Source organism: Peromyscus californicus, unplaced genomic scaffold (genome assembly GCF_007827085.1).
Source record: "Peromyscus californicus insignis strain IS unplaced genomic scaffold, ASM782708v3 Scaffold_24__1_contigs__length_46423439, whole genome shotgun sequence".
Classification (NCBI taxonomy): Eukaryota; Metazoa; Chordata; class Mammalia; order Rodentia; family Cricetidae; genus Peromyscus; species Peromyscus californicus.
Genome location: NW_026294535.1, coordinates 43,031,847 through 43,103,935, shown reverse-complemented (window position 1 = coordinate 43,103,935; position 72,089 = coordinate 43,031,847).

Sequence of the window (72,089 nt, the reverse complement as noted above, 5' to 3'; positions counted from 1 at the left end):
ATCTCATCCCTTTTCAGTTTCCAGAGGTGTCTTTTAATGTGCTGAGCATTGGCCTAAAGTGCTTTTTTAAAAAAAAGTGAAATGTATATACCCGAGCTACTTTTTTCCCCTTGGGTTAGACACATGAGTATTGTTCCAGAATGTTCCTCACCAGGAAACTGAAAAGGCACATTTAAAAAACGGGGAGGAGGAGCAGGAGGAGGAGACACTGACTCTGAAATCCTGCCTAATTTGAACTGTGCTTGTAAAAGTCTGCCAAGTGGGTCTTTAAAAAGAACAAATGCGGGATGGAGAGATGGCTCAGGGGTTAAGAGCACTGGCTGTTCTTCCAGAGGTCCTGAGTTCAATTCCCAGCAACCACATGGTGGATCACAACCATCTGTAATGAGATCTGGTGCCCTCTTCTGGCCTGCAGGCATACATGCAGACAGAGACCTGTATACATGAATAAATAAAATCTTAAAAAAAAAAAAGAACAAACGCAGGCTAGAGATCTGGTGCAGATGCATCTGAGCTCTCAGTTCCCGACTCTGGGGGCTCAAAACTGCCTCTAACTCGAGTGTCAGGGTAGCCTGTTACTTCTCCACAGATGAGGTCAATGATAGAACACTGACCTCTTGTGCATGAGGCCCTGGGTTTGATAGAAAGGGCCACAAACAAACCAAACTGAAACTAAACAATTTCCACAAATGTCATCTGGAGTTTGAGTCACAGGATTCCAACCAGTGCCTAATGGGCTCTCCACTTTTTTAAAAAAGTCTTTTTAGTCTCTGAGAACTTCATAGAGAATACTTTTATCATATTTTTTCCTATCTGCCAACTCCTCTCAGATATTCCTTTCAACTCAGCCAACTTCATATTCTGTCTCTCTCTTTAAAAACAAAACAGAACATTCAAAGCCTAGAACAAAAACAAGAAAAAAAAAAAGCTACCCCAAACCATGGAGTCTGATTTGTGTCAGTCATCCACTCCTGAGCTTGGGGCCTGCCCTGAAGTGTGGTTGATACACCCAGTGTTGCTCTGTTGGAGAAAATCGACTTGTCCTTCCCAGCAAGTATCAATTGCACATAGCTTCCAGGTTAGGGGTGTTCTATAACTGTGAAGAGACACCATGATCACAGCAACTCTTTTTTATTTTTGAGACAGAGTTTCTCTGGGTAGCCTCAGCTGTTCTGGAACTCAGTCTGTAGACCAGGCTGGCCTTGAACTCATAGATCCAACTTCCTCTGCCTCCTCTGGGATTAAAGGCGTGCACCACCGCCACCCAGCTGACTGTGGCAACTCTTATTAAGGAAAGTATTTAATTGGGGCTTGCTTACAGGTTCAGAGGTTTAGTCCATTCTAAGCATAGTGGGGAAGCATGGCAGTGTGCAGGCAATCATGGTGCTGGAGAGGTAGCTGGGAGTTCTGTATCCAGATCATCGGGCAGCAGGAAGAGTGAGACACTGGACCTGGCATGAGCATTTGAAACCTCAAAGCCCGCCCCCAGTGACACACTTCCTCCAGCAAGGCCACACCTACCAACCCCTGTCAAATAGCGCCACTGCCACCCCTTAATGACCAAGTATTCAAATCTAGAAGCCTATGGGGCCATTTTTATTCAAACCACGGCAAGGTGGGACTTCGTATCTGTTCCTTCTCCTTCGTGCGCAGATTTTTGTTTGTCTTGAGCTTACGTTGGTCTTGTGCATGCTGTTACAGTCTCTTCGTGTTCATGTATATATATACCAGCCCTGTTGTGTTTGAAAAACGTCCTTTCCTCAAAATCGTGCGCCACCCCTGGCTCTTACAATCTTTCTGCCTTCTCTTACTTGAACCTTGAGATGAAGGGTGTGATAAAGATATCCCACTCATGTTGAACATTCCCAGATTTCTCCCTCTCTGCCTGTTATCCCGTTGTGGGTCTCTGTGTTAACTGCCATCTACAGTAAGATGTCTCTTTGCTGAAGGCTGAGTAAGGCACTGGTTGATGAGTACAGCAACATGTTATTTGTAGTCATTTTATTGCTATGTTCATGTAGCAGAATAATAGTAGTAGGTTTTCTTTTGAAAAGCCATATGGAAACCTACAAATATAGAAGCTTCATAAATATACATATATACATACATAAAATATATATGCATATAAATATATATCATAAATAAATATATAATATATACACATATAAATATATATATGAATAAAGATATATTACACACACATACACACACACACACACACACACACATATATATATATATATATATATATATATATATATTATATATATAAGGAATTTAAATCAAGTCACTATGTAACCAGGGAGAAAGAAGCCTTAACTAGATATCATATTCTATCAAATAAAACCCCCAGTACCAGGAATGGGTTACATCTTTTTGAATTGTTGACCAACACTACAGGCTACTGCCCACGCTATTAGTTATTCTCTATAACCTGATGGGACAAAGGACTGCTCCAGATGGAGAGGACACAGACATGGCCCATAGGGAAATGGTGGATTATAAAGGTTAACCCTGTGTTAGGATGAGGTGCTTAATTTTAACTGGGCATGTTAATTAGGTGAGCCAAAGGGGACTTTGGTAGTCAGCCTCAGGAGGAGGAAGTGACCATATAAGGGGCTAGACCAAATAAGGGCTAGCTTCAGGAATGTAATCGAAGGGTTTTTTAGCAGGGCAGAGGGAATGGGGGAGAAGGGCAGGGCCTGCCGGAGCCACATGAGCGGGTGGGCTCATGTCCCTTCAACAGTCGTCTTGGGGTACTTTGTAAGACCTGTTTCATTTCAATTTGTTGTTTTGATGCCGTGTAGAAAGAGCACAATTGGCAAAAATCCTTTAGTCATAGGGAGAAGACATTTAAGATATAATTTAATAAAGTTCAAGTTAATTCTAAGGATAAGGAAGATTAAAAAGTTGAATATGTTAATTTTAAATAAAAGCACACCAGATATAGTAAAATGAACCTCTACGCACAGATCACCCAGATTTAATAAATATACAGATTTGGCTAGTTTTTTCTCTTTCCTTTATTGCACTTTTTTTTTTTTTGGTCAAAATATTTTAAAGTAAATTCCTGAAATCAGGCCATTTCCCTGTAAGCACCCCCTTTCACATCTCTCACAAGTTGTCTTTTTTTTTTTTCCTAAATGTAACCATCAAACCATCATCATGCTGCACAAAATGAATCACTAAGTACCCTCCAATAACCAGCCTGCATTCAAACTGTCCCAACACCTTTTTATAGTCAATTCATTCGAAACGGCATACAAACAAACATTGTGTTTGGTGGCCTACCTGTTAAATTTCTTTTAATCAGCAGCGGTTTCTCCTGGGAAGCGTTGTTTGGTATTTGATGCTCTGTCCCGTGGATGTATCTCGGCTGCTCTTTGGTTTCCTTTGGCCGGTTGGAGCCTCTATGACGTGACTCCTGTTTTCCTCTGGCATGAGCTTTTGAAAATCGTCTTTCAAAAAAGAAATCCCAGACTCATCTTGACGTATTTTCTGACCCTGATTGGACCCATTTATTCAAGGAACTCTTTCTTTTTTAGTGGGAAACAGTGTGAGACACACAATTGGTACGTGTGGTGTCTGGGGAGGTGGTGTGTGGTGTCCAGGGGGAGGTGGTGTGTGGTGTCCAGGGGGAGGTGGTGTGTGGTGTCCAGGGGGAGGTGGTGTGTGGTGTCCAGGAGGAGGTGGTGTGTGGTGTCCAGGGGGAGGTGGTGTGTGGTGTCCAGGGAGAAGTGGTGTGTGGTGTCCGGGAGGGTGGGGGGGGTGGGGCGGGGTGGGGTGGGGAGGGAGGTAGTGTGTGGTGTCCAGGAGATAGTGTGTGGTATCCAGGGGGAGGTAGTGTGTGGTGTCCAGGGGGAGGTGGTGTGTGGTGTCCAGGGGGAGGTGGTGTGTGGTGTCCAGGGGGAGGTGGTGTGTGGTGTCTGGGAGGTAGTGTGTGGTGTCCAGAGGAGGTTGTGTGTGGTGAGAAAAAAGAGCAGGGACTTGTGAGCAACAGAAGCCATGTTTCAATCCTCACGCTGCTTATAGTGTTTTATAGAATGGATGTTTGGACACAGGTGCTGAACGCTAATGCCCATTCATGGGGAGAATATTCGAGTATTCAGAGTGGACATTCCTGAGTAAGGATGGCTTCCACTCTTCTCTCATTTAATTCTGTGTTTGGTAAGGAGTTTTGGGAAACTCTTATCCCATAAAAGGAACCACTGTCTCAACACTAGGTGTAAAGAACAGAGTAAAACTTTCTGCATTACCTTCTGAAGCAGAAGGGCAGGCCATATCTTTCTGCAGAAAGACTTTCAGAAGGTGGAAGACCACACATCCAGGGTTTAAAGCAGAAAGGACATTTTTTTTTTAATTTAATGACAGAGTAAATATGTCAAGCAAGGTGATATTTGCATATGTTGTATTGTAAAATCGTGTTTAAAGCTGCCTCGTATATTCTGAATCTGGGAAGTGGAAGGCAAGGAGGTCATCAGTACAGCTGGTGTAGACAGCGGAATTCCCATCAGGCACATTTTGAAATTCCAAAGTAATGTGACAAATGCAGCCCTCCATCTGTCGGGAGCCCATTGAGATGAGCACCCGCTCCACAGACACTTTACTATGGACAGTGTATCTTGAGGGCAGCCATTTATATTAAGTATCTTTAATTTCATTTACTTTCCATGTAATTATTTTAGAAAGTCACAGCTATGAACCATATGGGATTATGTGTGCTGGCAAGCGTGTATAACAGTATGGCGTTAATGACGCTACATGGAGGAAGATGGGAACATGTTTTAGCAGACACGTTATAAATCACACATGATTAAAAGCCATTTAATAATGGCTTGGTGGTGGTAGTTAATCTGTGATGCCTGAAGTGGTTGTGAGCAGTACAGGAAGAGCATTTAGGATAAGAAAATGTAATGAACTGCTTTGAAAACACGCTGTTGTTTTAAACAGAGGTCATTGAAGAAAGAAGACACAGTTAATTAGAAAGTGCCTTTCCAGTGAGTTCTAGAATGTTGACACATAACTGCACCCCAATGATGGGAGAGTCAGTCATTACAGCCAACCTTCAGCATCAGTATTTGCACAGGTATTCTGGAGGTCCTCACCTGGACAACTGTTCTTTGCCATGATGTCGTTGGTTGGTGAGGTGTGCCACGGTTATTATAATATTTACTGAAGTTGTAAAATGAATTTGTCTTCTTCCTCTTTTTCATCATTATTGTCTCCTCGTCACCCTCCTCGTCATCATCATCATCTTCTTTTTCAGATGGGTCTGGCTGACCGGGAACTCGCTCTATAGACTAGACTGGTCTCGAACTCACAGATATCCTCCAGCTTCTGCCTCCCAAGTGCTGGGATTGAAGACATGCGCTGTCTTGCTGGCATGTAAGATGGATTTCTTGTGAGACACTAGAGCAGATGCAAAGTGATCTGACCAGGTCACTGAGGGCGTGGGTCTCACTGTTAGTCTACAAAGACAAGAGTGGGCTGGGTGGGGAGCCTGTGGCCACAGCAGGTGCTCACCTGGGCCTCTTTTTTTTTGGTTTTTCGAGACAGGGTTTCTCTGTGTAGCTTTGCGCCTTTCCTGGAACTCATTTGGTAGTCCAGGCTGGCCTCGAACTCACAGAGATCTGCCTGCCTCTGCCTCCCGAGTGCTGGGATTAAAGGCGTGCACCACCACCGCCCGGCTACACCTGGGCCTCTTAGCATTGGGTGTGAAGCGTGTTCATCCTGGATGGTACAGGAGGCCTAATGAGATGGTAACTGCCAAGAGTTTGGTTAGCAGCGGTGTGCTGGGGTGCCAGGCAGCTGGGGAGCTGGGTGAGTAAAACCCTCCCCCGCCTTTTGCTTTGTCCTCCACAATAGAGGGTGATGCTTCATGTTTCCAGAGGACTGTCTTTGTAACTGCTAATAAAACATCCTTCTAGGCTCACGTGAAGCACGGTCCCTAAGGAAGGGCCTGCGTGCTGCCTGGGAATGTATATTGTCCTGGATTATAGGGAAAGCATCTCAGAGAAATAGGGTATGACGTCACTCAACAAAATTAAAAGCAGCAAAGCAGTATGGGGCTCTCCACTGGGAACAATCTTACATATTTATAAGTGTTGTAAAGTACATTAATCATTACAACACCCCTCCAAAGCAAGTGTCGTTATCTTGAGTATTTAGGGTGCTGGCTAGTGGAACCAGGCTCAGATCGCTCGTCTGTTTATACAGGCGTGGACTTAAATGTTAACAGTCTGGTGTGGATCACAGATCAGAACTTGTCTTAGGTGGCGTCTCACAGACTGTCAAAACATAGGAGAACGTATCCTTTTGTGGACAAGACCCGTGTGCATGTGTGTGTGTCTGTGTGTGCTTGTATGTGGGAGGCCAGCTCCCACCTGCCACGCCCACGACGGTGTCGCCCGCTTGACAAATGCCTTGGATGAGGTGGTTACGTGGGAAAGGGGGGCTCGCGGCCCTCGGGTCTATGCCCCCGGCGACCCCTTATCAATCTGCCCGAATCATGGTGCCAGGCTACACGGAACCACACAAAATCTGCTTACAGAAGCTGGCTGGCATTCTGCCTTTTTTCTCTTTGCAGCTGTGACTATTGCTGTTTCCTTGTGTATTGATTTCAGGGAGTTAACTCTCAATGTTTCTGATGTGCCCCATAAAGAGAATAATGATTCCTCAAAAGTGGCCTCAATACCCCCACCTATAATTCAAGCTTTTAGGCAAACAGTTAAAGAGGGTCCTAGAAGTTTGGGGGAATTTATGAATGACTTAGAACAAAAAGAACTTATGACTCAGAGGGACAAAGAGTCTAGCGAGGAGAGATGAAAGTAAAAGTCCAGGAACTCATAAGCAATCCACATGCGCAGCCAACAGCAGCTGCAAGGAAGCAGTTACAGGAACTAGCCAGTCCTACAAGAATTATCAAGGGACAAATAGAGTTTCTCATCAAGGGTCGGTGGTGGCAACCCCCTAACTTTGATCCTAGATATAATAATTATTTGGAGCCATTGCCCTTTACGGGAGCTTATGATAAACATGGGAACCAATGGGTGAATCATAATAGTATGAAAACAGAATGGCATAAGTTACAGTTCATGGAAAGAATAGCTAGGTCCCACCCCCCTGGTGCCTTCTCACCTGCAAGCAAAGGTTAAATATTTTCACACAAATGAAACCATGGTTAGAACGATGGTGGAAAGGGTTTAATTGTGATACAAAACAAAGGTCTAATAATTACGTAGAAGGAAAAACTTCAGCTAGGGCCGTAATGTTCTCTGTCTGGATGAGGGACCACAAAAGAGGAAATAACACCTGTACTCATGAGATCTATTAATCATTCTGAGAAAATTGTGAGACCACATTGTTAATTCTATGTCTATCGCCCCACTGGCCGATTGCCATGTTTCCTCAAATGAATGTATAAAAAACACTGCTTGATCTGAGTAAAATTGCAGCAGTTCACAGCATACTCTGGTGTCTGTGTCTGTCTGTCATTCGCCGAATCCCACTTATCCTGAGTACCTTCAACCCGTTCTCCCTCGGTCTGGTGTTCCTACTGAGACGCGGCACCCACCTTTTAAAGGGTTCCTATGAGGAGGAGAGAGGAATAAGAATAGCTTCTGGAGGACCTGGGTCAATACCCAATGGCCCAGAACTTTATTCAAAAAGGCTTTTTATAACAACACCAAGGGGTGAGGCAAAAGACCTCCCTCTGCTAGATACAGTCAAGTATAGACCCTCCCCAATACCTGGTACCTAGGCCTGTGGTCCAGTCATCCTCTTATGTAGCCCTGCTGGTAAAGCAAGCTTGGATCTCACTAGGAAACCTCTGTGGGCTCCCACACTTGTGAGCCACCATGTGGTTGCTGGGAATTGAACTCAGGACCTCTGGAAAAGCAGCCAGTGCTCTTAATCGCTGAGCCATCTCTCCAGCCCAGGCTCCCACTCTTGTATGTGGGGTGTGTGTGTGTGTGTGTGTGTGCATGTGTGTATGTGTGTGCATTTGTGCATCTGTGTGTGTGAGGTATGTGTGGTGTGTGCTGTGTGTGTGTGTCTGTGTGAATGTGTATGTGTGTGTGATGTGTGCATGTATGTAAAGTGTGTGTGTGATGTGTATATGTGCATGTGTGTGAGGTGTGTGTGTGTGTGTGTGTGTGTGTGTGTGTGTGTGTGGTGGTGTCTGTGATGTGTGTGTGGTATATGTGTGTATATGAGACAGAGAAAGAATTTCTATTTACTCAACATGAAAAGAAATGTAAAAGTTAAAAAGCCCCTATTCCAGATTGATCTAAAGATAGCTCATGTTTCCCAATAAAGTAGGAGAGCCCAACCCTGACTTAGCCACGGCCCGGTTGGTTCTTGGCTTCTCTCCAGCTCCTGACTGGCTGGGTGTTTGGCTAGTGACTGAGGCCTGTCTGAAGACATGGGCTTGTGTTCTGGTTGGTCTGAATCCAGCGCCTGTGAGCCTAGACTCATATAATGTTACTCTTACCCTCCCGGGAAAAGGCATCTGTGGGCTGTGCTGTGAGACTGTGTGAGCCCACCACAAAGGAACAGAAGGCAAATAAACTCTGACCCTTAACCTGCTGTCCATTAAAAGTGTGGCACGTGTTTTTTCTGCCCCCATCCTTACATTCTTCCAACCGCTTTGTCGTAAAGCACCAGATGAGGCCATGGGGCCAAACGCTTACAGGGGGAGAGCCCTCAGTGGGTAGAAACCTCACCCCATAAACTGCCTTGTAACTCTCCAGAATCGACTGGGATGCCAGACAACCTACCACAGCCGGATCCCAGCACTTGCTCGGTGCTGATTTAAAAGTCATTTTGGTCACCAAGTGGGCAGGACACTGGTTGGTTCCCGCCGGCTTTGCTGTAGGTAATACCTCTGACCTGTGGGTCATCATAACGATTGCATAGATTATTTCCCAGAAATTCAAAGGTGGCTTTTGTGGAAAACACTGACTCTTCAGTGGGGCCTGCAGATGTCTGATGGGTGACTGACAGGGGATAAAAGGCTTGGCACCTCCGTCCTCACATTGTGTCTGTCTCATTTTACTTAGCTCTTCCAGGGGATGTGTTGACCATTTCAAAATGTTCCGGTGAACACGGTCAACTGCCCGATGGAGCTGGTAAATGTTCCCTCTGTTCTGCCCTGCGCTTCTCACTAGCAAAGGTCCCGCAGCCTTGTCGGGAGGCCCGGAAACTGATGTGAGATGATGATGTGGACAAGAGGAAGGATGCGGCAGTTCTTGGGCAAAGCCGACCTACAAACTCTGCAGACGCTGAGGTCAGTGTGTCTGTGCGCAGGAACGGGCGTTTTCGAAGCTGTGCCCGTAGACAATGAAAGATGAGCGAACTCCAGCTCAGCCTAGAACTGTCCGTAAAGGCTCCGCCCTCTGTCCAGTGAGCAGCTGGTGACTTCCTTGGACAGTGCCCGGTCCTTTGCTGTGAGTGAGTTGGGCCTTGCTCATCTTGTTCGTGACACCTGGCCTGGTTTCTTTCTGTCTTTCCTTACCGTAAGATCCCATCTGGTGCTGTAAGGACCTGGGCTGTAGAGTTGGCAAGAAGGAGGAAGAGGAAGCTGGGATGAGTCTGATGGAAAGGATGAAAACCAAACCAAACCACCACCATCATCGGGTATATGTGTGGTCATGTCTGTGGAGGTCAGAAGACAACGCCCAGTCAGTTCTTTCCTTCCACCTTCATGCAAGCTCCAGGGATTGAACTCAGGGCTCCAGGCTTGTGTAGTAAGTACCATTTCCCCGCTGAGCCATCTCACCTACCCTGAAATAGAAGTTTCTCTCCTTCCTTCCTTCCTTCCTTCCTTCCTTCCTTCCTTCCTTCCTTCCTTCCTCCCTTCCTCCCTTCCTCCCTTCCTCCCTTCCTCCCTCCCTCCCTCCCTTCCTTTTTTTCTACGATTAAAAAAAATTTTATTAAGAAATTTTATTATTCATTTTACATACCAACCACAGATCCCCCTCTTCCCTCCTCCTGCCCCTCTAGCCTCCTACCCCATCCCACCCTCCATTCCCTCCTACAAGAAGGTAAGACCTCTCATGGGGAGTCAGCAGAGCCTGGTACATTCAGTCGAGGCAGGTCCAAGGCCCTCCCCCTGCCTCAAGGCTGTGCGAAGTGTCCCACCATAGGTAGTCGGCTCCAAAAAGCCCGCTCATGCACCAGGGATGGATCCTGATCCTACTGACAGGGGGCCCCTTAAGCAGATCAAGCTACACAACTGTCTCTCTTATGCAGAGGGCCTAGTCCAGTCCCGTGGAGGCTCTACAAGAGATACCATGATAGAGTGAGACAGAATGGGGAAAGGGAGAAACTGGGTGCTAGGGAAGTTCCCAGGAATCCACAAGGATGACCCCAGCTTAGACTACTAGCGTAGTAGAAAGGGTGCCTGAACTGGCTTATCCCAGTAATCAGATCAGTGAATACCCTAACTGTCATCATAAACCTTCATCCAGTAACTGATGGAAGCAGATACAGAGATCCACAGCCGAACACCAGACCGAGCTCCAGGAGTCCAGTCGAAGAGAGAGAAGAGGGATTCTATGAGCAAGTGCATCAAGATCATGATGGGGAAACCTACAGGGACAACCAAACCAAACTAGTGGGAACTCATGAAATTTTTATAATTTTTTTGAGACGAGATTTCTCCATGTATCCCTGACTGTCCTAGAACTTGCTCTGTAGACCAGGCTGGCCTTGAACTCACAGAGATCTGCCTGCCTCTGCCTCCTGAGTGCTGAGATTAAAGGTGTGTACCACCAAAAGCCCGCTGGACTGGGTCAAGTTTGGAACCTTGGTCCAGACTTCATTCTCCGGCTGCTGAGTGGGAATGGAAGCTTGTCAAAGGGAAGAGCTCTCCGTTACCAAACACAAGGGGCTTGTCTCACTCACAACCTTTACACTAGATCTGTTAAATCGACAGTGAAGAAGTTATGGAGTGCTGGTCTTTGTTGAAAAGGAGATGCTGTCCGAACCCCCAAAGCTTCCTTTTAAACCATGAGAAGCTGGTTCATGCGGTTCATGAGGGCTGACAGTGTGCTGGTGTGAAGCAGGGTCGTCTCTGCTAGCAAGAAGGCAGGAGAGGAGGAGAAGGCAAAACCCCCGGATCCCCAAATCCTTGGGCTGCTGAGAGACCATGGTGGTTGAGTCCCCAGGAGAACTGGAGAGTGGAGGTAATCACAGGCCTCTGGGGAAACCTGAGCATGGATTTTCAGTTTTTACTATTATTGGGAATTGGGCTCCAGGGGGAGATAAAATCAGTTCAGAAAAGCAAGGAAGCTGTCTCCATGCCCCCCCCCCACCCACTTTAGACATCTGAGGCATGGTATAGAAGATGTGTACTGCCCACCAGTATTTGGTGACGTTCCAGGAGGAGACTTGGGTGGCCTTGTCCTGCTGAACTCAGTCGTGGCGGTCTGTCAGTGTTCTGTCACTTTTGTGGTTCACAGAGGCGTAGGGATAGGAGTAGAGAGCAAAACGTTTCCAGGCAGGAACATCCAGAAATGTAGCTGGTCATATCCTGTTAAAGCCCACTAGATTTCCTCGTGGCTATACCCAGCAGGACTGCATGGGAGGTTGATTGGACCACGGGCCTGGGTATCAGGTGTTTGTAAGGCTCTAACTAGCAAGGGGGAGGTCTTTTGCTTCACCCCTTGGCATTGTTATAAATAGACCTTTGGAATAACGTTCTGGGCTGGTGGATAAGGATCCAGGCCCTCCCGAGTCTATCCTGGGTTTTTCTCTCTGCTTCTTAACTCTCTAAGTCTCTTATCCCTCATTCCTCAAGAGTTCCTGGGGTGAATAAATGTGGGGGCTGGTCCCCCACAATATCCTCTATTTTTATTTTATTTTCATTTTTACCTCTTGTAACCATCAACACATATTGAATCAGGGTGTGGCAACCTGGGCTCTCGAGGGACTGGGACAGACAGGCACTCCTTGTCAGTTTCTGATGTGGAAAAAGGAAATTTTTATCTTAAAAGTCACTATAACTTTGCTCAAAAAAATTTTTTTTTTGGGGGGGTAGGGTTTCTCTGAGTAGCTCTGGCTGCCCTGGAACTCACTTTGTAGGCCAGGCTGGCCTTGAACTCACAGAGATCTGCCTGCCTCTGTCTCCCGAGTGCTGGAATTAAAGGTGTGCACCACCACTGCCTGGCTGACTTTGCTTAATTGTAACTGCAGTAAAAACTACCTTAAAAATGGTTTATTTATTTTTAAATTTTATTAATGTGGATGTGTGTTGTGTGTGTGTTTGCATGAGTTTATGTGCAGGTGACTTCAGAGACGAGGGCATTGGATGCCCTGGAACTGGGATTTTAGGTAGTTGTAAGCCCCCTAATGTGGGTGCTGGGTCCTTTGTTCAGGTGGCGAGTGCTCTTAACCATTTGAGGCATCTTTCCAGGTCCCCAGACTCTCCTATTTTGAGTAACAAACTGTGTGAAAATTCAATCTCCAATACAACCTATGTGACATTGTTAGCAACAGTGATTCTTAGCTTTCAGAATTAAGTTTCAATCCGAGGAGGAATCGCACTGAGGATATTTGTAACAACTGAGTGATATTTGTATTTAAACTCCCCTATTAGGCCAAAGACCCCTTGAGGACAGGAATAGCTTTGTCTTTTTTTTTCTTCTTTTAAACAAACATTCACTCTTTACAGAGTCCTGCAGGTGTTTGGGAGGAGCCATGGGAAACAGCTTGTTTCACCTAAAACCACGGAAGACAGAAGCGTCATAGATGTTGGGGAAGTCAATTTCTTAAAATTTAGACAGATTCTCCTCTCACTACAGAAGTGTCTACCATGGAGCCAAGAGCCTTCCTGAAAGGATCTGTTGAGTTTGCTGAATTCTTTAGGCAGGAATAGCAGAAAGGAAATAGTAATACTACTATTAGCTGGTTTATTTGATATTTATGGTGAGCCAAACACCACTCTAAGCCTCTTACACCAACATCTTCAGATCAGTCCTACAGTTTGAATATGGCTATATAGAGTATTAATATGACTCATAATTTTCTTTTTTTGACTCATAATTTTCATACAAAGGAAATTAGATACAGAAAAGCTAATTGATTAGCTCAAGATAACAGAAAAGTGGTGGATTCAGGGTTCATACTCAGTCTAGTTCAGCGTCCTTCACTATTGTGTGGAACCACTTAATATATAGAACTGTTTGGGAAGTTTCTCCAGCTCCCAGCGCAGCTCAGGGTCAGGGATTAGGGGCCAGTCCTTTACAGCTTAGTAGGAAGGAGACTCATCAGTCGTGTGTTCAATGGAATATTAGTTTTTTTTTTCTTTCTGTAGAAATTCGAACCAAGAGACACAGAGCTTATAAAGAATGAGTGTGTGTGTGAGGCAAAAATGATGAACTGGAGGTCTTTGAGGTGCACTGGTTTAGTTTGGCATTCAAGGTGTTTGTGAAAAGACTTGAACCAATGGTAGAAACTCAAAAGGAAGCATGGGAAAGGATAGGGAGACATCGTAAAAAGGGCCCATGATTTAAGAAAAAGCAGCACATAGAACATTCTACAAAGGCCTAATTATACAGGTACCCATCTGTATAAGGAGACGCTGTTCGTGGGACAGTCACCAAAATACTAACGGTGAGCAGTGAGGGGCAGGATGGTTTCGGTCGTATATTAATTACTCCTCTGCCTCGTCCAAAGCTTTTCCTGAGTACTTTATAATGAGCACACATAATTAAAAAATGGTCACTTGTTTTTAGACACTTCACTGAGATTTTATACAACTCTGTCTTTCTGGCTGACTGCAGAAGCGTGGGCTCCTCAAGAATGCCATGGCCACATTTTCACAGGGCGTCAGTGGCTAGAACTGAGTTTCGGGGCCCTCCCTTGAACGGGGCAGCTGTGCCCTCCTCAGCTTCACAGCTGCTGTTTTCTCACTTGATATTTAGAGCCTGGACCAGCTGGTGTGTAAAGGACTGCTCTTTAGAGAAAGGTCTTGCAGACCTGGGGTCAGCACGTGTTGAGCCATTTGTGAGCTAAGGGTCTAGATCATGGCCGTGTATCTGATAGAACTCTCTGGGACCCAGGACAGGCACCAAAACTACACAGAGAAACTCTGTCTCGGAAAACAAAAAACCAAACCAAACCAACCAACCAACCAACCAACCAACCAAACAAACAAACAAAAAAGAAAGTAAAAACAGTTAAGAGAATATGGAAAAAAGGGAACATTTGTGCAGTGTTGCTGGGAATGTAAATTAATGCACCATTCTGGAGAGTAGTTAAAGAAGTTCCTTAACAAACTAAAAATAGAACTATCAAATGACCCAGAATTCCGACTTCTGGGCATTTATCCAAAGGATGGATGAAGAGAGACCTGCATTCCTGTGTCTATTGCAGCATTATTTACAGTCACCCTGTGAAATCAAGCTGCGCACCTGTCAATAGACAAGGAGGAAAGGACATGTGGTACTATTCAGTCATAGGCAGGAGTGCCTGTCGTCTACGATAACATAGATGAGCCTCAAGGATGCTGTGTTAACTGAAGTAAGGGGGCCACCGAAGGTCAAATAATTGTATAAACTCTCTTATTTGTGGCATCCCAAAAGAACTCTCAGAAACACAGCGTGGTGGTCCATCATGGAGGATTGGGTGGGGTTTGGTGCAGCAAATCCTGGAAATGTTGGTTAAAAGATACAAAGTTTCAGTTATGATAGGTGATGTAATTTCACAGGCAGGAGGACTTCCAGTCCCAGTCAAGACTACACTCTGAGACCAAATTTCAGAAAAAAAAAGTTTTGGGCAGAAGGATTTTTTTTTTTTTTTTGATTTACTGGGTAACACAGTGTATTGTGTATTTCAGAGTTGCTGGGAGTAAATCTGGGATGTACCACAATAAGGTGATGGAGTGATGTGATACACTGATGAATTTGATTTCATAATTCTTCATTGTATAAACATATCAAAACAGTATATTCTACCCCAGAAACATAAACAATAGTTCATTAAAAGAACAAAAGGTTGTTATTTACCAGTCATCTGAGTTAGAGGTGTTGAGGGGACACTTGAATACCAGTTTGGGGTTCAGGAGCAAGAAACTATAAGAACGTGGGGGTCATCAGCAGAGAGAGGTAACTTAAATCCGCAGGACCAAGCAGATAAGAGTCCAGGGCTGAGTACGAGCTCCAGGGCTGCTCAGTGTCTGTCGTGTGAAGGTTGGTGTCAGGGACCAGTCAGTACTCAACAACTGTTGTTGGCAGCTGGGAAATATGTGATTGGGGGACAGACAGCAGGACAAAGTTTTACAGCAGGACAAAGTCTCATCTCTCTCATGGAGAGCAGAGGCTCAGTTTTGACCTCAATGACTTGTTACCCCCACAAAGAGGACCGATGTTCACAGAAAGAACAAAATGTAAACTTGCTAGCTCGGTTCCTGATGCATCCCTTGTCCCGGGGCTCATTTCCCCGGGGCTGTGCCGTTCAGGACGCGGCGTGAGGGATGGAGGAGCCAAGCAGGACTTTCAGGAATCCAGCTGGTCCCCTGGACCGAACCTGGACTCGCTCTGTTCCGGAATCTGTCTAGTCGCTGCAGCCAGAATTGGGTGTGGGGACCCTGTGGCCCAACTCCGGCGAGACCGACGGGAAACGGAAGTGCCGTTTTAGTCATTTATCTCCGATATCCTCGCTCACGGCATCTTCATCTCCCACCTGGACTTCCGAGGTTGCTCCCAACTGATTTCCCCACTTCCGCCTGGATGGTGGCCCCGTGGTTCCCAAGTCGTCTTTGAACGGCTACTGTCTCACAATAAAGTCCGAGCTTCAAGGGAGTTGGCCCTGCACGGTGGGCTGAGCCCTGCTTCCGTTTCCGCCTTCATTTCATGTACCACTGGCCTCTTCTCATTCCCTCGCCTCCTTTAGGAACGCTGGTCTTCCTTTCTCAGTCGTCCCGGGAGTCTCTGATCTTCAGATCCCTATGCCGAGTGGGACATCCCTTCCCCACCCTGCAACATGCTTCAAATACCAACTTAAACACCCCTTCCACAATCAGGGCCTCTGTGATCTTCCAAGCCAAATCAGGTCCTTCTTCTTATTACGTCTTCTGCTTCCTTCATCGCGTTTAATAAAACTAATTATGCAGTTCTCGTATCTTAATTTGTCTGATGTCTGCTCTGAAACTAGACTTCCCACTCCACAGGGCACAATTCTCTACGACGTTGACTGGTGCTTGGCAGGGTACGAGGTACATGAGTCGCTCAATTAGCGTCTGTCAAGATTATCTCTGTGGCTCAGCAATCACTTCCGATGAAGACTTACCTGAGCAGACAGAGGACACTGCAGGGTGTCACCTGCAGAAAAGCAGAGTGAGGGGCCAGGTGGGTGACTTTAAGTGTCTGTGGTAGAATTATTGATCTTGATGTATCTGTCGCCTCCTTGAAGAGGAGTCTGGTAAAGGGCCTGCACACTAAATCCCTCCATGTATGTATGTATGTATGTATGTATGTATGTATGTATGCATGTATGTATCTATATCTATCTATCCATCCATTTATATCTATCATCTATCTATCTGTCATCTATCATTATCTATCTATCTATCTATCTATCTATCTATCTATCTATCTATCTATCTGTCATCTATCATTATCTATCCATCCATCCATCCATCCATCCATCTATCTATCTATCTATCTATCTATCTATCTATCTATCTATCTATCTATCTAATATCTATCTGTCTGTCTATCATCTATCTATATATAATCTATCATTATCTGTCTCTATCTATCTATCTATCTATCTATCTATCTATCTATCTATCTATCAGTTTTTCAAGACAGGGTTTCTCTGTGTTGCCCTGGCTATCCTGGATCTCTCTCTGTAGCCCAGGCTGGCCTCGAACTCACAGAGATCCGCCTGCCTCTGCCTCCCGAGTGCTGGAATTAAAGGCGTGTGCCACCACCACCCAGCCTAAATCCTTTTTTAAAGATTTATTTTTATTTTAAGTTGTGTGTGCACATGTGAGAGCAGGTGCCTGTGGAGGTCAGAGGAAGGTGTCAGATCCCCTGGAGCCGGAGTTCAAGTGAGCTGCCTGACGTGGGTGCTGGGAATGCTCCCCCGGGATCCTCTGCAAGGGCGGTACGCACTCTTGGTTACTGAGCCAGCTCTCCAGCTGTTTTTGTTTTGTTTGTTTTTGAGACAGGGTCTTGACATGCAGTGCTGGCTAAGCTCACCTGTGTTTCTGGCTTGTTACTGTAATTCCAGTGGTCTGAAACTTCCTCGCTATTTACTTCCAGATCATCACGAATGGTTGTTACCTCTTCTAATAATTTACTTTAGTTATGGATTTGTTTTGGTTGTTCTGCATTTTGACTTATCTTTAAGTTTTGATGTTCATGTTGCATAGCTTAATGACATACTGGTTTAAGACTTGAAAATGCTTGCATGTCCCGGCTCTCTGATGTAAAATTCACACTTTTCTAATTTGTTAATCAGTCAACCTTAATTCACAAAGATGAACCATAACCAACGTTGACTCAAAAGGCTAGGGAAGATGGAGAGGTGGCTCAGCCATTAAGACCACTGGCTGCTCCTCCAGAGGAACCTGCTGGATCTCCAGCACCCACCTCGGCTGACACTCCAGTCCTAGGGGGATCTGCCACCCTCTTCTGGTCTCCGGAGGCACTGCAGGTATGCAGTGCACAGACATACATGCAGGTAAAACACCCACACATAAAATAATAAGATAAAAATACTGAAAAAAAAAAAAAGCTAGGCAGATGTTTAAGTGTTGTGGAATATTATTTTAACTGGGCAAAGATGTGTTACATTTGTTTAGGCTGCAGAATATGACTTTAACTGTGTAAAGGGGTGTTACTTTTGTTTAGGCTGCATTTGTTTAACGATGTAAGGATGTGTGTTTAACTATGTAAGATGTGTGGCATCTGTTTCATCTTGCCTGCCTAAGGCACCTGATGGGTCTCATAAAGAGCTGCTGGGGTGGAGGGCGGGGGGAGGCTGGCAGAGAAGAAGTAGGAGGAGAAGTCTAGAATGAGAGAAGAAAAGAACAAGAGAAGAGAACAGGGAGAAAGAGAGAGACACACTCAAGGCTAGAAAACAGGCAGCCTCCAGCCAGACGTAGAGACAGCAGGAAAGTAAGATATACAGAAATAAAGGTAAAAAGCCCTGAGGCAAAACATAGATAAAGAGATTAAAACAAGAGCTAAGCTAAGGCCGAGCATTCAGAACTAACAATAAGTCTCCGTGTCATGATTTGGGAGCTGGCTGGTGGCCCAAAAGAAAACCTGGTGCACATAGAATGCTTTTCTTTAATTTTTCTGCCTTTTTGTTACTTGCCTTTTGTTACAGAAATGGTCTCCAGTAAAAGAGCTAACTCTAGTGAAAGCAGAAGCTAGCTTTTCATTCCGACATATACTAAAATACAGAACCAACTGTATGTGTTTGCTTCAAGTCAGCTCCCTACAGGAAGTCACTGGGAGACCGTTGTAGGAGGTGGAGGATGCGAAAGAAACCAGGGAGGACACAGACAAGAAAACAACCATGAAGAAAAACCCGAGAACCTTCCTTTTCACAATTTTATAAATCCATACATCTTCGTGAGAGCCGTGCCCATGGTTACTAGTGGACACTGTATGGTTAAATTCAGAACACTGCATTTCTTCTGTGATATAAATTATGGGGTGCAGAGTGACAGAATTTATGCAACCTTGTGAGACATGCCAGAGCAACGTAGCATTTAAGCTAAGATATTTTAATGACCCAATTTGTTCAGACTGCTGGAGGATAAAAAGCGATTTCCTAAGATTTGCTGCTATTAATCGCTGTAGCCCCTAGCGCTTAGAATGTGCCGGGCAGGTGTTTTCAGGATTATACTAATAGCAAAGGAAAACAACAGACGTGTCCTCAATATTCAAATTATAGCTAGAGACAATGGCAACATCTCAAAGCAGAATCAAAAGACACAGTTAACGCATTGTAAAATATTGTAATTAATGTACTAAATGCAGATTCAACAATATCACCACATTTAGCAATTACTTATCTGCTTACAATAAATAATTTGCTAGCAGATCCAGAGTGCTCTTAATTGAGACAAAGGGAAAGGTGCCATTACTTAACTCCTGGTGTCTGGGAAGGAGCAGGAAAGAACCCACATTTTTAAGAGAACTCTGAAGAAAGTTCATCTTGAAAAATGCCAAGATTTGGCTTTATTATCATTCTCCTGGGGCACATGCTTTGAAATGATATTTTCACACAAGGTAGAATCTGAAATTTGAATCCTGTCAGAGGCACAAAATACTGAAAGTCCAGCTCTCACAGGGAATAACATTTAAATATTAAACGTCTGTGTCCAAGGCAGAGACGACAGGAATAAAAATGACCCCATTTCAAGTGACATCTTTGTCCTCTTTGTTTTGTGAACTGGGTTAGATTAGCATTTTTTTTTTTTGGTTCGGCTTGGCCTAAAAGAATACAAAATAAATATGATTTGAAGCCAAGAGTTTGAAGGCCTCGTGTTCACACAGTTAAAACGATTCTCCATTTACCAAAGGCCCTGCTTTGCAAGGAAGCTTATGATTGTTATTTATAGGCTGTGGGACCAGAATGAACTGGGCCATCCATCAAACTGGGCGATTAGTGCAGTGGAGAAAAAGCCCTGAAGAGTTGATTGACTGAATTTTCCATTTTGCAGTAAATTATTTTGGAGTCAGCTTTCTTTGGTCATTGATACTTGTTCTTTCCTTGATCATCAGCTCCGTCTCATCCATGCCAGTCATTGGGTATCACAAAGAGCTCTAGCCTTGGGGGTTATCTGCTCCTCAAGTACTTAAATAAAATAGCCGGAATCCTTGTAACTCATGTGTAAGAGTGTATATATTTCCCCTAGTGTACATCCTAAATTAATACAAAGACATGAACACATAATGGTGTGTCATGATGTGTATATTTGGGTGATTGTAGACAGAGGCCAGCGCATCACTCAGAAGAACGAGAAGAATTTGCAACAGTTCCAGATGCCACCTAAAGTACTTTGCTCTGTGCCCTCACAGATTTGATTGTTCGTGACATGCTGTGCGGATTGGGACACTATTGGAGACTACCCCAGGGGCATTACAGTGCATACTTAGAGATGGAGCAGGACTTCCACCATTATAGATGACTATTCTTTTGAGAAACAGCCTATGGCTTGCTCCTGGGCCTTAGCAGACCATGGGCAGCTGACCATCTAATGAACACAAGGAGCTGACCATAAACATCGTTGTCTTGGCCCACCAAACCATCGACTTGCGAATGGGTGTAGGCTGATCATGCTGTGAGCTCTTGCAGAAGTTTAATGAGCAAGTCTCTTGTATGTTGTTGGTCCTTTTCTTGCTGTCTCGGATCCTCTCTGCCAGTATGTGTGTACAACTTCATGAGAAGACTCTCTACTACTAACATTGATGGTGGAAGACTGTTCAGGCCTGGTCTATAGGCACATGCTCCACTCTGGCTGTTTTGTTCAGCAAAAGGGTGAAGGGAAATCCTGTTGTTGGAAAGGTCTTCAGAAAGTGTGTCTAGTTTTTAGTTTTTCCAGGAAGAAGGATTGGGTGTAGCCTTGTGGTTCAGTGTGTGTAGCATGATAGAAGCCTTGGTTTCATACCTAATACTGCAAAAATAAACACAGTTTATTTTTTTTTTCCTGGAAGAAGAGAGAGCCTCCATCGTGGTTCTGTAATAACCTGTAGACAGTGCCTCAGGATTTGTTTAGATGGTTTTGTGGACTGAATGTGTTGCCTTAAGATGGACCTAGACTGAAAATTGGTGACAAGGATATGTGTGCACAGATCTCTATGGCCTCTAGAGAGTGACCGCATTTGTCTCCTATTGTTCAGGCTTGTTTCCAGGCCACCCCACCCACTCATGCCTGACAGACTTGTAAAGTGGCCGTGATAGCAAGGATGGAGGTCATGGCTGAATTCAGCAGCGTGGACTTCCGTTCGTGAGGGCTGTTCTGTCTGTGGTCACTCTTGAGCGCCCTAGAACAATAGTAAAAATGGCATCAATCCCCAGGAGGTGAGCCAGCCACTTGGTAGCTGCTGACTGCATTAGACCCCATTCATCTTCGAAGAGACAATGCTTCGTTTCTGCTGGAAGAGATACTTGGTTTAGATATGGGTTTGTCTTCCTTGACCTTGGGGCTTTTGCCAAGGCTGCCGTTGGTTGAGCTTATACAAGGTCGTCAGGACAAGGTATTACAAACGGCTTCTGACCAAGGGGCTTGTTCAACAGCAGTTGAAGTGTGAAGGGAACTCACGCTCATGGAATCTACTGACTTAACAATGTTCTCACCACTCTGAAAGGAGATGACCCAATAGAATGACAGCATCGCCTTTCACGGGTTCGATTCCCATGCCCACTGGGTAGCTACACCTTGCATGGTTGAGATAAAGTCTATCAGGATGTGGTGGATGCACGAAATCATTGACTAACATCTGCCAGCGTCTTTCAAACAGGTGGGAGCCCTGGATGCAGGCAAACCATGAGGACTGGGATGGTTCCTTCTATCCTCACCAACAGTGGGCTGGTATGTGTGGAAGTTCAGCGTGAGATGCCAGGTTCTCTCATAGTTCATGCACATTATCTGATGCTCATCTCATTGACGTGAGGCAGCATCCAAACCCACAGCTCCACCAGCTCCTGCTGGCTCTCCTTCCTTAGCTTCTCCAAATCCTAGTTTTGGCTCCATGGTGGACAGGTGAGCTCTCTGTGCGGGCCACCTGTGTTGTCACCGATGGAGGTTGTGAGGGCCTCAGGTGGTCCTCATGAGTTTCACCTTGTCCTTGTTCCTTCTTCTTCATGTCCAGGCCCACAGCTGTCTAGGAGGCTTTGGCCTTCCAGGGAATTTCTCAGCAGTAATCACTTGAAATTCCCACACAGCCAGTGTGCTTTTCTGGAAAAGCCTAAAGGCACAGCATCTTTCTATTCAGGGAAGGACTCTGTCTTCTTAGTCACTTATTGGTCTGATATCCTGCCTTTCAGAACTTTCAAATCCACTGTCATCTTGGCTCCAGGGTCTGTTTCCTTTTTCTAAAATGTCATGAATCGATCAAAATGCAAAGCACCACGCCATCTTAATTTACCTCAGGTCCCTCATGAAACTGGGCTGTTTCATACGGATTCTGTGGTAAAAGCAGGCATCGTATCGAAGCATATACCTACAGCAGATGTCTTACACCCCTGCACTTCTGGCCTCTAATCTATAGACCCTATACTCTCACCTTCCTTACAACACAAAAGTCCTGTCATCAAAAGGCAAGATAGCCGGGCGGTGGTGGCACACGCCTTTAATCCCAGCACTCGGGAGGCAGAGCCAGGTGGATCTCTGTGAGTTCGAGGCCAGCCTGGTCTCCAAAGCGAGTTCCAGGAAAGGCGCAAAGCTACACAGAGAAACCCTGTCTCGAAAAACCAAAAAAAAAAAAAAAAAAAAAAAAAAAAAAAAAAAAGGCAAGTTGACTCGATTCTCTCATTGTCTCGTGTGCTGGATAGTTTTATGTCAATTTGACACAAACTAAGGTCATCTGAGAGGATAGAGCCACCTCCATGAGATCCAGCTGTAAGGCATTTTCTTAATTAGTGACTGATGGGGGAGGGCCCAGCCCATGGTGGGTGGTGCCATCCCTGGGCTCGTGGTTCTGAGTTCTATAATAAAGCAGGCTGAGCAAGCCATGAGGAGCAAGCCAGTAAGAGGCTCTTCTTCATGGTCTCCGTATCAGCTCCTGCCTCCAGGTTCCTGCCCTGCTTGAGTTCCTGTCCTGACTTACTTCAGTGATGAACAGTGATGTGGAAGTGTGAGCCAAATAGACCCTTTCCTTCCCAACTTGCTTTTTGGTCATGGTGTTCCGTCGTAGCAATAGAAACGCCAAGACAAGTTGGTACCAAGGAGCCAAGTGTTGCTGTGACAAACCTGACCATGTTCTTTCTGGGAGGATTGTGAAAGGACTTTGGAACTTTGGGCTAGAAAAGCCATTGAGCATTCAATGCTTGGTGAGCTGTTCTTTGAGGGCTTGGAAGTTGGAAGAATGTGGAGGGCTGTGCTGTAGATGGAGGCCTGGCTTGTGAATTTGTGTGTGTGTGTGGGGAGTTTAAAGACTCCATCAGGGTCATTTGTTATTTTGAATTATGATTCTGCAGTTCTGGTTAGCTGGGCCTGAAAAATCAGCTGTGATTAACAAGATCCCAGAACTACTAAAGGAAACCTTTGATTTTGCTGGGATAACTTGATGCTGGTCAACTGGAGTTAAGAAATTAGTGGTGATTAAGAAGACCCCAGCGTCACTGCGGTGAAATCTTCTGGAAAGTATTTCCTGAGAGCACACAGAAGCTGTGTTTGAGAGACCATCAAGATGGTCCCTCGCCCTGGCAGCTGAACTTGGTAATAGAAGAGTCACCCAGGTGGTACTGGTTTTGAAGGTATGAAGGAGTCATGGAGAGCAGCTGAGGTTGGGGCCAGGGAGGCTAATGGTGAAGGTGCAGCCTTAGTAAGAGTTGAAGACCCAGGACTGAATGGATCAAGTGAGAAGCTGAGGCTTGGCACTTAAAGGAGACCTATGAGAGGCTTCTGGTGGAAGTGCAGCCCAGCTGCAGCAGAAGACCCCAGCGTTTTGGAGATGCCAGTGCCATGGGATGACCACCAAGAACAGCAGCAGTGGAGTGGAGCCTGCCTGACCTTAGAGTCGTGGGTGACAGAGAGCAGAGCTGGAGAAATGACCCAAGCCCTTTGAAGGAGCCCAGAAAATCGTGAGTAAGTCCCAGACTTGGGCAGTTGAGTTACTTAGACTTTCGGAGTTTGGTTTTGCTTTGTTGAGATTGTGACTATTCCCTGGCTCGTCTCTCTTGAAGTAAGAAAATATTTAACTTACTTTTCGTTTTGCATGAGCCCACAGTTGAGAGACTGAGTTTTTAAAGGAGATTTTTAGGTTTTAAAAGAGACTTTGGATTTTTAAAGAGACTGAATTTTAAAGCGATTGAATTTGTAAAGACTGTGGGATTTAAAAGTTTGCGAATTGCTTTAATGTTGTGATGCTGATGTTAATGTGTGATCTTAGGGGTGAACAAGAAAGGAATGATTATGGCCTAACAGTGATATGCTTGTGTGTCAAGTTCACAAGGGGCCAATTGTCCTGGCTAGTTTTATGTCGACTTGACACAAGCTAGAGTCATCTGAAAGGAGGGAACCTCAATTGAGAAGATGCCTCCATAAGATCCAGCTGTATGGCAGTTTCTGAATTAGTGATTGATGGGGGGAGGGCCCAGCCGATTGTGGGTGGTTCTATCCCTGGGCTGGTGGTCCCGGGTTCTATAAGAAGCAGGCTGAGCCGGTTGTGGTGATGCATGCTGGTAGGATTTCCTGAAGGAGGCGGAGGCAGGAGGATCATGAGTTCGAGGCCAGCCTGGGCTACACTTTTTTTTTTTTTTTTTGGGCCGGGCGGTGGTGGCGCACGCCTTTAATCCCAGCACTCAGGAGGCAGAGGCAGGCGGATCTCTGTGTTCGAGGCCAGCCTGGTCTACAGAGTGAGCTCCAGGAAAGGCGCAAAGCTACACAGAGAAACACTGTCTCAATAAAACAATCTCTCCCCCCCAAAAAAGCAGGCTGAGTGTTATGCCCAGATTGTGACCCCAAAGATTCTACCAAAGACCTTAGGTACAGAATGCAATAGCATGGTTTATTTCTGTTTGTTTACAAGCCGTGGGCAGGGAAGCTCGATCCAAAGCACTCACTCGTAGTAACCGTGAGGCCAGGAGGAACTTGCTTTTTCTTTGTGTGGCTAGCTTTTTAAAGGCAAAATCCACAAGCCCTTCAGGAGGTTTGGGGGAGTTTTGCACGGGTGCAACTCGGATTGGTTATTTTTATCTCTGTTCTCTTTTAAATTGGGTGAGGGTATGTAACCTTTGAATTTACTGGTTGGTGGTTACAATTTATTACTTTGGGGGCAGTCCAGCACAAGTCCCAGGCTTTGTCCTTGAGCCACCATGGGGGCTGGCTGGCCAAGCACGTACTGCACATAACTCTAAGTTGGTGAGGGGCCCCAGACAGTAAATATCTGGCTGAACTTTGAGCAGTCAGAGTGCATGCAGAAAGGGAGCTACTGCAAGGACTATGTCTTTTGTTCATGGCCTTCCCAGAGACTGCTTGCTCAAGTCTCAGGAAACTGAAATTGAGGCCTGATCTCTGAGAGAAGATTGAGCAGCCTGTTATGGCATCTGCTTGGTCCTTTCACTGAGCAAGCCATGGGGAGCAAGCCTGTAAGCAGCACCCCTCCATGGCCTCTGCATCAGCTCCTGCCTCCAGGTTCCTGCCCTGTTTGAGTTCCTGTCCTGACTCTCTTCAGTGATGGACTATGGATATGAAAGTGTAAGTCAAATAAACCCTTTCCACCCCAACTTGCTTTTTGGTCATGGTGTTCTGTCACAGTAATAGAAACCCTAAGACTGTGACCAAAAGCAACTTGGGGAGGCAAGGGTCTGTTTTAGTTTACAGATTATAGCCCCGTCACCCAGGCAATCGAGACAAGAACCTGGAGGTCGGAACTGAAGTAGAGGCCACAGAGGAATGCTACTTACTCACTGGCTTGTTCCTCTATGGCTTGCTTTCTTATACATCCCAGGACCACCTTCCCAGGCACTGAACCCTCCACATCAATCATCAGTCAAGAAAATGTGCCACATACTTGCCCACAGGCCAATCTGGCAGGGATATTTTCTCACTTGACATTTTCTCTTCAAAATGACTGTAGCTCACGTCACACTGATATAAAACTAGCTGGCACAGTGTTGTAAAATCTCTGCTTCTCTGGAGTTTTCCTCCTGTCCCAGCCATGACCGTAAGGATTGCTTTCTTCTGGAAACACACTGTTTTTTGAACGCTGTTTTCAGGTGTTTAATGAACAAATGGTGTTGAGAGCAGACTCTTGAGCAGGCAGCTGAGCTTACTCACTACCTAGAGAATTCAGTCCTGTGCACGTCGCTTGTAGGGTGTGGAATTCAAATTTGTGTTCAGTATGATAAACCCTTGCGTGCTGTGGGCCTTTGTGGATGCTGGCAAATAGTTGGAACTGAGAATATTCACCTGGGTTAATTTCTGAGCTCATTGAGAGTCTAAAACTAATTTCTGCCCGTTGGGTAGCCCCAGTTCAAACGTAACATTCCCATAGCACGCTCTAGACCTGGGGCTGTTCCTGGGGGTGCCTACAGGTTGCTGTCCTGTATGTCACCATTCTGAGTAACCTGTTACCTCTTCATCCTTCAGTGACAGCCTCCTGTGGTTTCCCTGTCAAGCAAAGCCTCTTGAAGAAGCTCTCTCCATCCCCGCTGTTCCCTTCTTACCTCCATGGTTCTTGAACCCATTGTGCTTATACACCGAAGCTGTCTTCCTGGCCGCTCTTGGCTTCCCTTCCCTCCCTTGAGACACTGCTCTCTCCTGCCTCCCCGGATGCCGCTTCTCAGGTTCCTTCTCCCGATTTTCCCTTCTGCTGTTCTTAAACCTTTAAAGGTTGGAATTATCAGAACTCGGCTCTTCATTCTTTTCTCTTTTCCGGTGAACGCTGTGTTTGAAGTTTAAATTACAGTGCCTAAGAGATCTATAAAGCAAAACTGCCTCTAACCTCTAAGCCCCATTTGCCCAAGGACAGATAACTTCCTGGAATGCTGAGGGCTGTTGTTCATGTAAGATGAGAAGCCAACAAACTGTGTGTTTTTACTTCTGTAAACAAGCGTGATGGCCTCAATTGCACAGGGTGTGTGCTTGATCCTTATATAACTCGGCCATTTTGGCTACAGCCGTCTCTTGACCCGGGCTCCCCTCTTGGTCTGTGGCTCCTCTCTTGCTCTCCCTCCCCTTCTCTCCTCTCAGGGTCTGGTTTAGTCTTCCTGCCATGTTCAGCCTGGACTCTCCCCTCCGCCTGCTTTTTCCTCATTTGTGTCTATAATAAAAGTCTTCTCCATGTTTTAGGACAAGTCATGTCCTAATCTCCTTTAGTTCATTTTTCCTTCAATTTTTGATTTTTTAAAAAAAGTATTTAATTTTTATGTGGCTGTAGTGTGTGTATGTGTGTGTATGTGTGTGCCCTTAGAGAACAGAAGAGGACATTTAATTCCCTGGAACTGGAGTCACACGAGGTTGTTAGCTACCTGTGTGGATAAGTGCTGGGACCTGAACTTGAATCCTCTGTAAATTCACTGAGCTATCTCTTCAGTCTATCTTTTGTTTAATGTTTACCTCCTCACTACTGAATGTAAGTTTTATAATCCTACCAACTAGGATGGTGCCTGGTGTACAAAAAGTATTTAATATGAAGTGTCTGAGTAAACGAAGGAAGAGAAGAAAGGGTATATAACTCGCAGCATTAACTGTCCTGTGATCAGATGCTCTCCGATAGTTGCATGGTGGGTGGCTGCTCGTTTCTTTCTTGCCTGTCAAAGGGGATTCTGCATGGTTTAGTTTGATTTCCTTTCCTCTAAAGAGGGCCCCTGCCTCCAAGAAGAAATAGGTGAGGCTGTGAGTGGGGGAAGGCTGAAGGTAGAAGTTAGATGAGGGGGAATCCATGGTTGAAAGCTTGCGCGCGCGCGTGTGTGTGTGTGTGTGTGTGTGTGTGTGTGTGTGTGTGTGCGCGTGCGTGCATGCTGGCAAGTGCATGCTGTTGAGCACAGGCTAGCAAATGCAGTCTGGCTCAGGTCCATTTCAGATGTTGTCTGAGGATGGATTTCCCAAAGTGAATCATCTGACCAAATGCTCTAGACATGTTTAAAGCCCCAAGAGCTTTTTTTTTTTTAATTTTTTTTTTACTTATTTATTTATTATGTATAGTGTTCTATTTGCATGTCTGCCTGCAGGCCAGAAGAGGGAGCCAGATCTCATTACAGATGGTTGTGAGCCACCGTATGGGTGCTGGGAATTGAACCCAGGACCTCTGGAAGAACAGCCAGTGTTCTTAACCTCTGAGCCATCTCTCCAGCACCCCCAAGAGCTTTTAAGAGAAGTCACACCATTTAGCCTCCTCTATTTTCAAGTCTAGAAATATAGGAAAGTGCCCATAGGTTGTAAGTGTTCCAGTTTACAGCTGGGAAACAGCATCTCGGAGAATGTAAGAAGTTGCACAGGTTGGAAAACACCCTCTGTCCCACTGAAAGTCACCTTCCTCCCCTTATACAACCTAGCAACTCTACATTGACAGCCCTATAAGATGTGACACTGTGGGTCTTTGTTGCAGGGTAGGAGCCTTGGGAACAAGGACTGAAGCGGTGGTGGACCCACCCTTGTAGGGCGTGGTCAGAACTGTCACAAGGCTCAGGGACACCCAGATACTCCAACCACGAGTCTCCGATGCTTCCATCTGACTTCATGTTCTCCAGGTTAACCTTGTCAGGCTCGGTTGCAGTGGGGCTTTCCTAGAAACGGGTATGGAAGTTAATACCCACATCCACATGAAACAAGGCAGAAATGAAGACAGTGACTGTGACCAATCTTGACAGAAGTTAGCAGACCTCATCAGCGTGGGGCTGCATATAGCCGAGCACAGCTGAATTTTGAACTCCCAGCATCTAAGCATTTATGCAAACAGCAGTGACACCCCGAGTGTGTACTCTTGGGTTGCTGCTTCCAAACACACGCTGCTTTTCAGCATTGTTTGGAAATCCTCAAGACCTTGTGTCAGAAATGTCTCCTCTGGGTTTGAGATTCTGACCTCAAATTCTGCCCATGTCTTCCTAGTTCCTAGTTATTTATGTCCAATTATTCTCATGTAGGAAAATAAAATGAAGTGGGGGAGGGGAGGAAAGACAACTAAGTTCCTGGATTCTAGAAATCCTGTTTACTTTTTCTGTGCTTTTCAGAAAAGCAGTAAGGGACACACTCATGTATCCCAGAGTGACCTTGGTGACAGGTGTAGAGGAGGACAGAAACTCACAACATTCAAAGCGCAAAAACCTTTTATTGACGACTAACCATCTGCCCAGCAGAAAACCCCAGTCTTCTGGTTTTGTGTGGTTCTGGAGGTTTGATGTAGGGGACTAGAATACCCATGGTTTTCTGCTCTGCTCATGGGACACTGCATTGTCAGGGTGTCTTAGGGTTTCTATTGCTGTGACCACAGCAACTCTTATCAAGGGAAACATTTAACTGGGGTGGCTCACTTACAGTTCAGTCCATTGTCATCATGGCAGGGAGCATGGCCGCATGCAGGCAGACATGGTGCTGGAGAAGTAGCTCCGAGTCCTACATCTTGCAGGCAACAGGAAGTTGACTGAGACATTGGGTGGCATCCTGAGCCTAGGACACCTCAAAGCCTGTCCCCACAGCGACGCACTTCTTCCAACGAGGCTGTACCCACTCCAACAAAGCCACACCTCCTAATAGTGCCACTCCCAATGAGACTATGGGGGCCAATTATATTCAAACTACCACACAGGGTATCCACTGAGCTAACCCCAAACCAGAATCTCCTTCTTGGGCCTACTTTCAACTAGAATCAAGTTCCTACATCAATGTCAACTTCTACCTGTTGGTGGATGTTTCCTGTCCCTACCTCATGCTCCCAAATAACCAACAGGGAGAGTTAATATTAATTGTAAATGATCAGCTGATAGCTCAGGCTTATTACTAACTAGCTCTTACAACTTAAATTAACCCACTTCTATCAATCTATGTATTGCCATGTGGCTTGTGGTTTTACCTGTTCTCCAGCATGTCTTGCTCCCTGTCTCTCTTGGCAAGTCCTCTGACCCCACCCTTCTTCCTCCCAGCATTCTGTTTGACTGTCCTGCCTACACGTCCTACCTGGCTACCAGCCAATCAGCTCTTTATTAACAATGGGCGAGTAATACATATTCAGTGTACAGAAGAATTATTCCACAGCATCTACCTTTTTCTTTTGCTTAAAAACAAGATAATATCGAGTTGGAGTTTTGAAAGGTGATTTGCTCATGAGGGTGGGGCCTGTTGTGGGGTATTTGCCAGAGAAGATGCTTGGATATGGGTTTAAGCCAATAGAAGTCTTTATTAGCTAACCAGCAAGTACACTGCATACTCGGGACCCCAGGGTAACCCCACACCTTCCTCAGGGTGAGCTTTTAAGTACACACACACACACACACAAAACATGTCCTGGGCTGACATACTTCAGTTAAGAACTGTTATCCAGAAGTGGAACTACAGAAGCAAGAAGCAAGGTTAGTACGTTTAGAGACTTTCCTTTGTTTTAGTTCTGGCAGGTGGTGCTGTCTATGTGCTGGTTTTACAGCCTGAAGGGCACTTCCGTCATGGAGTCAGTTGTGCTCAGGTCTTGGCCTACTAAGGTCTGGGGCCTTGTTACAGAGCCCTCATGAGTGGTATTAGTACTTTTTAAAAGGGACCTCAGAAAGCTGCATGGTCCCCTCTGTACCTACCATCTAACAAAAGGGAGAAAACAGCCCTCATCAGCCCCTGAATCTGCCTCAGAAACAAACCTGTATTGTTTATAAGCAACTTAGCTTATGATAGTTTGTTATAGCAACCTGAACAGAGGCTATTACCAAAATTATAGGAAACACGTTCAGAGATAATAATAGCCACTGTTGACAGTAATTATTCATATGTACATGTTTTAACTTTATGTTCACTCTCCAAAGCAGAGATTATTCTGTGTACTTTAATTATTTTTTAAGATTTAGCAATTCATTATGTATACAGTGTTCTGCCTACATGCCAAAAAAGGGCATCAGATCGAACCATAGATACTTGTGAGCCACCATGTGGTTGCTGGGAATTGAACTAGGGACCTCTGGAAGAGCAGCCAAGTGCTCCCAACCTCTGAGCCATCTCTCCAGACCCTGTGTAGTTTATAAAGAAACTAAACTTAGATGCTTTGGTCATTTCCTCAAGGACACACAGCTAGGAAGAATGGAGACGGGACACAGCCTTTCCTAAGATGAAATGATTTACGAACCCCTTTGGGCCTCTCTGATTTATGCCAGGATGTTCTTTGAGGCATTTATGCTTAAATATCATTTCCTTTGGTTAACCCCACTGTGTGAGAATAAGACCACTACCACAATTTTAGAGCCAAATTTGAAGCAAGCTTTATTAAATACTGGCCAGGAAGATGGACGCGGGCCAGGTCCATACCTGGGATTCCCAGAGAATGGTGCTGAACTACATTAAACAGGGGCTTATGAAGGCAAAACTCATAAGGCTCCGCAGGTCCCTCGCTTCATCGGGTGGGGGTGGGGTGGGCAAGCATATATCCTGACACACCTCCTGTGTGATCAAACATACCCGGTGTAGTTGGGGCAACTAACCTTGTTTAAAGAAGTGAAAACACATGACTTGTTATCTTATATAAACAGCAGCCCCCAGCATTCCAGCAAGTTAACCTGTCCTTGGGCAAGTGGTGCTTACAGGTCAGAGGCGGTTTTGTTTTATACATCTCTTAAGCACGGCGATTTAAAACATAACTTCAGCTCTCACATTTTATGTATTATGCATTGTCCAAAAGATGAGGGGACTTCAGTCTTGTTGGTCAAATGTTGGGAGGTGTTTCCAGGTAAAAATTAAAAAGCCAAGATATCTGCAGGTAAATCTGTGAGCTTTGACTATCCATTACCACTCTGGTCAACATTTAATGTGAAAAAAATTGAGTTGGTTACAAGTAGTAGAAAATTCTTAATCAAAATATCTTAATGAAAAATAGATGAATCAGTATTTTTTAATAGGAAGTCAAGAGGTAAGAAGTCAGTGGCTGAGAAGTCCTACAATGCACCGCAGGGTCCCCATCCTCTGTCCTTGACATGGGGCTTTCTCTTCAGTGTAGCTATGGTGCTCAGCTTTGAGCAGGAAGACTACAATGATCCAATCCCCCTTCTCTGAGGAAGACATGTTCAGTTCTGCGGTCCATGGGATGCTTATTCTGGGGCTGTTTGTCCAGACACCGACTGTCTTCCCTGGCCTTTTCTCTTTGGCAGAACGCTAGGGCTCAGCCACACTTCTGGCCACTCGCTAGCAGTGTCCTGTGACCACAGAGTTCCGTGGTGATCATCTTCCTTAGCCTCCCACTCCGGCCATCAGTGCTACATTAAGTCCACCGCTGTAGGAGCTACTTGACCCAGAGAAGGGACTGTCTGGGGCTTGTCCTGGGAGGACGCTGTGGGAGGATCAAGCTGCAGAATGGGTTCAAAGGTGATGATTGGCATCACCACACTGTAGGAGCCAGGAAGGAGAACTGAGGCACAGGAGCCAAAGGCAGGGAGAGAGTATCATCAGTTACGCTAATCCAAAAGAATAATCAGAGAAGAGAACCCACTCCATGGAAACCGAAGTCTGAGGAGACCAGAACTGTTTCCTCTTTTTTCTTACTGTCCCTTGGGGAGAACGGAACCAGAGGGGCTGAAGAAAGGGATCCTTTTAGGTGCTAGGAGGCAGTCATTTGGGTAGAGGTCAGTAGTGGACTGAGTGGGAAGGGGCGCTGGGCAAAGGCCACAGGAGAGGTACAGGCAAAGGTCTGTCAGTTCTTGATGCTTATGTCTTACATGTTTGTCTGATGGCCCATGTTGAAAGGAGGTGCCTGTGCATGATCAGCAAATGCCCTGCTTCTGGAATCCCGCTAAAGCCGCCATTCGAAGCTCTGCAGTCACCGGGAAACCGCTTTCCAATCTGCTTGGTGGAAGGTGTGCCGTCCAGTCTCCCTACGCTGCTCCCTCGGGATGTTTAAAATGGAGACATCTCCTAGCTTCTTGCTCCTAGAAACTGTGTTATGCGTCCCAATGAGAAGACGGAGCCCTTGGAATTCCACCGAGGGAAGAGCGATGCAAATTCAGTGTATTGTATTCATGGCGCGTGGTTGAGCTGAGAACTCCAGTTACCACCCAGCCATGCAAAGCAGGAGATTAGACCCGCTCTTCTGTGTACGGGAACTTTCTTTTCTCTAGTGGAAACTATAATGCGGGCTAAGGAGGTAGCCCTGTGGTTAGCGTGCTCACCCAGTCAGTATGTGTGAGGATCCAGATTCAATCCCAGTAACGAATGAAGAAATCAAACAAGCTCCCGCACCCCAAACAAACACTGCCCCCCCCCCCCATCTTAGTCAGGGCTCCTATGGCTGTGGTGAAACACTGTGACCAAAAGCAACTTTGGGAGGAGAGGGTTTATTTCAACCACACTCCCACGGAACAGTTCATCACTGAAAACAGTTAGGGCAGGAACTCAAACAGGGCAGGAGCCTAGATGCAGGAGCTGGTACCGAGGCCATGGAGGGGTCCTGCTTACTGGCTTGCTCCCCATGGCCTGCTCAGCCTGCTTTCTTATAGAACCCAGGACCACCAGCCCAGGGATGGCACCACCCACCATGGGCTGGGCCCGCCCCCCTCAATCACTAATTAAGACAACGCTCTACGGGCTTGCCCACAGCCTGGCTCCTATGGAAGCGATTTTTTTTTCAGTGGCGGTTCCCTCCTCAGATCACTCTAGCTTGTGTCAAGTTGGCATAAAATGAGCCAGCCCTCCTTGACAAAACAAAGCAAAAGCTACAAACCAATGTTGACTAACAGCAATGTGACCCATCTAACAAGCTTGCTCGGAGAAAGATGGCAGTGGAGGTAATCTTGGGCAGTCTCTGAGCTTTCGTGTCCCTCTCCACTACCCTCCCTCCTTTGGTTCAGGCCTTGGGGTTTTGTATCAGGTGAAGCCTGGTCTGGAGGTTCCACGCTTGGCTCCCCAGGGTGCACAGTAAGACTGCCAGCCCCTCCGCCACTGCCGGCCACATGCAGGAAACATTTGATCCGTCTTTACAAGCCCTCCAACCCAGCCAGGATGATATTTTAAAACTCTTGTGTGAGTTAAAGACCGCAGTCATGGCCTTTCAGAGACGGCTCACGCTCCAGATGTCGACTTGGATGTAACCGACATCCTGCAAGCCGATGAGAGCCCACAGCTTTAACCACCAATGCGTTGGATTCGAATTTGGTGCTTGGAAAGGGTTATGGGTCACCGAACGACGTTGTGATCTACGCAGAGCCAGCCTTCCTGCCCCTCTCCAGGCTCACAGTGCACAGGCTGCTCTGTGAACCCATAAGATCCTGCCCAACGTGCACACACATTTATCAGTCAAGAATGTGCTGGAGAAGCGTCTCAAGAGCTTTATGGGAACAGGCTAGAAAACAGCCCGCAGCAAAAATCAGCTGGGCTTGGCTTGGCTTTGATTTGGAAGAGCATGCCCAAGACACATGAGGTTCAGTGTGCAGACCATGTGCCATCCCAGGAGAAGCAGACGCTACACCTTTCTTATTCAGTCTGTCCGGAAGCATGAGGCTGCCGACTGGACCCTCATCCACAGCCTGGAAGAGCGAGCGGTGGGCAAACAGCTGTTTTCTGCTCTGGGAACTCTGCTCTGGGAATGAGCCTGCGGCCGCTTGGGAAGCAGCTCACACACCGGTGGTCCATGCTCCAGCAGACGGGGGACAGCAGCCGGGTGCCCGCCAACATGCCCCAAAGTCCCGCAGGGTTAAGGAATGGCGCTTCTGTAGCCAGGGAAGGAATTGTACCAGATTCAAATTCTTCGTATCAATTGTCAGGTTGCAATAAAAGCACTGAACCATTAAAACAACAAAACGAAACAAAACTTAGTTTCATGTGGCGTCACGTCTGGGAGAAAGGACTCAACTAGGAAAAAGTTCCTTTTATGTTCGGTGCCACGTGTTTTGTGTGTGGACCGAGAGGTAATTGCAGAGCTAGAGCTTTCAATGACCTGACAGTTTGTTTTCAGATCACCACCGCAGTAGAGAAATATTTTCCAGTGACAAGATTGCAAATATGCTACATTTCTGAACCTTTCTGTATCCAGGGTGTGCAGACTATCCTGATTCTTTTTGGTTACTCTTTAATTCTTTATCAGTTGCAGTTTTTTTTTCTTTGCAAGTGCATTGTGGGTAATTTATGTTGTTTTGACAGTTTTGAGTTTCTGCTATAATTTTGAATTCTGCACCCAGAGTTGTACAGACTACTGTTTAGACAAACGACATGGAAATATAGAGGTTATCTATGTAAAATGATTCATATTTCAAAATAAGGTCTCCTGTAAAATGAAAAAAAAAGCCCATCATGTTGCTATTAATCACACTTTTTATATTACTTTTTTCCTTGACTGAGGTTTGTTGAATTTACTATTGTAACATATTTCCAAAACACATTAGTTAAATGGAGCTGAAAATCATGCATGCATATTTTATGGAAAAAAATGTGTAGATATATTTTCAATTTTAAGCTATAAACTCTGGCTTTCCTTGGATGATTAAAATATTCTGGCCCATTTAAAATGAACTACGTAATAAAAGTGATGTGCAATAATAATTTTACAATGCTTAATAATAATAAAGTGCTTTATCTGAAAATGCCCTTTAAAATGCCCTTTCTGTACAGAAAATAAGCGAGTGATGTGCAAGCAAAATCAGAAATGGAAAAGGGACTGATAAAATAATTTAAATAGGCACGGAGATTTCTGCCTTTGTGTTACAGAACTGAGGAGCGGTGACATGTTCAAACGTCTTACGGGGTTGGCAAGGGGCGGCAGGGGAACTCGGGTAGAGTGACACAATAAAAATACATTAGGTCCAAACTTCCTCTAGTACAGGTTTTCCGACTTAAAAAGCGTGGAGTTCAAAGGGCTATTGAAGTCAAAGGGCTATTGAAGTCTGTCGAATGTGCTTCTTATTGTCAATTCACGTCACCGAAGAGTTCACCCTTGCTCACAATAGAAGGGAACCTTCAGATTCACCCAGGTACCTGGCCAGGAGCACCTTAAACATGCAAACTAGCCCAGGGATCCTGGCCTTCTCCACCCCATCAAAGCCGAGGAATCCGAAGGAAGCAAGATGGTGAGCATCCTTCCTATGCTGCCCTCCAGTTACCCTGAAGAGGCAGAAAAGCCAGGTAGAGAATCAGGATGTGTTTATTAATGAGGGCTGAACTATCTATTCTGCGTCTAGAATGATGCAAAAGATCCAGTTAGAAAAGAGACCTGGCAAATCGGGCCCCCAAAGACCTGTCTATTTACAGTGGAAACCATCTGTCTCTCTATCTGAACACATGATGAAATTCTGGTAGATTAAAAAAAATAACCAGCCAGGTGGTGGTGATGCACACCTTTAATCCCGACACTCCGGAGACAGACAGGTGGATCTTTGTGGGTTGAAGGCCTCTTTGGAACATTCTGATGTTCGGAAAAGGGGAACACAGATGTGTCTCTTCTTTGCTCCATGCTCCTCTTAGGACTTGTCTTCTCCTTGACCTTGATGTCTATGTTAAGGAATTTATACCCATGACTTCCTTGGGGGTAATTATGACTTCCTCTATAGCTCTCAATGTATCTACAATATAACTCCTGTGTTTAAGGCTCAGTGAACATTGAAGAAGAGAGAGGGACGGACAGACAGATTGGAAGAGGTAGAGGACCAGGAAGTCTTTGTGAGAGTGTGCTTTTTAGCTATGGCAGGGAAGCCACACCCACGAAATCTCAAAGTACAGTTGTCTAAACAAGACCCAAACAACTCCCATAATAGCTGACATTCCAACATAGATGAAGGGACTCTCACTGGGGCTCACCTTTAGCTGAAAAGACACAAGCGAGTTCCCCAGGGATGAGTCCCTGTTGGCTATCAATACCAAGTAATAGTCCCTAGGAACATAAATTGAGGCAACACTTAATGGGCTCAGCAGCTATAGTTACCTGTTTATTGGTTTATAGGTATATGTAACAATGGTTAAAGAGGAGGCCATAAATTTGGGAGAAGTGGGAAAATGATATTCATAAGACAGGGTCTCACTATGTAGGTCTGTCTGGCCTTGAACTCGGAGATCCCCCTCCCTCTGCCTCTGGAGTACCAGGCCTAACGGCACGTGCTACTATGCCTGTCTGTAATCATAAGTTGTGGTACTTAAAAAGAATTGTTGATTGAGGGCCTGGGGAGGTAGCTTAGTTGGTAAAGTGTTTGTCTTACAAGCACGAGGACCGTGTTGGAACCCTTGAGTCCATGTATGAAAGCCAGACATGCTAATTGCAGGCTTGTGACATCAGTGTGGGGGGGTGGGGGAGCTGGGGAGGAGGGATACCCGTGCATTGCTGGGCCTTGCTAGCCAGCTAGCCTAGTCTAACCAGCAAGCTCCAGGCGAGTGAGAAAACCTGTCTGGAAAGACAAGATGGATGACTTCTGAGGACTGACACCCAAGGTCGGCCTTTGGCCTCCACATTTGTGGGAGCATGTCAGTGTGTACCCAAATCCACATACATTCATCTACATAAACACATGCCTCCTGATAATAAAACATGCTGGTTAACTTAATCCTAGAAAAATTTTAATATAGCTTAAATATATTTTAGCGTGGTGGCTTGACATTAGTCTCTTTTGGTTGAGGGTGGCTTTGTTTCCTTGTGTATGGCACTCTCTTTTGAAGTTATGTTTCTGGATCCTCAGCCAAGTTTGAATCCACTCTGAACAAACAAAAATCACTGAAACTGTGTCCTGGTTTACTTTCCTGTTGCTGAGACAAACACTGGCCAAAAGCAACATGGAGAAGAAAGGGTTGATTTCCCTTTACAGTTGCAGTCCATCATGAAGGAAGTCAGGGCAGGAACTCAAGGCAGGAACTGAAGCGGACACCATGGAGGAATATTGCTTACTGCCTTGCTCTCCATGGCTTGCTCAGCCTGCTTGCTTTTGCAACCCAGGACCATCAGCCCAGGGGTGGCACTGCCCAGGTTGGGCTGGGTCCTCCCCTATCAACCATTAATCAAGAAAATGCCCTACAGACTGGCCTACAGGCCATCTGATTGTGGTTCTTCCCAGATGACTCTAGGTTGTGCCAAGTTGACAAGGTAACTAACCAGGACATATGCTTACCCCCCGCCCCCAATTCATTTATTCTGGTTTTATTTTCCTTTTACCTAGAGCAACTCCCGAGGGAAGAATTTGATGAATAGAAATAAATACTTGTTGGTTGATTACTTATGATTAGTGTGTTCCTAAGTTTGCATTTAAACAAAAGTGATGTCCAGGTCTAAACAGGGTTAGCTGTGTGACAGAGAAAGCACCCGCGGCAGAGGGGAGCGGGTGAGATGTCTGTCTCCAGGGCTTTACTCCACACCTGTGATGCCCAATTTACGGAGATTACTTTGAAATTGGCTGCATAGTGGAATGGTTGATGAAGAGATGAAGGAAATAATAAATGCATATGAGGTGGCATGAAAGATTTGGAGGGATTTGTATCAGTTTTGTAACCAGACGTACACATGGGAAATAAAATTTATTGTTGCTAAACAATGAACATTTCTCCTGAGGACCGAACTAATGAACAGAAGTAAAAATAAATAGCATTGAACTAACTAGAGCAGTAAGACTTCTAAAGGAGCATTCTGCAGGGAGGAAGGAAGAGTTATTCTCTGATGTTGTCTACATAACACAAGGCCACAATTCACCTGCGCAATAGCGTTAGGCTAATTACGCCCAGCTAGCTGGTCAGAATGTTTAGCTCTATCCAATTTATTGACTCTTTTCTCCCAAGTTTCAAAGGAAGCATCAATATTTGTTTACATGTCAAGGTTTTATATCCCTAAGTTGTTAAAAGAGCAAAAAAAATTATAATATAGTTTGGGTTAGAAAATGATTCGAAAGGTTTCAGTTCAGTGTTGTGTGTTGGCTGCGGAATAAACCCTTGAGACCTAGAGATATTGCCTTGGAAGACAAGCATGACAATGAAAAGCATTAGCTTAGAGAGTCTCTCTGCCGAAGGCTTAGAAACTTTCACCTCTGAAGTTGTTCAAAATGGGCATAAAAATGTGCCAAGCAAATTCTCGTCTTTCTGATGTTATTTGTAGTGAAAAAGATGATTTCATCAGTGTGTTTTTCTCTTGTCTTACCATCAACCCCGTTACAAGGCAGCTTTGAATCTCACAGAAGAGGCTGTGTTTTCCAGGGTTACTCCAATAGGTTCAGATTGTCATAGATCCTTAGCACAGTATCAGGGTGGTCACTTACCTGGGGATTATGACTTACTCTGTACCTCTCCTTAGGAATAAGATGAGTGTTCTTTGAATTTCCTACTAAATGCGCTGACTTTTTTATCAGCACATAATCCACACATGGTGCCTCGACATTCTGATGAAACACAGATGCTGGCCAGTTTGATTTATAGATGGACGTGCAAAAGTGTTCTGAGGCTTTTTGCTGGCAGGGCCTGACCAAGGGGGTATGTTGTGGGGGTTCCCCTTGAGCTCTTTGCTTATAAATAAAAGAGACATCTTCTCTGGTTTCAGAATGCTCCCAGAATTTGCTTTCATTGATCTAACCACTAGGCAACACTGGATCCAAGGCAGAAGCTTGTAGAGTCTGTACTATAGAAGATGCTGCTGTCCCTGGAGGGCTTACCCAGAGCAGGAGTTAAATTGTTTTATTTTTAATTTTTTTTTCTCACCAGGCAGTGATGGCGCACATATTTGATTCTAGCACTCTGGAAGGCAGAGGCAGGTGAATCTCTGAGTTAGAGGCTAGTCTGGTCTACAAAGTGAGTTCCAGGACAGCCAAGGATACAGAGAAACCTGATCTAGAAAACCAAACCAAACCAAAACAACATTTCCCCCCCTCTATTTTAGATTGAAAAAAGTTGAAAGGCCAAATGTAGGTACTTCTATAACATTCAAAAATATTGTCATCAACAATGTCAAAACTGTTCTTCAGTGATACTAAACTGGATGCTAAGCTGAATTTGGCTCTGCTGTGGCTGCCTGTCCTGCTCTAGAGGACAATGACAAACACAACCACGCTCCAACATGCAAGCTGTGGTGACAGAAATTGGAGATGAAAGCTATGTGGGAGCTGGAGGCCCACACCTGTAATCTCAGGGCTTGTGAGGCTGAGGCAACTGGTCCTACATATTGAGACCAGGTGGTTTGAATGAGCATGGCCCCCAGAGACTCATGCATTTGAATGCTTGGCCTCTAGGGAGTGGCACTATTAGGAGGCATGGCCTTGTTGGAGTGGGTGTGGCCTGGTTGGAGTGGGTATGGCCTTGTTGGAATAGGTGTGGCCTTTTGGAGTAGGTGTGGCCTTGTTGGAGTAGGTGTGGCCTTGTTGGAGTAGGTGTGGCCTTTTGGAGTAGGTGTAGCCTTTTGGAGTAGGTGTGGCCTTGTTGGAGGAAGTGTGTCACTGTGGGGGCGGGCTTTGAGGTCTCCTATGCTCAAGCCCTGCCCAGTGTGGGACACAGTCTTCTGCTGCTGCCTGAGAATCAAGATGTAGAACTCTCAGCTCCTTCTCCAGCACCATGTCTGCCTGCATGCCACCATGTCCTGCCATGGTGATAATGGACTAAACCTCTGAAACTATAAGCCACCACCCCAGTTAAACGTTTTCCTTTATAAGAGTTGCCGTGGTCCTGGTGTCTCTTCACAGCAATAGAAACCCTAATTAACAGAGGGAGTCATATTCCTCTGTGGTGTAGCCAATAACCCCCCACCCATGCTCGCACAGGCAACACTAATTAATGCAGCGGGACACTGACACACAAAGTCACAGCTCTGTGGGAGGGGGAGGGGCACAAGAGCTGATAACGGGTGGGATATGGTTAAATGTGTGATTCATATTGGATGAAAAAAATCTAAAAAAGGTCACCTAAACTGTTCTCTTCCTTGACCTAACCAGCTGTCTTTGTTGAAGTGGCCGCTCCTGGCTGTATGAGGACATCCTGGCTCCCTTTTCACAGAGCTGTTCACTTTATTTTCCTTTCTCTGTTTTTCTTTACCCCCAACTCACCTGCCATCTCACCTGTCACAACAGCTCTTTTACTGGGGACACGTGGAAGAGCCTGGAGGGAGGGAGGGAAGGAGGGAAGGAAGGAAGGAGATGGCTGGGAGGAGTTTGCATTTCCCAGTAGTCACAGAGCAGAAACAAATCCCTCCAAATCCTCTGTGCTGCGTTACGTGCATTTGTTATCCCCCCATGTTTGCTGTTACCAGGCACCCACTTTACCGGTTCATAGTCAGCTCCAGGGACAGTTGTGTAGAGCAGAAACCACCAACCTGGACTGAAGCCCCGAAGACGTCTCTCTCACCTCTTTCTTGATAGAGGTGAGCTGTAGAAATCACGGTCAGGAACGCAGTCCTTGCCCTGCCTCTTATCAAAGGCTCCTGGACTGCCCTAAGTACGGAATTTGGACAATCAGAAAGCCTCATCTCAGGTTGCTCAGCATCCATCATTTTGGAAATTCGTTGAAATAGGCAAAGTGAGAAATATTGAGTCTAAAAAATTGCATTTAGCTCTGTGGGCATTTTCCCTTTATGATTAACTTAATTTCCCCTGGGGTATGTTTTCCTTTGAAGTTGTGGATGAATTAGACTTTTTCCTCTCGGAATATTAACACATCATTTCTAATGAGAGGTCTGCTTTTTGTGCTTAAATGCCGTTAATATCGAACAGATAGTCTGTTTGTCTTTATTACTGTTACTGTTAATACAGCTTGGGCCCTTACAGTACTTTCTGTCTGGATATAGGTCACTTAGGTCACTTATGGGACAATAATTTTTCTAACAATTCCCACAGTCTTGTATGCGCATCACGTGACATTTGTTGATGAAGTTTGGTCATGTGATTCTGTCAAATGAGCAGTGATGTGATAGGGCAGTAAGTTGTGACTTGAGCCCAAACAAGGATTATTGTGGGATAGGTATGTGCATGTATGTATGGTATGTGTATGTGCATACACGTGTGTATATATGTGTGTGTCTTTGTGTGTAACATGGGTTTTTGTTTTTTTTGTTTTGTTTTTTGAGACAGGGTTTCTCTGTGTAGCTTTGGAGCCTGTCCTGGAACTCACTTTGTAGACCAGGCAGGCCTCGAACTCACAGAGAGCCTCCTGGCTCTGCCTCCCGAGTGCTGGGATTAAAGGTGTGCGCCACCACTGCCTGGCCTGTGTGTAACATGAGTACAGGTGCATTTCACCTTATGCCTCTTGTCTCTGGTAGAAGATGGAAGTCTGTCTTCTCTCTGTGGAAGGTGATGGTGGAATGTGGGTCTGTGGCAGACACAATTAGTTGACCTTCCCTTCAGTAGCCATTCTGTTGCCTTGTGCAGACACATTTACATGCACCCAGTAGACTTATGTTTAACTTTAGAGACTAAAGTCATGATTCAGTCATTAGTCTTTGTCCCATTCTTTTGATATCATCTCCTCCTTCTGGAACTCTCCAGAGCTCGGATGACCTCATGAGCTGGTTCTGCTCAGCACTATGTTTAGAGAAATCTGTGTGAGTGGGCTTCTGGGAAGATGATATTCTGGGAAGATGATATTCAGAGACATTGTGTGACTGATGGTGTGGAGCTACTGCACCACGTTTGGAGCTCTGCACCCCACACTGCTTTTTCTGTGTGAGCATGTGTGAGCACACGTTGGTGCACATACATACGGAAGTCAGAGGTCGACACTAGATGTCTTCCTTCACCTTATTGAGTCAGAGTCTCTCATTGAACCTAGAGCTGTCTGGCCATTGAGCCCCAAGGATCTGACGATCTCCACTTTCCCCACTCTGGGGTTGCAGGCACAGGCTGCCACATCTGGCTTTATGTGTGGGTCCTGGGTATCTGAATTCAGGTCCTCATGCTTTTGTGGCAAGCACGTTATTAGCTGAGCCATCTCCCTAGCACTCGACCCTTGGTAAATTGAGAAAAATGCATGCATTTATTGCCTAAGCCACCATTAAGAGTTTTTTCTTTCATTGATAAAATCAAATGAATGTAACATCAAATGGAGAATGAAATGCTTGTCAACTTCACTACCGACTTGGAGGCATTTAAAGATGAAAATAATTAATTTTTTTATATATACAGTTGTTTTGCCTTTGTGTATTTTTGCACTATGTGTGCACTGCTTGTAGAGGCCAGAAGGGGGCGTTAGATCCCTTGGAACTAGAGTTACAGATGTTTGAAACACCAGTGGGTGGGACTAGAACCCTGGTCCTCTGGAAGGACAACCAGAGCTCTTAACTGCTGACCATCTATCTCTCTAGCTCCATTTTGAGATTTTGAGGGATCCAGTTGAGGCAGCTGTGTTCAGAGGGGTCAGGGAAGGAGCAGTGGAAATTTCCATGAAGGCAGTGGTATCCACATGGCAATTATGCCTGATGATCTCAGTAGAAGCGGCGTAGAGGCCAGTCGAGGGGAAGCCAAGCAGATGGCGAACATTAAGGCACCTCACATTGAAACAGTGGAAAGACACGTAGATGACATGTGACTGACTGGTTAGTTTATATTACTTGGTTATTTATGAGGCGGCCTCTGGAACATTACAGAAGGTAGCCTGTTGCAGCACATCTGTCCCAGATGTTTAATGGCTCAAACATAACAGGAATCTCTTTTTCGTTCACAAGGGGCCAGTGGATGATTCATGCTCTGTGTCATGATTTAGGGGCCCAGGAGACATATTGGGATTCTGCAGTTCCTAGGGACCCAGTTATCATCCGTACCCAGCTGGTGGACAGGGAAGAGGGGAACATGGATGGGGAGAGATTCTGCTTTTGTTCCTCCTCCTCCTCCTCCTCCTCCTCGTCTGCCTTCTTATTTACAATGATGGGGATCAAATCCTGGGCCGTACACACGTTAGGCAAACTTGACTGTTGAGCTACATGCCCAGCCTCATGCCTGTCTCTTAAAAGCCTTGATCCAGACGTGGCTATTCTGTGCCCCACCCATGATGAGGGGTTGCCTTGTCTCTCCCTTGCTTCAGAAGGAGTGGGAAATGGACTTGTCTGGGTGAGCAGCTGGTCTCAGGCCCACCTTTAGATATTGAAGCGGAAGAATGGATTTTGATGGGTAGTTTTGGCCATCTCCACTGTCTCTTGAACTATTTGTTTAGGGTGGAGTTGGGGTGGGGCAGACTCTTTGCAGCCTGTTGGAGTTCTGGATTTCCTGGTGGAGGAAGATGGGGATGAATGACCAGCAAGGCCAATCATTTAGCCAACTGTTTTCTAATCATTGACAAGCAGAGGAGATGAGGTAGAAGTGGCCTTTCTCCATCTTTGAAACTACATGCTCGACTCTATAAAATACTGAGTAACCGAAACCCTCTCTCATTTGATTATTTAGATCTCATACGGCTACCGTGTTGACTTATGGTTGAACACGGACCATACATCAACAGTCTAAATTCTAACAGATGCACCTGCCAAGTCTTCTATTAGCAAGAACCACACATTTAAGGCGCGTGGTCATTTTTCCTTTTAAAGTGTGTTTCTGATGACGGCGCGGCTTACAACCAAGAAGCGGAGTTTCAGCAGGCGCGGCAGACTTATTTTTCAAGTGCCTTGTCATAAATGCGCTGCTACCCGTGTAATAAAGCGGCTTTCCTTGGTGTGACACACAAGGCACTAAAGAAGAATGAGTCTGTTCTGATGAAATGGCTTTTATTAATCTCCTAATGTTTTTATGTTGTTTTAGAATTATGATTAGCTTCAAGAGAGTAGCAAGCCATCCGCCATCACAGCTAAGCATTATTGCTATCCAGATATCGTTGGTTAATGCCTGCTGTTTGTTTCAAGCACAAAATGCTCCATTAAGAAAAAACAACTATAATGGGCTGAGTTTATTATCAAGAAATTATACCTGTTATGTAAACCTCGCTAATTATGAGCCCTTGGATTTGTTGGGGTGATAAAAATAGATGAAGAGAGACATTTGTTAGGAGCTGCGCTTGGCGTTGGCACCAGCAACATAAAAAGGAAAATGCAGACTGAGAAGACATGCTCACGAGGAGTGGAGTTTGTCCAGGAATCGGTTAGACCAGGAAACAATACGGAGTGAGTGTGGAAGGCTTCATTGTGGACGCTTCTCCCCTCAGCCATCTCCAGTGGGCAAGCGGAACTTGCCTTTTTCCTTCTCACTTCCAAGTCTTCAGAACTTCACAGGGGGAGGGGGCGCTTGCTCACCAACCAGACTGCCATCTCTGCCTGGAGGCTGATAGGAACCATGTATGACTTATTTCCCCTCTCCTCCTCTCCATTCCTTCCTTCCCTCCCCCCTTTTCATTGACATTTATTGATTTTCTTTCTTCACATTTTTCCCCCCACAGACTATATCTTGAACATATTCTTTCCCTTCCCTCAACTCCACCCAGATAACCCCCCTCCCCACCTCCCTCCATTCTCATTCTTCTACCGTCACCCCCAGCATGTACAAGATCTGCATAGGTTCAAACCAGATGATATCCCAGCACAGAGAAGGAGAAGGGAATGCAGTCCCAAGAGGCTATTTTCAATTGATAACTGCCAAGAAAGGGAAAATCAGTTTCCTCCAAAGAGTGTCACTGTGTATATCAGCTGCATGCCAGGGCAGGCCTCATGCCCAGGAGTAGTTGGCCAACTCAAAATGGATTCTTCTCTTCTCTTCTCTTCTCTTCCTCTTCCTCTTCCTCTTCCTCTTCCTCTTCCTCTTCCTCTTCCTCTTTCTCTTTCTCTTTCTCTTTCTCTTTCTCTTTCTCTTCCTCTTCTCTCTCTCTCTCTCTCTCTCTCTCTCTCTCTCTCTCTCTCTCTCTCACATCAGGGTTCTTGGTAGAGCATTCGGTGTCTTCATTCACCTTTGAGTTTTCTGGAACTTGTTTCTTTTTATTTTAGGGTGTCAGAGGAAAGCGCTAATGGCAGAAGCCAGGCATAAATGCAAAATGGACATTTGGAAAATCTCAGACTGCGTCACGGGACCCTAGCCACCTTCTGTTTGTCCACAAAGGCAACTGGGCCGTATCTGCTCACTTAAAACTGTTCAGTACATTGCCCAGAAATTGATACCTAGAGTACGAACTGTGTATTAGCATGCCAACCTCTCTAAATGGTGATAAGAAAAGTCACTAGTGGGGGGCCCTGTGGTCCTGAAGGCGCCAAATACTTTTTCTGTACCCTCAGTCATGAGGCCCCCCCAAAGGAGCCAGTACTTAGGTCTCCTGTGGCTCCAACTCCTCCTGCTCCCAGGGGCTGGGCCTGGCTGCAGGCAGAAGGTTGAAAACCCACACCACTAAAGTCATTGCCCAGCAGGAGGATGAGGGTCGCCACCACCACCGCACAGAAGCAAACCAGCCCTTGGTAGCACCCACCCAACAGTGCGCAGTCTCCGTTAGCTTTCGAAAGGCTTTTACTCCGCACGCCATCATCTGGCCTCAGGTTCTAAAGACACAAAGATCATCTAGGATGGCCGAGATGAAGCTCCTCCAGCAGAAGAAGGCTTTGCCTCTGAGGAACGGGCGATGGACCTGGGAAGCAGGTGGTGGATTCTCTCTCTCTGTCAGAGAACTCACCGCACATCTTAGATCACAAGGGCAGGACAAGAATTTTCTTTAAACTTTTTTTGGTTTACGGGAGAAGTTGTCGGGTATGTCCTTGGAGATTCTGTGTGTAATTCTGAAATGCCAGTCGTCAAAGGGTTTAGAAAACACCCAGGTGTGCCTTCCTCTCCCCCTCTCTTTTTTTCTTATAAAACATCTTTGTTAAGACGAGAAGAGACTGAGAGGTGAAGAGACTGTGCTCTGGGGTCAGTTTTTGACGTTCGTCTACCGCCCTTTCCGTTGGCCAAGAGCTACCTAACAGAGTCTCCTGGTTCTTGTCTTTTTGAAGGAAAGAATTCCATTGAGAGACACAGACATTAGAAATAGAAGTTTATTTGGCAAAGAAAAATTAAAGCAAAATGTATTTCAAAGAGAGACTGGAGTGGGCTGTCCTGAGGGGCAGAAGATAGCATAGGAGGTTCTCTAGTGTTGAATCTGAACAAGTTTTATGAACGTATGTGAGGTAGGTAATATGTTTATTGGGTAAAGTAATGCTTTTTATCTCCCAAATTATGGTGAGAAAAGTCTTTCTTTTGAGGTATTTCTTTTCATCATCCCTCAGAAAGGCCTGCAAAAAGAGGGGATCGAAATCCCAACCTAAGTGACACTATAATGAAGCCGAGGTCTTTGAGGACCCAGACCCGAGTGGCTGAGTGCCCTGGCTTAGCTTTGGGTACAGCAGGAGCAACCCGGCTGCAGCCTCAAGCATGTTTGCCCATGAAGAGGCCTCCTGCCCACCAGAGACACCGCTATTGCGATGCAGCTGCTGTTTCCTTGGTTACCTCAGTTTCTGAAACTGCCCAGGGTCCCATGATGGCTGTCATGGCTGACGGCTGGTTTAGACAGCTTGCCATTTTTAAACCTGGGGTTTTTGCCATGAAAGCTGGGGACAGGGTTTTCACAATATTTTGTCAAGGTGTACAAACAGGAAGAATGCTCGGGCTGCCTTTTAGGACTCCTTCTCCCAGCCTCCATGCTCATATCCATCGTCTGTCCTACAATACTATATTCCATTCATAACAAAGGTCTGTGTAAAAATGGCAACTTGATCTTGGCATAAAATACTTCACGGTCGTCTCCCCGGCTCCACCTCCTTTCCATTTTTAATCCCTCAAAGTGCTCCAGTTGCTTTATGACTAGTATAGATCTTTACAGCCTGTCAGCTTGTCTTGTTTCTTAGGACGCATTTCTGCTTAATTAAGGGGGCTTGCAGAGGGACCAACACGGAGGTAGGAGAAGAGAATTGAACGCGACTTTCTTGGTGGTAAGGGAAAGAAACTGAGCTGACCGAGGGACAACATAGAGGATGACTTCCTGGTTAACGTGTCAGGAACGGGGCAGGGTAGACCTGGCATTAGGAATAGCTGGAACCAGGAAACCCAACCCCGCCACACTGCATACTGCCTGTTTCAGTGTCTCTGAACACTGACTTGTTTGTTCAGATGAGCCGCTTTGGTCAGGTTACAGGCGCTGCAGCCCCAGCATCATATACCCACCCTTCCCCCCAACCCCACAGAAAAATGTCCTCCCTCCGCTTCATTTGGCAGGAAACCCAGGCTGGAGTTCCAATTGGCCAGATGGGGTCACGTGTTTACTCCCGACCCAATCACAGAGACTGAAGGATGAGACTTTGTGACTGACCTACTGGGATCAAGTCCCCGCCTCTCGACAGGTTGGAATGTCCCCTGGATGCACAAGGTTTGAGAAGAATCTCCATGAAGATGCTGTTCTCTGTTCTCGTTTTCAATAGTTTATTTTTGCTCAAGTTCTCCTTCTGTCCATTTTATTTATGTGTTTATAAAATGATGTCATGGAGATGACCCCAGTCCTCATCCCTCTTCATAGGATGGAAAACTATTTTTAACCAAAAGGAGTGGCCAGCATTTGTTTTAACCAGGAGGGCTGCACACGGCAGGAGCCCTTACCAGTTGGGAGCAGGATTCAAGCCGAGTGGCCCCAGGACACAGGTCCCATTGAATTCATTTTTGCTGGCGGGGCGTGAAGTGAACAGACTTCTACAGAAATCTCCAACCCGCCGTTTGAGGGGTTTTCTGTGTTTCTGGCAGTCGATAATGAGAACCAGAAATTTCTGTGTGCTGAAAACTGGGTGTGTGGGGTGGATGAGACACACACACACACACACACACACACACACACACACAGAGACAGAGAGAGACAGAGAGAGACAGAGAGACAGAGACAGAGGCAGAGAGACAGACAGAGAGGCAGAGACAGACAGACAGAGACAGAGGCAGAGACACACAGACAGAGACACAGAGAGACAGAGACACACAGAGAGACACACAGACACACACAGAGACACACACAGAGACACACACAGAGACACACACAGAGACATACACAGAGAGACACAGAGAGACATACACAGAGAGACACAGAGAGACATACACAGAGAGATACACAGAGACACACAGAGATCTTTTAAGAGGATGGAGAGTGAAAAAAGGAACCTGTTTTGTGTCTGATCCTTGAGCCTGAAGCCTTCTCCCTCTTTTCTTTCTGGTGTCAACCAAGAGCCCACCTGGGGCTTCCCCGGTCAGCTCTTCGTGGGCAGGAAACAATGCTTGCTATGTTTCAGGTCTTATTTTTAATCGGCTTGAAAATTTAGTCAGGATAATGCCTGGTACATACAATTGTAAAAAAAAAAAAAAAAAAAAAAAAAAGAAGAAAAAAAATCTATTAATTAGCTACCTGCAGGCTGCCTCTCAAGTTTGATTTAAGTCCTAAGGAGAAAATGTCACACAGCTCTGTTGTGCAGCCAGGTACGGAAACCACCACCCGGGGGTTAGAGCATTAGCGGAGCTACCGCCTTGCACGGATTCAGAAGAAAGGCCGTGGGAGCTCATTACTGGATCACCAAACTGGTGAGAATCACAGAGCTCCCTTAACTCTTTGCTTTATATGCACATTGCAGATTTGTGTGACAACAGTCTCAGAAAGGACCAAACACTCACTCTGCTGATGACAGTTGACGTCTCTAATCACCGGAGAGGTGAGAATGTCTCACTCCGGAAGACATGCATAGATGTGACAGGAATCAGCCCACAGTGTAGACCCTTCTGGAGCGGAACACTTAGAATAGGCACAGACTTGATGTAACCAAGAAACACATTTCAAATGCACACAGCGGCTAGCTTGGTTACCCTATATAACGTCTCATGCCCAGGCCCTTGGGCTCATCCACCTCACCAGAATTCAGTCAGGAGGCATCTTGCCTCAGCAGTTGCTGCCGACTCAGGCAGCCTGTCCACATCCTGTCTCCCTCTATCAACCCCTCCCTCACCCCCTCTCCCTCCATCTGACGTCAGCCTTACTAAAGATCCATGGTGTGAATCTTGATTTAACAGGGCTATACTGGCCTCAAGATCCCGCATTTTGAGCAAGTTTTGAGGTGATACCAATGTGGATGGTCCCAGGGACAATCTCTGAATAGCAAGGGGCTAAGTCACACAGAATAAATAGGAGACCAATCACCTTAGTTGAGAAGCTGGTACAATCAGGACACTGTTGCTAGAGTTTTCCTGCCTGGCCCACGGTCAGGGCAAATCTCTCTCCTGCCAGTCCCACAGTCACTCAGACCTGACCAAGAAAACACGGAGACTTATATTGCTTACAAACTGTATGGCCGTGGCAGGCTTCTTGCTAACTTCTTACAGCTTAAATTAACCCATTTCTATAAATCTATACCTTGCCATGTGGCTCGTGGCTTACCGGCATCTTCACATGCTGTTTGTCATGGTGGCGGCTGGCAGTGTCTCTCTCAGCCTTCCACTTCCCAGCTTTATTCTCCTCCTTATCCCGCCTATACTTCCTGCCTAGCCAATGGCCAATCAGTGTTTTATTTATTGACCAATCAGCAACACACTTGACATACAGATCATCCCACAGCAGGACACTATGCTGCAGAAGAAGGTCTCACCTCACACAAGCCCCAGCTGACCTCTGAGTTTCTGCTTTTTCCTCCCATTCCATCCCACTTTCCATAGATTCCACAAGGGGTGAATCTTAATATATTTTAAAGACTTATTATTTTATATTTCTGAGTGTTTCACCTGCATGCACGTATGTACCCACAGAAGCCAGAAGAAGGCATTGGATTCCCTGGAATGTAGTGGGTAGCTGTTCCAGCTTTGACTTGGAAGTACTACCCTCATTGAGGCTTCCTGTAACTGTCACGCCTACGATGCGAGGCTGAGACAGGAACCCTTAAGACCTGAGATCTGGATGTGCCGGCTCTCTTGGTTCCTGGACCCTGGACACTGGAGGTGGACTGAGCAGAGTTCTCCAGAGAACACCGCTGGACTGCACTACACCTTTCCTGGACCCTGTAACCTATCCCTTTACTTGTAAATTACCCCACAAAATAAACCTCCCTTTTAACTATGTGGAGTTGCCTTAATACTTCCACCAATACTGGAACTGGGGTTATAAATGGTTGTGAGCCACCATGTAGGTGCTGGGAATTGAACCCAGGTCTTCTGCAAGAACAAGTTCTCTAAACTACCGAGTCACCTCTTCAGCCCCTGGGGTGCATCTTTTGAACAGAACCCATTTTGTGAGCTAACTTGGGGGAGGGACTTGAATCTTTTCCTGGCAGTCACATATGTCTTGGGTAGATCAGGAAACAAAACATGAGCATTTAGAAGAAAGCCCACTGTGATGCTTAAATGAAGAACAGCTAGCTAGGTCTTGCCTCCCCTTTGACTATGGACCGGTCTCCTTTTCCATCACCCCTCATCTTCCCACTGGGCAGACACTCGAGCCTGTGCCTGTGGGGCCAGGCCTTGCTCTGGCCCAGGAACTCGCTCACTTCTCCAGTCAGCTCCTCTAGTTAAGAGAGATCCAGTTTCAAAATAGAAACGCTTCCAACATTGCACATTGAAAGCAAAAAATTTTTTACCCGTTTGACATGTAAGCTATTAGAAAACACAGCAAATGAGTGCATGGTGGATAGAGAACAGATTTGTGTGCAGTGTATCACATTAGCTGTGCTTTTATAATACCTTAGAACAATTTCTGGCTTTAGCCATGCTAAATACAAAACAGCTTGTGTTGTGTTATCTAAAGTCTTTGCAGTGTGGAGAGACAGACGGTTAGGAAGAGCTGAATGTATACAGTGACTGTCTGTCTATTATGTGAAACAATGGCTCCCTGTGTAGCATGGGCTGACTTTGAATTCCTGATCCTCCTGCTTCAGCCTCCTAAGCTCTGAGATTGTACCAACATGCTCAGCTGGGGAATTGTTCTAGTGCGGGCCCTGTGCATATTTAAGTGATGTAAACAACAATAAAGAGTAGGTTTTACTCAGCATGTATGTGTGTGTGTGTGTGAAAGGAACCCGAATCCTCTGAATAATTAAAGATAACATTGATTATTCACATTTGTGTAAGACACTATGCTGGGCACAGTGGAGGGTCTGAAAAGTGAGTAAATTGTTGTGACTTAAGGGTTTCACATTCATGGAAAAATAACAAACTGTTATTTTTCTCCCTCCCCGTGTTTTCTCTTAGTCTATGATCCTCTTTCAGCCCAGTGAGGTACAGCTCCAAAGGTGAAATTTTCATCCCAGCAGCAGGCCCATGAGGCAGTACCTTAGTCACTGTTCTATTGGCTGTGAAGAGACACCATGACCACAGTAACTCTTCTAAGAGAACGTATTTAAGCAAGGGCTCGATTACAGTTTCAGAGGTTTAGTCCATTGTCATCATGGTGGAGAGCTATATCCTGATCTGTAGGCAGAGAGAGAGAGAGAGAGACAGAGACAGAGACAGAGACAGAGAGACAGAGACAGAAACAGACAGAGACAGAGACAGACAGACAGAGAGAGAGAGAGACAGACAGACAGAGAGACAGACAGACAGACAGAGTGGGACAGCAGTAGCCCCCGAGAGGGGCTCATCTACAATAGTACAACTCCCTTCCCCTTGGTGTCACCTCCTAGAAGTTCCGCCGCTCCCCAGTACATCACAGGCTGGAGACCGACCTTTAACACAGAAGCCTTCAGGAGAGTATGTTCAGAAGAGGTGAGATGGGCAGGAAGAGCCAGCAAGGGTGTGCCACTGCCGATGAGCCCTAGTAACAGGCATGTCTCCTGGGAGATACCAACTCCATCTTTTTCATCCAGGATTTCATTTCTGATGGATAGGGAGCGAGAACAGCTGCCCTGTGATAAGATGTCTTATGCATTTGATTTTGGAGTTCTGGTAGGAGCATTAGGTCTAGAATATGCACATATCATGGCACGGACAGTGACCTTTGGCCCCAGAACTACAGTTTTCTGGAAGTTGACGTCTGAGTTCTGAGAAGTTTGGACAGCACCCATAAACCTTCCCTTGAGGCCACAGCTTCCCCAACTGCTGATCTGATCATTAGGGCCCTGTTCTTTGAGAGTTATTAGGAGGAAAAACAACTATATCCAAGCTACCAAGAGATGCACAATGGCTGATAATTAGAACGAAATAAAATCGATAGCTAAATGAATGTGCAGTTTACACGCAAAGGTAACCTTTTATTCTTTCCAATTAGGCTTTCTCCTGTGGACCTGGCAGATGAGGCTAGGTTATAAATAGAAGTGATATTTTGTAGGGTTCGTCTAACTGAAATGTACATGAGGTCAAATTCTAGTCAAGGTAATATATATAAGTAATGAGCTGAGCCCACACTCCCAAGCATTTATCCATTTAGTGGTAATAAATGAGCAAAGATGAAGAGGTAGTTTGCAGAAAGTACAGCTAAATAGTTTCTTGTGTGGATGGAGGACAGCAACTTATCTCTTCGTAGTGAATGCTTGCCGGTGATAATTGACTTCATTTGTTAATTGCATTCATGGTATTAATGAGATCATTAGCATAACAGTCACATCCTACTCTCCCGTGGTCTAAATCTGGGGAATCACAAGTTCTGCACACCTTGTTGCTCTAGATATACTCACGCATCCCAATTATGTACAAATTCAAACGCCATCTGTGCCGGTTTCACACAAGGGCACCCTGAAATTATTCCTTACCTGTTTTTAGGGGCACTTTCTGAGAAGTTGGTAGAGATCTTTTCAAAGTAATGTCTTTCATATTCGTGACAGAGATCCAAATTTAGCACCTGTAACTGATAAGGCGATCTTTCTATCTTGCTCAAATGCCATAGACCAGTCAGGCTTAGCTATGGATTAAAATTCTGGAAGGAGAAAGAGAAAATAACAAGAAGGAAATAGAAATGACAGGTTCACAATGTATTGTGCCCAAACCCAGCACCTTAGCATTTGAGAAAACCATGGAGTGGGATGATTTTTCTAACTTCTGTTGATTCTCTCTCTCTGAAGTAGGAGATGTGACCCTAATTTGAGAGGTTCCTCTTTATGCCTGGGGGAAGGGCACAGCCTTGTTTCTGAAGACACATGGGTGTAGAGAAGAATCTGGACAGTCCTGGCTAAGCTCATCCTAGGTGGATAGACAAGCATAGCTCCTTGTCTAATCATAGTTTCTGGGCATGGTGTTGCTTGCCTTTCATCCCAGTACCCAGGAAGCAGAGACAGGTGGATCTCTGTGAGTCTAGGCCAGCCTGGTCTACAGAGCAAGTTCCAGGGTAGCCAGGGCTACACAGAGAAACCCTGTCTCCAAACCAACCAACCAACCAACCAACCAACCAACCAACCAACCAACCATCCAACCAATCAACCAACCACAGTTTCTCAAGACTGTCCACTCCTCACCAAACCGAAGTATAAAAACATGAGTTTCTTTGGGTTCTCATTTTTGAAGGCTCCTGTATTGCATAAAGAAGTGAACACGTGCATGCTTTTCTCTTGTTATTTGTCTTTTGTAACAAGAATGTCAGTGTTGAGGAATATGATTTTAAGGTGTGTTACTTTTATTTAACTCTGTGAAGCTGTGTTACTTTGCCTGTCTAAAACACCTGATGGTCTAATAAAGAATGGAATGGACAATAGTGAGGCAGGAGAAGGGCCAGGCGGGGCTGGCAGGCAGAGAGGATATGTAGAAGGAGAAATCTGGGAGAGGAAGAGGAGAGATGGAGGAGTGAGAAGCAGAAGCCAGAGAAGGAGGACCACCCAGGGGCCAGCCACCCAGCTACACAGCCAGCCATGGAGTAAGAAACAAAGAAAGGTATTTAGGAATAGAAAGATAAAAGCCCCAAGGCCAAAGATAGATGGGATAATTTATGGAAAGCTGGCTAGAAACAAGCCAAGCTGAGGCCAGGCATTTATAATTAAGAATAAGCTTCCATGTGTGATTTATTTGGGAACTAGGTGGTTCCCAAATAAATTCTCAAAAAAAAAATTGAGAATTTCCTATACGTGTACTGTATCCACATTATTTCTATTTTTTCTTCTCCTTCACTCCAACTCCTGTGTATCTTCCCTCCCTCTCAAATTCATGAATCTTCTTTAGTGTTGTTTTACACACACACACTCAAACACACACATGCACATGTGTGTATGTATATATATATAGAAATACAAAAGCAGAAACAACCAACAACACTTCAACAATTAACCTAGTGATATGAAAGAGAAGAAATTTCTCTTCCCTTATAGAAGTAAGACCCTATTGTCCAAGATACCATATACTTTGGACACAGGACTTGGAGGAATTGATCTGTAAGCTTTCTCTCTGAGGACTAGCTCTCATAGTTTCCAAAGGTGCTATGCAAGTTACCAATGGAGAAAGCAATCGATAGACCTACCCAGATGTAAAGGGCCTGGACCACAAAAACATACCTCAGTGGCACTTATATGTCGGGAGTAATCAACAGCTGCCTAATTGAACTTAAGGTCCACTCAGTAGGAGGAAACTGTAAACAGCTGGCTACATATGGCGGGTGAGGTCATTGACCCTAGAGGGGAACCTACTATTGTCACTTTCCTGGACCAGTGTAATTTCCAACTCCATCCTACATACTCATCTTCATATCCATAGGCAAGTGTTGCTCTCACCCCTCATCAAGAAGCGTCTTTTTGAAGTCGATGGAGACCATTAGAGAAATCCACAGTTGTTCAAAACGCAGAAGACAACTGACTGTGGGGTACACAATTCCAGTGGATACATCTACAGTACAATCTCTACACCTAAGGCTCAGGGAACATTGTGGACAAGGGGGGAAGAAATATTGTAAAATACAGAGACCCAGGACATCTGTTGCAAGACAGTGTCCTCTATCTACGACAGGAAAGCTGCACCTTTGAAATTTAAAAACAGGATCACCTAAACTAGACGTGCATGATGACCAGAACTGTTGACATGCCAATGCGGATGGGGAGACTCTCACAGGATCCCACCCTTGGATGAGCTACAGGTCATGTATGGCTTCAGTGAGAGGGAAATCAATCTTCTCCAGGTATGAACCCCCTGATAGGTGGGTTATCCACTCTCAAGAGGTCAGCCTTAAACACATTGAATTCAGGTCATCTGGAAGAGCAGTCAATGAGCTTAACTACAGAGCCATCTCTTCAGGCCCCGTCTCTCTTATAAACATTGCTTTGGGCCTATTTGGATCATCAGGGCCTTCTCACCTCAAGATGCTTAATCTGCAGAACTCCTTTTGCCATATGAGGTAACAAATTCTCAGATTCCAATGATTACAATATAGATGTCTTTGTAGATGATCAAGCCCGCCATATAGGACTTTTGGGTGGTAGGTGGGAAGAAACATGTTGGGCACAAAGGGTATGAGGTTAAGAAGTCATAGCAGAAAAAGATAAATATCCAAAAGGGTCCAATCCATTTAGTATTTCAGGCTAAGAGCTGGGGATCCCAGGTGGTGAGCATTCCTGAAAGCTCTGGGGTTCATCCTGAGCCCTGATAAATGAGGTTGGGGGGCAGGGGAGGAAGGCTGTTGCCTAGCTGCTGTCTCATTTACCACTCAGCTCCCAAAAACTTTACAGAGTACGTGGGGGTGGCTGACTTCTTGGTCTACAAACAATTACATGTGTAGTGTCCGAGGCAAAGAGTTAATGGATTTGCTCAAAGTCATACAGCTTGTTAATAAGATTATAACATGAAATTAATAGGGTGCTAATCTGCGGCTTCGCTTGTAAGTTCCTCCGCCTGTGCCCACACCGCTTAGAGTATTATTTATGTACCTGTGGTGCAAATCAAGTCGTAATCCTGGACACTGAGGTATGGCAAGCTCTGGGCACCTCTCATCACATACACGCATCCCAAGCAGATATGGAACTTGTCCCCTCTCTATTTCCCCTTCCTTTCCTTCTCTCCCTATAGACTCAGTTGGATGTAGGCTTTTCCTTCTTACCTCGAGAACCAGCTGTAACTGGGACACTGTTGGGTCATTGGCAGAGCTTTCTCTCTCTTTGTATTTCCTTCCCCCCCATCACCCCGTCTTCCTTTCTTTCTTTATTTCCAGATTCAGCACAGTGACCACAGTATTTGTTGAGCAAATAAATAAAGGCCCCTATTTGCAGGAGAGATTAGTTTCACGGGAAAGAATGTGACCCGATGGAACAGATAGCCACGCACACAATTTTAGTACAATAAAACCCTCCGAGGTTTGGGAGAAACAGAGTCATTGGAGTCCAGTTTTCTATATGTCACTCAGATCGCCTTCAGCTTTGTGTGAATTGTGGAAGGGAAATCTGCAGTTAGCATTCACAGACACCTGGGGGCATCGCTTTGTGGACCTTGGAGATCTTGGCCCAAAGCAGACACATCTTACCACAGCAGGTGTGCGGAGTGGTCTCTGCTGCTGTTTTAGAGACTTGGCAGGTTCAGCATCGTCAGCAGAATCTGCCGCCTCTCAGTCCAGAAGGCTTCAGGCCACTGCCCTGCTGGCTGAATGACTTTGAGGAGCACGGTGGACATATGACACTAGAAACAGCTTTGACACTCTTTAACGAGACTCATATGTCTTAGCAGCAGTCACTGACACATGGTCACTGACAGGGATGAGGTCCTGAGACACAAAACAGTCACAGAAGGAAGCTGGAGGGGGTCTCAACAATGAATGAAGGAAAAATCGGATCCTACTGATCGCCAAAATGATGGTGTTTTACCTTCCAGTACAGTTTGTCAAGACACAGGTAATGCACAAAAGAGATGTATATTATATGTATACAAGTTTATTGGCAAATGACTAGATGGCTTAGATGCCCACCATTACATATTAACATCAGTATGATAACATAAGTAATATATATTACAACCATCTATACATGTTTGGATGAGTGTATACACACACACACACACACACACAGACACACACACACACAGGTCAATTAAAGTGGCTGTACTCGTAGGGTGGCAAGTGAGGAGGGAGCTGGGAAATCAGGCAGTTTTGTTTTTTTGTTTACAAGGAGAGGCTTTGGGCAAAAATTGGGAAAACTCCCTAGGGTGCAAGGATGTATCCCATTTATTCAAAGTCAAAGTAACATTCTTAATAGCTATAGCTGTTTCCCTGAGTTTGAAAAGAGGTGAATAGTTATTTTCAGAGGAAAAGCAATATTTTTAAAAAACTGATTTTTAAAATTATTTTTTGTGTGTGGGTGTTTTGCCTGTACGTATGTCTGGGCAGCCCATGCATGTAGGATGCATAGAGGCCAGAAGAGGGCGTTTGACTCCCTGGAACTGGAGTTAGAGGTGGTTGTGAGCCACAGTGTGTTGCTGAGGATCTAATCTGAGTCCTCTGGAAGAGCAGGCGGTGCTCTTAACCCCTGAGCCACCTCTGCAGCCCTAAGAAGCAAAATTTAATGGAATATTTATTACCAAGAGTTATACAATATCAAGAATGCTAACTCCACAAAATGTAGTTTTTAATGCTTTGTTTTTGTTTCTTTTCTAAATTTCCAGGGTAAAAGTTAATAGTTTTGTTTTTTTGAGGTGTGTCTTGTAGGGAGGATATTTGTTTAGCGGAAAGAATATCCCATCACTGTGTTTTGAATGGCGTGCGTGCGTGCGTGCGTGTGCGTGTGTGTGTGTGTGTATGTGTATATGTGTGTGTATGTATGTGTGTGTGTGTGTACTATTGTGACTATCCAACAGTTGGATCCCTGTTGTGCTTTGAACATTTTCCGACTTTTCTACCTTGTGTCTCTGAATTTTTCTGTTTTTTCCTTCTGTTTTTAAGAGCTCATATGATGACATTGAGCCCAGGGCAACCTTTGCTCTAAGGTCTGAAACTTTCCTAATTCTGCCTATAATATTTGTTTTTCCATATAATGCATGTGTACACAGAAATAGCGTTAGAGAGTAAAGTTCACGGGGGTCAAAATCTTCTCTGCTGCTGTTGTGCATCACTATTCCTGGGGAGATATCTACAAATGTCTAGTCACTCAGATAGGGAACTAATGATCAAAATCTGGATACTACCAAAGTCCAACACAGTGAACCAATGAGTTTTATAGGGTTGTTTACAACCAAACTTAGCTTCAGTTTCCTACATCCTAGGAAACTTTATCACTGTAGACAACAAGGACTACAAAGATGGGATAGTATATTTGGGTTCTCTAGGGGAATAGAACTCATAGAATATATGCATGGATATATACATGTATGTATATATTCTATAAGTTATAGAATACACACACACACACTACACACACACACACACTACACACACACTCTTAATTAGAATGGCTCCTAGACTACAATCCAGCTAATTCAACCATGGCTGTCTACCAAGAATTCTTGGGAAGGTTCAAGAATCCAACAGTTTTTCAGTCCACGGGGCTGGCTGGCTCAGGTGGTCTTCAGTGTATCCTGGAATCCTGAAGTAGACTCTAATGCCAGGGAAGGAATGAACTTGCCATGGGAAGTGAGAGCAAGCAGGCGAAGAGCAAAAGCTTCCTTCTTCCATGTCCTTTCTATAGGCTGCCAGCAGAATGTGTGGCCCAGATTAAAGGTGGGTCTTCCCACTTCAAAAGATCCAGATTAGAAGTATGTCTTCCCACTTCAAATGATTTCATTAAGAAAAAAAAAATCTCTCGCAGATGTATCCAGTTGCTTGGGTTTTAGTTAATTCCAGATGTGGTGAAGCTGACAACCAGAGGAGAAAGGACTGGTTAACCCTTCGGGTTGATATCAAAACCAAGGATCTAGATTTTCGTCCATTGTCTGCTCATTTGTGTTGCCTGTGGTCCCTCATGGTTGCAATTTGCAGCCTTAATTTCACATCAGAGACGGGTTTACTGAAGGGAGAAGACATCATTGCCTATTCCTGTCTCTTTAAAAACAGAGAATCGCCGGGCGGTGGTGGCGCACGCCTTTAATCCCAGCACTCGGGAGGCAGAGCCAGGTGGATCTCTGTGAGTTCGAGGCCAGCCTGGGCTACCAAGTGAGTTCCAGGAAAAGGCGCAAAGCTACACAGAGAAACCCTGTCTCGAAAAACCAAAAAAAAAAAAAAAAAAAAAAAAAAAAAAAAAAAAACAAAACAAAAAACCAAAAAACCAAAAACAGAGAATCTATTTCTCAGAAGCTGCCTGGTTTCCCTGTGAGACTCAACTTCATCCTTGCTTCCTAGTTCTCCGAGTTAACGTCAGCTGTCGACTTGGCACAGCCCTAAATTACCTGGAGGAGGAGTCTCACTGGAGGGATCGCCTCTGTTAGAGTGACACAGGAGCATGTCTGTGGGGGAGTTTGCTCAATTGTTGATATACATATTCCTAATGTATAAATATATCTTGATCAGTGCCTATAATATTACTTGTACGTATATGTTTTCAGGGCTGACCATTTGGTATTGGATAACTAATTGGGGTGTTCTTCATGCAGACTGTTTCTCCTACATTCAGCATTCCTTAGTTGCCTGTACTTTTTGTGTGTGTGTGTGTGTGTGTGTGTAGGATTGAGGTCTTAATAACTTCCCTCTTCCACATTAGCAAGCCTACTGATGTTGTCCTTGTTCAGTTCTTGTTTAGGAAGCCATGTTGGTGAGACTTCCTAGGTATATTGTTTCCCTAACATTTCTAGGAGATTCTGATACTCTGACTCTTAAAAATCTTTCTGCTCCCCCCATTTTTGCAATGATCCCTGTGCATTAGGTGCAGGAGTTATGCTGTAGATGTACTGGTTGTGTTGTAGATGTACTGGTTGTGTTGTAGCTGTATTGGTTGTGTTGTAGCTGTACTGGTTGTGCTGTAGATGTACTGGTTGTGCTATAGATGTACTGGTTGTGCTGTAGATGTACTGGTTGTGCTGTAGATGTACTGGTTGTGCTGTAGATGTACTGGTTGTGCTGTAGATGTACTGGTTGTGCTGTAGATGTACTGGTTGTGCTGTAGATGTACTGGTTGTGCTGTAGATGTACTGGTTGTGCTGTAGCTGTACTGGTTGTGCTGTAGCTGTACTGGTTGTGCTGTAGATGTACTGGTTGTGCTGTAGATGTACTGGTTGTGCTGTAGATGTACTGGTTGTGTTGTAGATGTACTGGTTGTGCTGTAGATGCACTGGTTGTGCTGTAGATGCACTGGTTGTGCTGTAGATGTACTGGTTGTGTTGTAGATGTATTGATTGTGTTGTAGATGCACTGGTTGTATTGTAGATGTACTGGTTGTGTTGTAGATGTATTGGTTGGGACTGGGCTCCACAACTCTCTATTTTGATTGGCTGTGGTTTTCTGTGATGGTCTCCGTCTGTTGCAAAGAGAATTTTCCTTGACAAGGGGTAAGAACTACACTTATCTGTGGGTACTGGGATAAATATTTGGAATATAGTTGGGGATTGTGCTGGTTTAGTGGCAGTTGTGGTTTCTCCTCCGAGATCTATGGCTTCACGAGCTCTGGGTAGTTGGCTAGGTTTCCAGTAATTTCCCTTTGTTGAGTGGACCTTAAGTCCAGTTAGAGAGCTGTTGGTTACCACCAAGGTATGAGTGCCACTATTGCATCCTTAGGGTTACCATGCCAGGCTGGTCACTGTGGTTCATAGATAGGTGTCATAGCTGGGTAGGACTGTTGGGTTGCTTCCCTCCTTTCAAAGCTTGCATGGCACTTTATGGTACCATGAAAGTTAGTTCTCAGGGAGGCAGCTTTCAGGTCAAATCCAACTCAGATCCTCCTGGACCCTGTGTCCAAAGTATGTGGTACCTTCAGCAATAGAGACTTAACCTTCAGTATTTGGGAGACAGCCAAGGAGAACAGAAATATCTTAGAATGTTTTAGTAGTCTCTTGAGAAACCCTGACTAATAACTCAAGATAGCTTTATATGCCTGGTATTGGGGTTTTCATTAGTCTATGGCTCTTGTGGGGAGCATTGTAGCCTGGGTGAGAAATGTCATTTAAACTATATATGTCTATGCATTTGCAGACTTGTATGCATTATAGGTATTTAAAAAAGTAGATTATAATAGTATGATTCATTATGACTTTTCCAGATCTCTTTACTGTTATTTTACATTCCTTATCCTTCTTCTTCTGTGTTTATCTCCCTCCTCCTTAAACATAGACCCCATTTTCCCCTACAGATCTCTTGTGTCCTGCTATTCCCCTCTCTGTTGTTCCCTACCCAGAATGGTCACTTTTGATTTTACCAGTTTATGTACGTAATTACGCCGGCCTGTATTCTCACATCTGCATAGAGATAAGAGCCAGGAATGGCAGGTGGGAGAAAATATGCAATGTTTTTCTTTCTGGATCTGGATTTTCTCACTCAATGATTTTTTTTAGTTCCACCCATTTACCTGCAAATTTCATTTTTCTATACAGCCAAATAGTATGCCACAGTATATATATATATCACATTTTCATTATCCGTTCACTAGTTGAAAGATATTTAGGTTCTTTCCATTTTCTGGCTATTTGAATAGGGCATTAATGAATGTGGCTGAGTAAATATCTGTGGAGTAGGATGTTGAGTCCTTCAGGCATATGCCAAAGTGTGTAGAGCTGGGTCATGAGGTAGATTTACTTTTAGCTCTTTGAGGTCTCTCCACACCAATTTCCAGAGTGGCTGGATCAGTTTGCAATCTAACCAACAATGAATGAATTTTCACAGCATTTGTTGTCTGTTTTTTTTTTTTTTATTGATTTTGCCGTTCTTGTGGGGGCCCACAGAGGCTCCCTAGTAAGGCCTTGTTCAAGGTCAGATAATCTGAGCCTGCTTCACCCAGCGGGGCGGTGGTGGCTGCATGTTGCCTGTAGGGAATTCTTCTAGGATCCTGGTTGGTGTAGTTACTGGGGGTTCTGGGTGAACCATGCTTCTTGGTATTGGGAACTGACACTTAGGGATCGGCATGGGTTAGGAGTGGGGTTGGGTGGGTCCACAGGAGGAAGGAAATCAGGATGTTCCACCAGGATCTGCTTAGTTCCCTGGGAATTAAGGCAGAGAGTAAAGAGAGGCCACAACAGGTAGTCTGCTTCAAGAGCTGGAGAGATGGCTCAGAGGTTAAGAGCACTGGCTGCTCTTCCAGAGGTCCTGAGTTCAATTCCCAGCAACCACGTGGTGGCTCACAATCATCTACAATAGCTGGGATTAAAGGCGTGCGCCACCACTGCCCCGCTTGCTATGGCTCTAATAGCTCTGACCCCCAGACAACTTTATTTATTAACATACAATTAAAATCACATTTCAGTACAAGTAAAATACCACCACACAGGGCTGCATAATGGGATGATTTGGCCAAAGGCATGGGTACCAGGTGTTTTGGAGGGTTTACACTTGGCTGTACATTGTGCTTTGATCTTGAAATGGGAGGTCTTTTGCCTCTCCCCTTGGTAGTGTATAAAGTTCATTAGAATAAACCTTGAGGCAACTGGGTATTGACCCAGGGCCTTCTGGAAGCTATCCTGTGTCTCTGTCTTTTTTTCTCCATCTCTGCCTATATTTCTATCTAATACCTTCTCATTTTTCTCTCCTCCCCGCAAGAACCCCTTGACAAGTTGGAGCTGGACTTCGACACATTCTGTCTGGAGGATGATGAAATCTCAAAATGGTTTTGTTTGCATTTCCCTAATTAAATATTAAATGGCTGAATTAAGTGTGCTCGTGTTTGGGTTTTCGGTTTTATTCCGTTGGACTGACTACATGTCTGCTTTGGTGCTCATTTCATACTGTTTATCACTATGGCTCTGCAATTGAGCTCGAGACCTGGAACCAAAGTTCCTCCAGCACTGTTCTTTTTGCTCAGGATTATTTTGCCTTTTCAGGATCTTTTGTGTCTTCATAAGAATTTCAGGATTTTTTTTTCAATGTCTGTGAAGGATGCAAGAGTATTTTTATTGGGATTGCATTGAATTTGTGAATTGCTTTTGGTAGAACAATCATTTTCACAATATTAATTCTGCCAATCCATGAACATGGGATGGCTTTCTATGTTCTAGTATCATTCTCTATCTCCTTCTTCAGAGGTTTAAAGTTTTCACTGTAACAGCATTTTACCCTCTGGGTTAGGTTGCTTATTCACAGATATTTTGTTTCCTTTGAGGCTGTTGTGAATGGGAGTGTGCCCAGAACCTCATTCTCTGTGTGTTTGTTGGTAGTGCATAGAAAAGATAATTGATTTGTACAAGTTGATTCTGCAGCCCTCCATGTCACTGAAATTGTTTATTATTTATAGAAGCTTTCAGGTAGAATTTTTGGGATCTTTTGTCTGTAACGTCACATCATCTGCAAATAGGGAGAGTCTGACTTCTTTCCCTGTCTGTACGCCTTATAATGTCCTTCTCTTGCCTTATTGTTCTAGCTTGTACTTTGAGCTCAGAATTGAAAAGGAGTGGAGATAGTGGACATCCCTGTCTCATTCCTGATTTCAGTGAGAGTCAAGTTTTTCTCCATTGAGGATGTTGTTGGATGTGGGTTTTAGATATAGCTTTTATTATGTTGAGATATGTTTCCTACAGTCCTACTCTCTAGGATACCAGAGCACTTTTTGCTTTTCATTTTGAGGTGAGTTGCCCAGGTTGGCCTTGATCTCACTCATGTGGGCGTTGAACTTACAATGCTCCTGACTCAGTCTATCAATTACAGGCCTGTGTTACCAGGCATGGATACAAATGGGTTTTTCTAAGCTCTGCCTCAAGTCACATCTGGTTGAGAAGAAAATGAATGGAGTTTTAGTGTGATGTAATTATCTGGGAGCTGGTAAAGCATAGTGAATGGAAGTTAAGTAAGGCAGGCCACGGTGAACCAGAATGATAATGGACAGAGAATGGAAATTACATAAGAAGGACCACAGTGTACCAGTACGGAAATGAAAGGAAGTAGCCAGTCAGCATATTTTGGTAAGAGTAAATAAACTAGTACAGGATTTTTATAAGAATATGTAACACATAAAATATCCAAATTACTGAACATTTGTGAGAAATACATTGCTCTGAGAAACTGTGGAGAAAACTCTAAACAGATTAAAGAAAATCCTGCTGCCTTGGTCCCTGCCTGCTGTAGGGGCTGCCTTGGTCCCTGCCTGCTTGGTCCCTTACCTGGAGCTTTTAAGAAACAGTCAGCCACACAAAAGCAACATCTGTTTGGCAGAGTTCCTTTTGTCCTGGAGCCCAGCATCTCTTTCTGACCCACTGAGCATGTTTATTGCAATGTTCACGTGGATTCCCGAGGAAGCACAGATGCGTTTATTTATCTCATTGGTTGCTTTGTTTTGGAAATGTTTAAATGAAAGCGGTGGTCCTGGGGTTGATGTGATGGGTGGCCATGTCCACTGGTGGGGTGCACTGAGTGATGAGTACTGTTATAGTCACAAGATGTAGGTTTAGGATCAACTCTCTCGCACACACGGCCAGGGTATGGTCAAGACGTTAACACAATAAAGCCAGAGAGTCACTTAGCCAGAGAGTCACTTAGCAGCCCAACACTTGCCACTGTAAAAAGTCTGTTTTCTGTGTTTTTAAGAGCTGGTAGGGTTCTTTGGCTTTTCTTTTGAAGGTCATTTTCTGATTTAATGGGTTTTTAACTGTGTATGTGGCCAGGATAATGGATTTCAGTGAAAATCAAGATTATATTAAAACATAAAACAAAAATCATTTACGTTTATTATCTGAAGACACCTTCTTATCCCCAGTGGTAGGACCCATCATGTTGCACATATATAATTGACTATACTTGGCAGTTAAAAGAAACTTTAAATGTTTATGTGTGTGGGTGTTTTGCCTGTGTGTTTGTGCACCATGTGTGTGCAGTGCCCTTGGAGGCCAGAAGAGGGCATCAGAGCCCCTGGAACTGGAGGTACATATGGTTGTGAGCTGCTGTGTGGATGCTGGGAATTGAACCTTGGTCCTCTGCAAGAACAGCCAGAAGTCTTCACCTCTGAGCCATCTGTGTAGCCTAGGCAGTTTTGACTTAAAAAAAAAAAAAGCATTTTTATACAGTTCGACTGAATGTACTAGATTCCAGTTAAACTCAATTTCACGAAGCTCTTTAGCAAATAGGAAGTTCTTCTGAGACATCTTGCTAAGGGCTGAAGCTGAAAAATGAGCAAGATAGTAATGGATCTTGTTTTCAAAGTTTACATTCCAGGCAGGGGAAGGGGGGGTGGCGGGGGTGGCAGTTCAATCAGTGCTTTGATAGGTGAAAAACAGTGTGTGTGGTGATATATGGTGTACCCTAATAAAATTGGCCCGAAGATCAGAGAACAGAACAAGCCACTAGATTAAACATAGAAGCCAGGGAGTGGTGGCATACACCTTTAATTCTAGCACTTGGGAAGCAGAGATCCATCTGGATCTCTGTGAGTTCAAAGCCACCCTGGGCTACATGAGATCGACTCAGTCTAGGAGAGAAAACAGAGGCAGGCAGTGGTGGCACACACCTTTAATCCTAGTACTGGGAAGCACACATGCCTTTAATTCCAGAAAGGGATGGCTGGGTGGAGAAAGGTTTATAAGGTGTGAGGAGACAGGAACTAAAGGCTTTTTCGGCTGGAGTCTTTCAGGTGAGGACTCAGAGGATTTCAGTCAGAGGATTCGTGGAGTCGATGAGGTGAGACATGGCAGTGGCCTGTTCCTTTGTCTCTCTGATCTTTCAGCATTTACCCCAACATCAGGCTCTGTTTTTTTTTTTTATTAAAAGACTGTTTAGAATTCATGTTACAAATATGAATTTGGAACAAGGGGACATCATATTCTCTAGAACAACTGAAAAGTCTCTCCTGAGGAGGAATGTCAGCTGAGTGGATCCTGAAGGCTAAGCATGACACAGATGAGTCAGTTAAGGCAAAGGGGCCTGGGCAAGAGGCATGGCTCTTGGAGATAGTGAGGAAGGGCTGGGAGAAATGTGGAGCAGATTCTAGTTGTGATGGGCTGTTGATAATTCTCTCTCTCTCTCTCTCTCTCTCTCTCTCTCTCTCTCTCTCTCTCTTTCTCTCTCTTGTTTTTTTCCAGACAGTTGTGGAAATCTTGCGTGGATTTGCTGTAAGCATAAGAGATTAACAGCCCTTGCCAGGCAGTGGTGGCACACGCTTTTAATTCCAGCACTCAGGAGGCAGAGCCAGGCAGATCTCTGTGAGTTCGAGGCCAGCCTGGTCTACAGAGCAAGATCCAGGACAGGCACCAAAACAGTTGTTCTCTCCTGATAGCTGCAGTACTGGCCGTCAGTGTCCCTTCCCAAGCTTTGTGGATGTTGGAAAGTAGGATGTGGTGACTCAGATATAGCATCAGAGGTGGTGTGATCCTTGAAGCCAGCCCTTGAAGTCCTGGCTCCCCTACTCTCTGTCTTTCTGATCCCTGTGTGCTGCAGCTCCTTTGGTGGGCAAACTTGGCTGCGTTGTTCTGAAGTTGTCCTGGGAAGCTCGGGGTATCAGCTCAGGCCGGATGGGAAGCGGGAGTCAGGATGGAAATAGACACGTGGGAGAGTCACCGGGGAAGCTGCCTGTGAGCAAAGGCAGAGGGAAGAGGAGTGGGCAGGAGTGGTTTCCGACCAGGATGAACTTCTGTTACCTGAGATGAGAGTCCAGGAAGGAGGGAAGGTTGGGCAGGAATATCCACAAGCTGCTCTGAGCATCTTGGCCAGCTTGATAGACAGTGTAGATTGCTTCTTAACATAATCCTGCCTTGGGCAGGACAGCCCGGCTCCAGGAGCCCCTGCGGTATTCAGTTACTGGCAGCCAAGAGAGTCTGTGGCCTTGTTCTGGAGGCTGACAGCTTACCAGGTTCCTACCAGAAGAGTGAGCAGAGCTGCATGCCCTCCTATCTGTCTTACTCAGCCTGTAGGCTTCTCCTCTTGTCTTTCAACAGTTTTTTTTAGACTATCTGAATTCTGTTTTAAACAGGTGACAGGTTAGGTTAGCTGCTACAGTTCCTGCTGTTTGCAGTATAATCCCCACCAACACAACCTACAAGCTCAGAAGAGTATCTGCCACGTGTAGACGATCAACACATTTTTTTTGTATGAATGCATTTAAATGTCTCTTCAGCACAGGATAATTAATATTTAATTGCTGATTGGTTATGATGTTGCAAACAATCTTTTCAGCCAAATCTAAGACTCATGCTATGGCTGCCCCTCCCCCCTCATTCATCCTATCTACTGATGTTTGTGCTGAGATAGAAATGGGGCACTGGTCTACGGTTCCAGGCGGTGGCTGTAAGGAATGAGTCATTCGGATGCAGAGGATTCCATGCAGGAGATGATGGAAGAAAAAAATACCGTGGATGGAGGTCGTTGGTAGGATGGGTGGGTGGAGGCTGGTGTCTGGGTTTATGTGCAAACCAATGGATTCTGTATGTAGCTGCACAGTCCATTCTTAGAGGTTTAATCCACCAGCCACAGAGCAACCTCCTCTTCTCTGTCTTGCTATCATCTCAGAGGATCTCCAGCTCTTTTCTACAGTTAAAGAACTCCCTTAAAACGAGGAGTTAGGAAAGTCACCCCAACATTATCTACCCTCAGGAAGTTTCATGTATTCACGATGTCTAGCTACTTTCTGAGAACCGTTTCTTAAATGTTGAACTCTGTTCCCAAACATATTGAAAATAACATTGAATATATATTAGTATATACATATAATATTAGTATATATACTAATAAATAAAATTATAGATAAACATATCAATATGTATTGAAATATATATAATATATAAAATTATATATATTATCTTAGGTTACTCCTATATTGATCAGGCTAGCTTGGAACTAGCTGTATAGCACAGGATGGCCCCCAAACTCAAAATTCTCTGGTCTTAGCTTTGCAAATGTTGTAACTACACGTGTGTACCAGCATGTCTAGCAGGAAAACTCTCTATGAAAGATGTAGACTCCAGGAAGTTTTGCTGCAATTTCCCATCCAAGGGGAAAGCACACTTAAGCTACTGAGATTTCTAAAATGAAAATTTAGTCAGCACTTCCCTCAAAACACTTTCTATTCTGCTGAGAAGAACCACAGGGAGCTGTAATTTGTGCAAGTAATAAACACTTAAGACTGAGAGCCGCGATCGAAGCTCTGCCTCCACCATAGCTCAGGCTAATGGAGCAGGGAGTTTTCCTGGTCATTCTTCACTCCTGCATCTGGAACCACCCAGGCCGACGAGCAAAATCGATCTGCTCTTTAGCTTTGCTGAGCACTGTTTAATATCCCAGCTGAAGAACTGTGGATCACACTTGAAGAGGAGGGCGCAATTAAACTGATGTCCAATTCTCAACTTCCTTCTCCTTTCCTTTCCTCCCAATGACTGGCCCTTCCCTGTGGCCGCCGCTTTTTCTCATTATTGTGTCTGACTGCAGTAGTCCAGGGACTGCACCTTTCATATAAAGCACTCCAAGACTTAAAAGATTCTATGAATACACTTCAAGACAGTATTTAATGTGTATAGAGGAACAAATGGGGCATGTTGATAATTATTCAGGGCTTTTGACTTTTAAGAAATACAATTTTGGACTAGTTTTAGGTTCACAGAAAAATTAAGAGGAGTGAGCAGGTATTTCTTATGTCCCCACTGTCCCTGAACAAGCACAGTCTCTACCATTATCAGTGTCTCCCCCAGAACAGCACATTTGTTACTGCTGGTTAACCTAGACAGACTGGCGTCACTATCCGCCAAGCCCTTAGTTAACATGAGGATTCACTATGGGTGGTGTACATGCTGTGGGTTTGGGCAAATCTATAATGCCACATGTCTACAATTGTAGTATCATACACATATTTTAATCTGTTCATTACTTTTAAAAATTAATAATTCAGTTGAGCATGGTGGCTCATGTTGGTAATTACAACATATGGAAGGCTGAGGCAGGAGGATTTCAAATTCCAGGGGAGTATTTCAAATACCAGGAGAGCGATAACAAGGTTGTATCTAAGGCAGGTGATGTAGATTTGACTGAGTTGTATCTAAAAGATGCTTTGGAAACAGAAGTGGTTTAATAGTGACTTGAAATGAGAGGGGAGGCAGCTGGCAGACCGAACTCCATCTCTGGAGTGAGGTAAGGATAGGGAAGGCAGACTTGTTGGGTGGAAGGTGAGGAGGTTAAGCCTAGAGATGTTGAATGGATCTGTGGAATGGGAGAGCACAGTGGATGTGCTCTCATGTGACTTAATGCTTTTTTTTTTTTTTTTTTTGGGTTTTTGAGACAGGGTTTCTCTGTGTAGCTTTGCGCCTTTCCTGGGACTCACTTGGTAGTCCAGGCTGGCCTCGAACTCACAGAGATCCGCCTGGCTCTGCCTCCCGAGTGCTGGGATTAAAGGCGTGTGCCACCACCGCCCGGCAGACTTAATGCTTTTTATGTGTGTTTGTGTGGGTGGATAGTCATGTCTGTGTGAGTGCACACATAGACCAAGGAGAACTGGAGAGAGGAAGTGCAAGTCTGTTTATGGATGCATTGCAAATGCAAAAGCCTTTTAATCTTTCTAAGAAGATGATGTCCACCAACATGTTGTCAGAAAGTCCTTAAAATGAAGGTCAGAACTCCAGGACCGGAGCACTCATGATTCAGCATCATCTTCCTATGCATGTCCTGCAACACGAACTCAGACATAACACTCTGTTCTGAAGAAACAAGGCACAAACAAACAACAAAACAACCCAACACCACCACCACCAACACCACAAGGTAGAGGCTGCAGGATACATAAAACTTTTGGTGGAGACAGTGAAGGAGAAGTCAAAATTGTCAGGGAAAAATTTTTAAGAGACATAGGCTGTCCTCGCTGAAAACTACTTCTGAGTCCAGTCAAAAATAAATCTTTAAGAGTGACCACACTGGCTGGTTTTGTGTCAACTTGACACAAGCTAGAGTCATTAGAGAGGAAGGAGCCTCAGTAGGAGAAATGCCTCCATGAGATCCAGCTGTAAGGCATTTTCTCAATTAGTGATCAGTGCGGGAGGGCCCAGCCCGTGGTGGGTGGTGCCATCCCTGGGCTGGTGGTTCTGGGTTCTGTAAGAAAGCAAGCTGAGAAAGCCAGGAAGAACAAGCCAGAAAGCAGCACTTCTCCGTGTCCTCTGCATCAGCTCCAGCCTCCAGGATCCTGCCCTGCCTGAATTCTTGTCCTGTCTTTCTTTGATGATGAACAGTGATGTAGAAGTGTGAGCCAAAAAACCCCTTTCCTCCCCAACTTGCTCATTGGTTATGGTGTCTCATCACAGCAATAGAAATCCTAAGTAACAAATACATGATCAGACCTTGCGGGGAAAAGACTCCCATTGTTTTGAGAGTGGTCTCTCTGCTTCCTGTTTGTGATTCCATATGTCAGCTCTCAACTGTTGCTTTAGCTGCCCGCTACCTCTCCTCTGCATCATTTTAGTTACATTAAAAACTGTAACTCATGGATTGTCAGTCTTAAAAACTCAGACAACGTAGATGGACAGATTCATGAAGAGAAAGGAGAGCGAAGTTCTTGTAAATCCCACACTCCCATGTTTCCTGCGCTCCCTCACTCTTCTCTGTGCGTGTACTGACCTCCGTGCGCAGCCATACAATCCTGTAGCTCTTATTTTGTAGTTTAGTGACACGATTTCACACATTGCTTTGAAATGTGCTATTCTTAATGGATAGACTGTTGATCCCCACCCCATTGTTACGTGTAAATCTTCCTTATTCCATCCGAGTTTGTCTGTTATTATCTAACATATATATGTAGACAGCACACGCATCTGTGTTTTTCCAGAGATCTTTGGTGCTTGCAGGTGGAGTATAGACAGATATTATCTCCTCAAAGGCCACCCCTCACAGCATGTCATGCTTCTCTCCGCAATGAGTTTGTTTCTCCACATCTCAAGAGCTGCAAAGACCAGGCGACATAGTCTAGTCTATGAAACGCAATGGGAAGTTGGCAGAGAGGATTCTGGGAAATTGCATCATTGGTGAAAAAGCAAATTTGTCGTCAGGAAAAAAAAATTCTAACTTCCTGCTTTTGAATATAATTTTAAAGTTTTATTGAGGTTCTTCAGACACCTTTAGTTTTCTGCTCTTGCAAGAACACACTTTTTCATACATTAAAAAAACATTATTTGCTTACAGAGAATTAGGTTTTAAAACGTTTTTAAACATCTTCAGCATTTGCAAAACAGAATTTTTGTTGTTTCCCTTCCCCATCTGCCTCCCTTGTGCCTCCCATGCCCAGTAGCCTCCTTTTCAATTTCATTGTCATGTGACCCAAGCCCCTTCCGCTCATCTTTCTCAACACCTGTTGTCCCTCATTGTCTCTTACCTGGTTTGGATATAATTATTTTCCATTTTTATTTATTTATTTTTCTATTATCAGCTTGATACAGTATAAATCCTTATCCTAATAGTGAAATGTTTCATTGAGGCTTGCCCAGTGATTGAGTAAACCCAAAACTTATTATAAGCCACAGTCATCCTAGGGTCCCCCCTGCTGTGTAGCCTC